Raw genomic sequence first — 72,089 nt, forward strand, 5'->3', positions numbered from 1 at the left:
AACTATGGGTGCAAATGGGTCGGGCCAGATGAGCTTGAGGTGGGCCTCACCCTATCCATTTGAGAATTTGGATTTTTGGACCTAGATCTGACCATTAAAGTCCGGGTTAAGCTTGGGTCACTTTTTAAGTAAAAAATAGCTAACCCAGTAATTTAATAGGTAAAGTTCTGATCAGCTATAGAAATTACACTTGAGTTTCAACATCAATACTGGTATACAGTGTCCAATTAGTGGCAGCCATCAATTTTAATGGCAAAAAATAAAGGAGCCAGTAGTCTAAATTCAACAAGCAAATCAATATTTTATGAACCAAATCAATTGGGTGAGGTCCACTTTCATGACTCAAATCAGACCTAATTAAAAACTAGGTCTAGACTCTTTTTTTTTTTTTTCTAACATATGCCCTCACGCCTCACATACACTCAATCAACTGACACCACATTAGGATTTCACCATGATGGATTCGGACTGGGCCAAGTTGATTTTGAGAGTACCTAGACCGGACCCAAGTAATTTTGCTTGAACTTTTGGACTCAGTCCTGCCCCATGTGTCCAAATTTTTAACCCATGCCTGGTGATTTAGGGAGGTCAGCGATTTGGGCCGTCTGGATTGCCATACAACTATGTGGACGGTTGAATAGCCACCGCCACTTTTATATGGTGCAAAAAGGTCAAGGAGTCTATCCCACACGGGTAAAACCAATACTCAATCCAAAACATCCACATCAGAGGTCCTATAAATATAAGTGGTGGGTAACCTTCGTTTTTAAGATTTGACATCTCAACCACCCTGCTGCGTACGTGGATTGACTACTGATAGAGTAGCTAGAGAGACTCGGGAAGCGGATTGGCTGATAAACCACACCACCGACCTAGCTGCTGGTTCAAGAGGTATGTGTCATATCACAACGGCCCTTCCACTTGAAAAGTTCGTTCTATGTCCGGATCCAAAAAAAAAAAAAAAAAAGGAGAGACACAAGGATCAGGTGGACCACACTGCAAAAAGTAGTGAAGGATCGAATGTCTATCATTGAAATCCTTTTGGGGTCACGGAAGTTTTGGATCCATATGATAGTTGTTTTTTTCTTCTCCATCTTATGGAAAATAAACGTTGTCGTAAGCCCCATGAATGATTTAATATTGAGAATTGTTATGGGTAAAAATATATTCATCATATGTATGAGATATATGAACTGAGTAGTCATATTTGATGATTATGGATTGCTTGGACCTTAGCCTCAGTTACCAACCCAGGAGGTCGACCTCGAATGCCGAAATCGACCTCGGGTACCAACTTTGGCCTCAGATACCGACATCGGCCTCGAATAAAAGCCTCGATCACGATTAACACTTCCTCGATCACAATCAACACTTTAACCCAGTCTGTACCATTTTTTACCACGGCTGATAGTTCGGTTCGGTCTATAAGTTTTCGACCTATCCGTCTTAGAGGTCAACCTCAACCCCAGACCTCCTCACATCCCGACTACTTGGAGATCTTATCTGAAGAAGATATCCGTCGTGGATCTCATGGAGATAACCACAATGCATTAGGAAGAAAATCCCTTCTGCAATACACATCCATCATAGGGAGGCATTGCTATATACGTCACCACCCCCAAAAGCCTATAAATACACCCGCTACCATGAGTAAAGGTACACACAACAAATATCTCGATTCTTCTACTCCTACGAAATTACCTGACTTAGGCATCGGAGGGTCCCCAACTTTAACCGGCACCCCCAGTGTCTTCTTTTGTTCTTTAGTAAATTGCAAATACTCCAGCTAGCAGGAGGTGACGTAGGATCGATCAGATTTCAGCATCAACAGTTGGTACCGTATGTGGGAATGACATTCAAGTCGTTCCTATCTCATCAAGGTTCTACAATGGCGAAAGGAAGAAAGAAAGCTCTGGCCGCCATTGCCGTAACTGCTCACGCGTCAACAGAACAGTCCACAAATCAAGGAAATCTACCTTCCCAACTCCAGGCTAACTCTGCCCCCACGGGCCTTCTGCAGAGGTCATGTAATAGGGGAGGTTGGCTCGTCTATCTGGAGCATCAAGTCGAAGCCTTGACCGGTAATATTAACCGGATAATGCTGATCTTGAAGAAACAAAACCCTCCTTCCTACTAAGGGATAGATGCACAGGCAGCCACCGAGGTCTTTGCACCACCTCAAGCACCGGTCGACTGGCAAAGAACCAAGCAACATCCTGAGCATCTGATCTATACGCCATCACACACCTTGGGAATTGTCACGCCAGTCGACTTTGATTTGTGTCACACGTTGGAGAAGAAGAGGTGTGGAAAGGCCCCTAAGGCGGTAGCCAAGAACGAGGGCCCTTGGAAGGCAAAACTCAAGGAACTGCGATGTCAGATTGACGATATCCGTTAAGCCTACTACGCCCAAATACTGACCTTCGTCGAGGCCATGTTGGAGGAGATAGAGTCGTCGTTACTGACAACATCATGGGATCTTAACTTCCGCCCGAGTTCCGAATGCCCCAAATCGCCTCCTACTCGGGGTCTAGTTATCACTCCCCAGACTCGGAAACCAGGCTCACAAAATTCTTGATCACTGAATCCGGTGCCGACAGCCTTCATAGTACCTCATTCTCAGTTCCTAGCGCCCATACGACAGATTCTGATCCTGGGATCCTATAAGGAGGATTTTTTAATGTACATTTATCTCGTAAGAAACATAACCACAAGTTTACCCAAATCATAAAGGCAACATCATCGTCACATATCCACTAATATAAATAGTTGATACAATGCTGAAAGGAAAATGCATATATCGAAAATCGAAGCTCTAGAAGATAGTTTCATGCTCCAAGCTCAACGTTTCTGCGACCTAATGCCACCTTCATGCATCTATCGTGCATAAGCTTATAGAAAGTTTAGAGGGTGGTGTAAGTGCATGTGCAAGATAAGTGCCAAGCAAGAAAATATCAGAGTAAGCAGAAACACTGGCAAATTCATAAGTCATACAATATCAGAGTATATAATGTAGATTGGTTATGCGAACGCGGAGTCATAGTGAACTAAATATTAGATGCTGAGGATGCAATGCAATATACAATTTCTGACAAACCACGATTACCATCAGCCTCATCTAGGCCATATAAATGCAAAAATATAACAACTTAAAAGCTATATGTCACAGATGCAATGCAACATTTAGTGCGAATGAAATGACCAAGTGGAAATGTGAAGTCAGGATGATAGTACGTAGTATCACAAGCTGTGGGGTTCATCACAAGGGACTTCTATCCAAACTACTCCCATACCTTAACTTGGATAGCCAGACTCAATGTGGTAAACTCCTGATCTCAAGTTGGTCACGCGCCCTGACCGAAATCCTGACCATTGCGAAGGTACACCTAACAATTAGTTGCGCACCACCTGCCCAAATGCATAGTGAATGAATGAATGAGTCAAATGCTGAGAACACAACTCCTGCTCAGTAAGTTCGCATATCAGTACCGTACATCTCTGGGATCATAATTGGAATCTAGTACACTCTTACGTCAGCTTGTCGCTCTATCCGAGCATACAACTGGGTAAGTGAAAGAGACCTCGCTATCTGCCTGCCAATATCGGGCCTGGCTCGTCGATATTAGACCCATTCCTTAAGCTGGTCAAACTTAACCTAGGTATTGCCCCCTCACTCAGGCGGGTAAGGTCTACCCCCTCCCAACCGACTATGACATAGTGGGAGCTGCAGCCTACTAGTATACGGCTCTCATATGCTCATAAATATCCACTCAGTCTAGGCGTTAGGGTGTTCCTTGGCCTCGAGGGTTTAGGAATTTTCACCTAGGGACATCTATCACGCTCGTATGCTAGAACCAAACATTTTTGGTGTCCCATCTGGTCATTCGCGACATACCTGTAGAGGTCATGGCCCTGATGTCGCTAGGGCGTACGGTGGTCATATCACAAAATGTGAAATGCATGAGTCATACAACCCAGTCATGCATCAAACCTGCAAGTACCGCACGCTTATGTGGGGCAACTCCGTCTCTCAGGGAGTCCCATAATAATCCGCCCAATGGCATGTGTTATGATCAATCACTCCTCATATCAAGCATATGTATGATGCGTATGGGCATGGATCGTGGAGCTATACTAAGCATGTTATATGATGATGATGTACTCTCCTCATGTCAAGGATGGGCCTAGACGGCCTACTTATATTAAGAATGGGCCTAACAAGGCCTAAGGAAAGGTCACAATGTGGACATTTAATCATCATTGCCCATTAATGTGCACATTCAACTAACATTGCTCCCAAGGATTGGCTCTCATAGGGCCAAACATATAGTGGGGCCCATGGCTTCACATAAGGGCCTCATATACAACATAATGGGCTTCATCACATGGGCCCCATATACATCAAGTGGGCCGCATACAATCACAACGGGCCTCGTTACATGCGCCGCATATACAACACAATGGGCCGCAAACACGGGTCGAATATACATCACGATGGGCCTCATATCTGGGCCGCATGTACACCACAATGGGCTGCAAATATGGGCCAAATATACATCACAATGGGCCTCATATCTGGGCCTCATATACACCACAATGGGCTGTAAACACAGGTTAAATATACATCACAATGGGCCTCATATCTGGGCCACATGTACACCACAATAGGCTGCAAACACGGGCTGAATATACATCACAATGGGCATAAAAATGGACAGTCTGAATATGATACACACCACGGTGGGTCCCAAAACTTCAACGAAGGACGGTGTGGATATGAAACACTTACATCATGGTGGATCCCACCGTCCAGGTGCTTAGACGGTGAGGATAAAGCCCATATATCATGGTGGGTCCCACCGTCGCAACTGGATGGTGTGAATACAACACTTACATCAAGTTGGGACCCACGACTGCTGGACAACATAGATAAAATACATAATGGTGGGTCATACTTGAAATTTAGATCTATCTCATTCTATGTGTAATGCCATAAAATGATCTCTACAAATGATTGGGCGGTATGGATACAACACATGCATCAGGATGGGGCCACGTCCTGAGATGGACGATGTGGATGGAATCATACATCAAGGTGGACCCCATGTCCTTGCTAAATGGTGTGGGTATACCACATATATCAAGGTGGATCCCACCTAATCTGGACGGCCAGGATAACCACTTCATCAAGACAGATGGGTTCCACCGTCCCTTCAGATGGACAGACGGTGAAGATCCATTCATCATGTGGAGCCACGTGGATGGGGTCCATGTCCCAGCAAGTGGACGGACGGTGAGGATAAAACCCATGCATCATGTGGGGCCCCTAGATGATAGGGATGAGACAGATACATCATGTGGGGTCCATGGTTGCACAGTGTGGATTAGACCCGTACATCACGGCTAGCCCCACAACACTTGCTGCACTCAATACAAATGGACGGTTAGACATCACAAACCTCAGGTCAGTTCCACAGGACTGCTGACGTCAACACAGCAGCTGAATAGCTGGGCTGTAGATGGATGGTTTAGATTAAAACACATATATCATGTGGTCCCACGCCCATCAGCTGGATGGACAACGTGGAAATAAAATGCATTCATCAGGTGGGTCCCACCGTCCTTTGTTGGACAGTGTGGACACCACATCATCAGACCCATAGAACATGTTGGTGAGGCCCACGCAGATGGACTGCGTGGATGGAACAGATGGACGGCATGGTATGCAATACATACATCATGCAGGACCCACAGAACTTGCAGACGTTAATACATTAGCTTCATCCCACCGTCCAAGGTCTAGACGGTGAGGATGATACACATACATCATTGTGGGGTCCACATCCCACGTCCAGGGACTGGACGTCCTGGATAAAACACTTACAACAGTGGGTCCCACATCCCACGTGTGGATAGCCCACAGAGCTTGCTGACATTGATTGCGGTAGTTATGTGCTGTTGGACTGCTACCCAGTAGCCCAACAGATGGACAGTGCAGATTAGGTGGGTCCACATGCATGGACACCACATGCCATCAAGGCAGGCTTCACAGCTGATGAACAGCATGGGTAAAACACATACATCACTTAGCCTCATGGCCTGGATGGTGTGGATTTCACATGTACAGCATGGTGGGTCCTACTCCACATAACATCATCATCATCAAAAGAAAAGTAGAGAGAGCAATGAGATGGAGGGACCCTGCCACTATGGGCCCCTCTTTGTTCATAACACATACATCAAAATGGGTCCCATCACAAGTGAGCCATCAATGAAAATCAACAGTGGATATCCTAAATTCACCCACCTATATCACTCCTTGGTCCCTTGTCCTCCTAGGCTCCTATGCTCAATCTTTAATGAAGGATGATGAGATTTGAAGGGTGGAGATGAGAGTTGAGGGGGTAGGAAATGGGCCACACCTAGCTTCTCGTCTTAGAAAGTGTGGATGTCCACCCTTGTTGCTTGGAAAGAATGGTGGAGAGAATGAGAGAGAGAGGAGATGTAAGGAGAGAGGGATGGGTGATGGATGGAGTAATGGGTGATGGGTGATGGGTGGTATAGGTTGTGTAAGAAAGTGACATGAGAGGCATGGGTTGTGTTGACTTTTGGGTGAGAGAGGGATGGCTGTTGTACTTGATTGATTGATGGGATTAATTTGATAGATTGTAGAGAATCTCTTCTCAGGATTGTAATGCGCGGCATTTTCTCGAAATAAACATGGGCCCACAACTCCTAACTTAGGTATCGCATCGGTGCGCAAGATGTAGCGTTGGAACTACGGCGACAGTGCGGTCGTAATGGTGCAAGTCTCGAGTCGATCCAACTCAGATTTACGTGATATGATTTAGAGTCGCGCACAAACGTCGATTACAAATCGCGGGTCACCGGAATTTGATGGGAAGGATCGCGAGAGTCTATGGAATGGTACGGAGTATGATACGAGCCTGACACCAGTGACCTGGGTGAGCACTTGGAATCCTTTAGGGCATGGATGGAGTTCCACAACACGTTGAGCTCTGTAATATTCTGAACATTCTTTTTAGATTTGTCGGGAACTGCACGAAAATGGTATAGGCAATTAAAGTCGAAGTCCATCAGGTCGTTCACTCAACTTAGCAATGTCTTCGTCACACAGTTTATCGGTGGGAAAGATTTGTAAAAAAAAAAAGTCATCAACTCATCTTCTCACAATCACTTAGAGGGAGGACGACCCACTGAAAGACTACGTCATCCGTTTCGACGTTGAAGTTGTCCGAGTCGACGATTATTTCGACTAGATAGCTTTGTCCACCATGGTAGCCGGCATTAAACGAGAAAATTTCATTTTCTCTATTGGTAAGAACCCCCCCCCGAATACTCTCGCCGACCTACTTAACTAAGCTCAAAAATATTTCAATGTCGATGAGTTCTTTAGTTCGTGAAGAGCTACTCGAAGAGAAAATAACTCGGATAAGGATAGGAAGAGAATGGAAGAACTATCGTTAATGCCAAAAGAAAGAAAGAGTTCGACTATGACTGAGACCATCGTACCAACCGACATCCAGAAAGTCACTTCCATCAGTATACTTCCTCAAATACCAAGCCGGAGTAGGTACTCAAGGAAGCTGGATTGAACAAGGAAACCTAACAATCGAGCTGAACTAATTAATCGATCTTGGTAAAAAGACTCGTTAGCCAAACCCGACCTACTCAACTAAGAACGGCCTCCCTTTTTAAAAGGGAAAAAGGTGCTTATAATTCTATTATTGTGTCTTTTATTGCTTTATGGATTATACAATAAAAGAACTTCCCCAGGTCAGGAGAAAGAGATTTTCTTTTAAATGATTTCTCGACTATCTGAATTATACGACTGACTACGAGGGCTTTCCTTAGTGTAAGGGAAGAAAGTCCTCCACTATGAATTCTACTATGAAAGAACCTCCCTAGGTCAGGGAGAGAATTTCTTTCAATTCCTAATTATCCGAGCTTACAATCGACTATGAGGACTTCCCTTAGTAAAGGGAAGAAACTCATTATATCGAGTGCTCGGCCTACTACTATATGAACAACTGGGACTTCCCTTAGTTGAAGGAAAGAAAAGTCTCTCCTATTAATTCTACTATGTGCGATCTACTAATGAACAATTCACTTATCGATCCTACGAGCCCACTCACTCTACTTCGTTCGACCTCTCAGCCTCCCAACCTCTTTCACACGAGGCATCACAGTGTTAGTCTACACTAACTTACTTTCCAAGCTCCTAAAGAACGCTTGGAAGTATGGGGTAACTGTTATGGGTAAAAATGAACAGTATGAGACAGATGAGCCAAGCAGCCAAATTCGATGACTATGGATTGCTTCAACCTCGACTTTAGTTACCAACCTTGGAGGTCGACCTTGGATGCCGACCTTGGCTTTGGATACTAACCTCGGACTCGAAGAAGGTCCTCGATCATGAGCAACACTTCAGCCCGGTCTATACCATTCTCGACCACAGTTGACAGTTCAGTTCGGTCTGTAAGATCTCGACCCAGCCATCCTGAATCCTAACTACTTGGAGATCTTATATGAAGAAGATCTTCTCAAGATCTTCGTCATGGATCTCGGGGAGATAACCATAATGCATTTGAAAGAAGATTCATTCTACAATACGCATGCATCATAAGGAGGCATTGCCATATATGCCACCACCCAAAAAAGTCTATAAATAGAGGTGTACACGAACCGAACTAGCTCGATTAACTCGCTCGACTAGACTCGAAAAAGCTCGATTCGACTCAGTTTGAAGCTGAGTTCGAGCCGAGTTGAGCTGATTTTTTAAGCTCAAAAATGAGTTCGAGCTGGCCCTAGCTCGACTCGACTCGGATCAAACCTAGCTTGAATCGAACTCGAATCGAACTCGGATCGAACCAGTTCGGTGACTCGGTTACTTTGATATTGATGTTGCTCACCAAGTGTTTGATGAAATGTCTCAACAAAGTGTGGCCGGTGGCAAGGAAGGTATGTATATGAAACCAATACCCTTTTTTTCTTGATTTTTATGTTACTTAAAAGATGTTTGATAAAATACCTGGAAAACCATTATTGCTATCTCAAATATAGTGAGATTTTGAAGGTGCAATCCAGGTGTTTGTGAAAATGCTACACAGGAGAACTAGCCTCGATCTTGGGTCGAACTCAGCTTGAACTGGCCCGAGCTGCTAACCGAACCGAGCTGAGCTGGCCAGTCAGGCTCGAGGACCCAGTCGAACTGAGAGCTAGTGGCCGAGCCGAGTTGAGCTGAGGCCAGCTCGACTCGGTTTGACTCGATGTACACCCCTTCCTATAAATAACCCCGCTACCATGAGTAAAGGTATACATAACAAATATCCCGATTCTTTTACTCCTCCTGCAAAACTATCTGACTTAGGCATTAGAGGGTCTTCAGCCTTAACCGATGCCCCCAATGTCTTCTTTTATTCTTCGGTAAATTGTAGATAATTCGGCTAGCAGGAGGTGAGGCAGGATTGATCAGAGTTTAGCATCAACAAGAATCATTATCCAAATGCTATTTGTGGTATGGTTCACTTAAGCATAGGATATAAATCATTTTTTTGGTTTCATTCTCTAAAATGATATCGCAAAATGGATGAACGGTGTGGATATCATTTCGAGGCCATGTAACTTTAACCTCCTTTTAAACGTTTGTACAACTCCAAGCGGCGGCAGCGCTCGTCTTCGCACCACACGTTCCCACACCAGCCAAATAGGTGATGTGTGGTACACCAGCCAATCCACTTCCCCAGACTTGCTACCGTAGTGACATCACTAATTTATCTGGCCCCACCATGATGTATGTTTTGTATCCACATTGTACATCCATTTGGAGAGATCATTATGGCATGAGCTAAAGATTGAGTTATATCCAAAGCTGGAGTGGACCCACCACAGAACAAAGTAGGGAGAGTGACGCTAACCGTTAAAAACTTATAAGGGCTACAAAAGTTTTGGATCAAGCTTATATTTGCGTTTTCCCTTCTATCATGTCCATGTTAACTTATGCACGGGTTGGATCTCAAATAAACGTCACGGTGGATCTTTGGAAGATTTCAACGGTGGGTCTCACTCTCCCCACTGTTTTCCGTGGTGGGGTCCACTCCAGATTTGGATCTGCCTCATTCTTTAGCTCATGCTCTAAAATGATCCCTCCAAAATCCAAATGGACGGACGGTGTAGGTACAATACATGCATGATGGGGCTCCCAGAACCTGGTGACGTCAGTCTCGCTGGTCGCTACTCAACCTATCGGCAGCTAATCCGCGTCCCCCTGCTGCACCGAAGAAAGTGGGCCCCGCTAGCTGGGAGATCATAAACAGTCATCTCACCCGTTGAATTTGGACACGTTTACAATTAGACTCCCAGCCGTTGATTTGACACCCACCACTTGGATGGTTAAAATCATCTGACTACCGTGATTTTAGGCCACGCTCTATCCACACCGGGCCGTTGCTGTTTCGATGGTCCGATCTTTTGTAAATGTATGACACGTGTGTCATCAACAATTTCAAAACTACTGGGGTAAGTAAACTCTGGGGGGCCCACTTTGATGTAGTCTTATCCACGTCGTGGATCCGTTTCTCCATCCTTACTCTCGGGCTCATTTTGAGGCATGAACCCAAAATTAAAGCTTATCAAAAGGTCAAGTGAACACACCGCAGGAAATGAATTTAACTCTACCGATGAAAACTTACGGAAGTTTTGGATTAAGTTGATACTTGTGTTTTACATGTCTCTTGCGGCATTACAAATGACAGAAAGAAAAATAAAAAAAATAAAAAATAAATAAAAAGTAAAAACCATAACTGTGGGTGCGAAGAAGGTTTCATGTAGTGTTGACACTGGCAAGTGTGACTATTCCAAATCTTCCGAACTTGCCTGGACTCTTCACGAAGATGCCTCGAATCAATCCACGAGGAAAAACATGGAAATAGAATAATTCTAAAAAATTTATAAATTGATTAATCATCCCAATAAATGAGTTTGCAATCCTTTAAACAGAGATACTAAGCTTTGGAAGAAGTTTTGGAATCATACTATATATAAAACTCCTAAAAATCACAACTTACTATAAATAGTAAACTTATTATTTAGAGACTTTCATGATTCCTACTAGTGCATATGGCTTTCGGCCAAAAATAGTGTCCTATTTAGCCGAACCATGTTCCCCTAATTTTTCTAAGCACTTTTCGTGTTGGATGCAACTCCTAAAGCCCAACTTACGTAGAGTTACAATCAAACTAAAACTTATTAAAAATAGTAAAGATAAAAATAAATAGGGATTTCGACCATTGATCTAATGGAATCTCGCAAATTCGGCATAGACAACCCGACATAGTGGGTTGGGTGGCTAACGTAGCTCGTCCTACCCCAAAATCATAAAAGTGTCTGTGACCCGATCGATAACTCATTCTGATTTGCGAGATACGCCCATTTTAAGTTTTGACGGTCCAGATCATCTCCGTCTCTGATCAGGCCTTTTCTAGTCCATCTTGGCCATGAAATTATCCACAACCCGCTCCACATCAGTCCCCTCCACTTCAAAAGAACTCATCCTGCTTCGGTTCATGATACTTGGTCCGGTCCGCGACATTGAAAGTACGCAAGACTTGTATATCATCTGGAAGATCAACAATGTACGCATTGTCATTGATCGTTTGGAGGCTCGGTACTTGTAACACCTCCGAACTTTTCAATACTCGAGTATCAAAAGTTCTCGAGTGTTACCGTGAAAGTTAACTTAACATGTACATGTGTACGATACCAATCCAACTATCCTAACCTTACTTCTATTCCCTGATGCAAATCTAACCGATGGGAATGATCTCCATTCAATAGACCAAGTGATGCAGGGGTGAACGTAATGAGGTCAATCACCATCTTCCTCAAGGATAACTACTTTGAATCCACGAAGCTTCTCTGGACTCCTCACAGAGACTTCTCGAATCCACGAGGAAAAAGCAATAAAAATATAAATAAAATTCTAAAGAAATTCATAATTTCATTGATTCATTCAAATAAATGAGTTCACAACCCTTTAAACAGGGATATCAAGCAATAGAAGAGAAATCAGAAACAAACTATAACTAAAACTCCCTAAAATTCGTAACTTACTATAAATAGTAAATTTACTTTTACAGTAACTGTCCTATGTGGCTTAACCACGTTATTCTCCTAATTATTCTAAGCACATTTCATGTTGGACAGAACTCATAAAGCCTAACCGATGAAGAGTTATAATCAAACTAAAACTTACTATTTATAGTAAAAAATAGAACTAAACATGGAATTCGGTCGTCGATATGATAGAATCTCGCAAATTCGGTGTGGGCAACCGACTATGCTGGGTTGGTTAGATAAAGTAGCTCGTCCTACACCAAAATTATATATGGTAAGTCGAGTAACTCATTCTGGTTTGCAAGATATGCCTATTTTAAGGTTCTGATGGTCTTGATGACTTCTGCCTCTGATCGGGCCTTCTCTGATCCATCTTAGACATGAAAGTGTCTGCGACCCGCTCTACATCAGTCCCCTCCACTTCAAAAGAACTTGTCCTCGAGTTCTCGTGCTGCTTCAGTTCATGATACTCGGTCTAATGTGCCGTAAAGATACCCAGATTAAAAGTTATGATCAATTTATGGTCCACCTTCTTTTGGTCCAACCATGTTAGGAATGTATCTATGACATGTTCTACATCAAGCCCCTCCGCTTGGAAAAAACTCATCCTCTAGTTACTTAAAGGACTTGCTTCATGATTCTGAGATAGCTTTTGATTCCGATGTTTATTAGTCCTTTTCTTGTACTTGGCATTAGGGTCTTGATTTGACACATTATAGGTACTCATGCTCTCCGTGACTTGGCTGGTATGGATCAGTTCCTTCACTTTTGCCTTCAAGATCTCACATTTCTTTTGATAGTGTGGGAAATTAGGCAGACTGATCACTCTGACAAGATCAATGTGGTTTTGTATATCTCATATGGGAGGCAATTTATCAGGGAGTTCATCGAACACAATCGCCTTAAACTCCTGCAACACTGGTTTTAAATTCCCTGAGATGTTCATAGGCTCCATATATTCTTTCTTTTTAATTAATGCATATATATCTCTTGTTTTCTCAGATTGTTTAACAAAAGCTTATTCAGTTGTGAGAGACTGTTCCTCAACTTTAGAACTCTTGGGTTGGTTCTCCATTCTCATAGAGAGGAGGTCAATCTTTCTAACATCTTTAGTAATTTTAAATATGTTATGCTGACCTCTATGCGTAACAATAGCATCATGGTCGACCAAGTGACATATAACGAACTTCCATATCGACAACATCACAAAATACTTGATCCTTATAATTTTTAATAATTGAAAATGAGATAGAGCATTGTTCGATTATCTCTGTTTTGTTGACCTCCTTGATCCATCCAATCGTGTATGGAGATGGATGTTTTTCTGTTTTTAGTTGCAGCTTTTCCACCATTATTTTCGACACGAGATTCTCACTGCCACTAACATTGATGATCACATTACAGACTTTTTGGCTTACAATGCACCTCATTCGAAAGATGTTGTCTCGCCATAATTCTATTTCTACCTTTGGCATATATAACGAGTTCCTCACGATCAAAGTAGCGGCCAACGACTTACCATCATCTGATGGTGCTCTACAGAAATCGAGGTTATGCCGTACAGGGATAAGGCTGGTTGAGCATTGCTTTGGGCTTGGGGTGGAATTAGTACATCTGCAATACGATTGAGGGTTGCCTGCAGCCCTTGCATGGTCAACTGACTCTTCCAGTGGAAAGCTTCCATTCTTTTCGAAAGATAACGAATCCCTGAATCACCGTCCACAGGATTTTTGTTCATACCTTCGTTATTTGCCATCGGCTCGAGGGGAATCCTCGATCTGATACCAATTGATGCAGGGGTAAACATGATGAGGTCCATCACTGTCTTCCTCAAGGATAACTACTTTGAATCCACAAAGCTTCTCTGGACTCCTCACAGAGACTTCTCGAATCCATGAGAAAAAAGCAATAAAAATATAAAGAAATTCTAAAGAAATTCATAATTTGATTGATTCATTCAAATAAACAAGTTCACAACCCTTTAAATAGGGATATCAAGTAATATGAGAGAAATCAGAAACAAGCTATAACTAAAACTCCTTAAAATTCATAACTTAATATAAATAGTAAATTTACTTTTGTAGTAAGTGTCTTATGTGGCTTAACCATGTTATTCTCCTAATTATTCTAAGCACTTTTCATGTTGGACACAACTCCTGAAGCCCAACCGATGAAGAGTTATAATCAAACTAAAATTTACTATCTATAGTAAAAATGGAATTAAACATGGAATTCGGCCATCAATATGATGGAATCTCGCAAATTCGTCTTGGATAACCTAGCATAGCTGGGTTGGTTGGATAAAATAGCTTGTCCTACCCCAAAATCATATATGGTATGTCGAGTAACTCATTCCAGTTTGCGAGATATGCCTATTTTAAGGTTCTGACAGTCTTGATGACTTCTGCCTTTGATCGGGCCTTCTCTGATCCATCTTGGACATGGAAGTGTCTGTGACCTGCTCTACATCACCAAGCCATCTGACTATTATTTTAAGACAAGACCATCCATCACGTGATTTGACATCGATACCTTTCCTTGAGTGAATTGGCGAATAGCCCCCTATTCGTAATGATTTAGATATAAGTTCTTTTATAAGAAATACTTAGAAACGTGCCTATAACTATATAGAACCATTAGATTTCACAAAATTTTAGATTAAAAATAATTATGAAAATGTCATTAACCTAGACCTCGAATTCTAGATCATTAGGTTCTCATGATCTACTCAATGAGAAACCTTACACCATGCCAATATATTATAAGCTAACCGTACATGCCAAAGTTCAACCCTTAGATCAGTAAGATCCATAGTTAAAACCGGTATTCACTCGGGTATGGCCCACTTAAGCTTTGAATCTACGCCATCCTTGGCCAGGTGTCCTAATAGGACCCACAGAACATGATGAATGGGGTAGATCTATCAAAATCATCATGGTGGACGCCACCCTAAAGAGTACGTGTGCATAATACGTATAAGGCAGCGGAGCACCGAGCTAAACCCACATCAAACCGGGTTTAACTCGATGAAATTCAAATGAAGGAGGATTCCTCCTTTTCTGCCGCTACATGCTTGAATAGACAACGTCCGTTTGGGAGCTATTATGCCCACCATCACAATAATGATGAGCAATTCAAACCGTCCATCATGCACAACTCCCATTTTCGACCAAGACCAAATCCCTTTTGCGCTAAACCTAACCGAACCACGAGATAGATTTTGTCCATAAACCTTCCGTGAAGAACGCTGAAGAAACTGATTCGGTTCCAAATTCCCTACGTAAGAAAACCAAAGGGGGCCCACCTTGACTGATTAGAACCATCCAAAATGTAGGATAAACACCTCCAACCTCACTCTAGCTGATCGAAAGAAGAAAGGAAATAGGGAGACGTTTCCTTTTCCGCCGCTAACCGCGTTCAAAGAACTCACGTTCACAAGCACTCCGCACGTTCTATTCACAACATGATTAGACCATCAATTTCGGTGGGCTAGGAATGATCAAATGATGCCCCAGACCATTTAAAGGGACATATGTTATTCAAGAAGGGCTGGGAACCAACCTATTGTTGAAACAGAGGATCAGCTGGAGAAAGAGAAACCACAGCCCTATTTCTCGAACACACAAACAGTGTTGCGTAAGGAAATCCTCCGGTTTCCTTGCCGCATAAATAGGTTTATGCAAGGGGCCTTCAGGATCGGACCAACTATAAAGAACCCTGCCATCCTACAAGAAAGAAAACAAGAGAAAAAGAAAGAAAGAAAGAAAGAAAGAGAGGAAGAAAAGAAAAGAAAAGAAAAGAAAAGAAAGAAGAGAGAGACCAGCAACGCTGGATGCCCTACGGATTTGCAACCTACTAATTCACCGAGTCTAGCTAAACGCAAGGTAGGCCCCACAACCAATCCTTCTCCTCCTTCTAGACTCCTTCCTTTCCCTCCATTCCAAACAATCCGATCTAAGATTAACCCAACCAGAAAACCTAGTTGTGGAACGTAACGTGAACCCAACAAATCCTAGCCTGAATCATGACTCAAGAAAGATCTTAATCATGTTAACCTAGTAATACAGTGGCTTAACTTAATGCATTGTATTAAATATGCTAGAATTGAAACGTGACGGCACAAAACTAACAATGTTAAGAAGAGATAATGATTGAAATGTGAGGGTTTTTCCTTTAAGTTTACCTTAATTTAAGTTGGTATGATTTAATTGTCTTTATACATGTTTTTATGTTATTATGATTCTTTCTCTGATATCATATAATTTTACCACCATCAATTGTCTATCCTTTGAAAATTATGGTATGGCTTTAATTACATGTATCTTTATGAATTTATGTGAGGTGATGGATAAAAGTCTTTCCTTTGCCTTATTAATTTTGTGAGGTAGCCCTTGCTACTCTTCTCTTTCAAGTTAGCCCTTGCACTCTCCTTATTATTGAGTTGGCCTTTGCCACACTCTCTCTTTTCCCAAGCTAGCCATTGTTACTCTCCTCTATAATTTGTTAACTTTATATTATTTACCTTTAAGGCTTGGACATGTGTTTTGATATTTCAGAACTCCCATAATTCAATGGATTCCTCTCTTGGTGCAAGTACTATGTTAGGAATCCCTCTTTTAACAATTAAATAAATATCGTGGACGTGATGCGTTTTCGATAATAGCCCTTGAGCCAACACATAATTCCATGTTTCATGGGTAGTAGTGCACAAATTGATGTAAGTAATTCGTAATGCGTGTTACATCACTTTCGAAATTGGATGTCTTAAATAGCCGCTTCATGAACAAATCGTGGTACGTAATTCATCCAGTCACGTGGGACACAACGGCAAATCTCCGTAGAATGAGATGCAGGGTGAGCCGGATAACTCTAAATCAATTTTCACATTATGTGATCGCTAAGTGTGATGAACCGCATATACTTTACTAGGCATGCATCTCATGTAGGTTGCTTGTGCATATTGATACCTCCCGTAGTTGTGGAGTGCGGAATGTATCAAAACCCTTACATTACTTTTATGAATCTCTTGAATTGTTGTTAATCTTAAAGGATAACCAACACTATGAGTAGGGCGTTGACCCTCTCCAACCGTACAGATGATGCAGGTGATGTACAGATTGAAGACTCAGAGAACTATCTCTCTATGGATGATTATACTAAATGAATAAGAAGATACTTTTATGATTTAGTTTTATTTATGTTTCTGCTACAAACTCGATAAATGTAATAAGCTCCTATTGAGAGAGGCATTTGATTATTTACTAATTATTTTCTCTGATGAAATAATCAATACAGTCGATTTTATTCTCGTGAATGTTACCATCATGAATGTATCTGGATGTAATCTAAATGAAAATAATAATAATAATGTGTGATTTTTAAAGCATCCAATTTATACATTATTAACACCCGGCATGAAAATTCAGGATGTTACAGTATCGACCCAATTTTCTTGTTCTTCAATTTTTTATACGTCTCATTCGAAAATATTTCCTTGCGTAAATGGACTATAACTTGGTCGCCCACTTCAAATACCTTTTATCGTCGATGCTTCTTGGCTTGCTCTTTGTATTTGTCGCTTAAAGCATATAACTTTTCTTGCACCTCCACACGAATGCCCATGATCCTGTCAGCCATATGTTGTGCTGCAATGCTCATGCATAGAAGCTTGAGCAAAGGGACCAAGTCAAGTGTGTGTTGAGGCACTCGATTGTAAATAATCTGAAACGGGGATTTTCTGTCGAGCGGTTCAACATGTTGTTGAATGCAAACTCCACTTGATACAAGGGAAAATCCTGCTGCTTTGGTTTTTCTCTTTAAATATATCGAAGCAGGTTCCCCAACATGCGATTCACAACTTCAGTTTGCCCATCAATCTGTGGGTGGTAGGCACTGCTGAACTAAAGTCGTGTACCAAACTGATTCCACAAAGTCTACCAAATGTGGCTATTAGACTTCGTATTGCGGTCACAAGTAATAGTCTTGGGAATCCCATGTAGCCGCATGACTTCTCTGAAGGATAAATTCTCCACGTATGTCACATCAAGGGTCTTCTTACATGGGATGAATTTTGTCATCTTTGAAAAATGATCTACTACCACAAACATTGAATACATGCCACATTATTTTCATGGGAGACCTAGCACGAAGACCATAAAAAGGTCCTCCCAAGGGTCATTAGATACAGGTAACGGGGTATAGAGACTCATATTCTAAGACCGCCCCTTGGAGACCTGACAAACATGACAGTGCTGCATCGCTCTACCCACATCACGTACTAACTGAGGCCAGTGTTGCCATTCTTCAACAAGAGCTCGTGCCTTGTCCTATCCAAAGTGCCCAGTAAGGTCACCTCTATGTAGCTCTTAAATGATCTTCTTCCTTAATGAATTTTTGGGAATGCATAGTTGATTCCCTTTGAAAAGGAACTCATCTTGCATATGTAGGTCATTAGGGTAACATTCTTGGCATCTAACCCATGCATCATTGAAATCATTTTCATTGGCATATATCTTTGAGGCGCTCAAGCTCGATAACCTCATTACTCATCGTGACTAACAAAGTTACACGGCGGCTTAAAGCATCAACCACTTTATTCTACTACCCAGCCTTATGTTTCAATACAAATGTGAATTTCTGTAAAAATAAAAATAAAATCCACCTAGCATGCACATGATTCACATTACCTTGGCCATTAATGAATTTGAGATCTTGATGGTCAGTGTAAAGAATGAACTCCCTTTGAATTAAGTAATGTCGTCAATGTCACAATTCCTAGAGCACTGTATATAATTCAAGCTCATATGTTGACCACTTTTTTTATACGTCACTAAGCTTTTCACTGTACAAGGCTATTGGCCGACTTTCTTGAGACAAGAGTCACCCAATCCCGACATATGAAGCATCATATTCAACTTCAAATAGTTTGTCAAAGTTGGGTAGTACAAGAACCGGGGTTGTGGACAACCTGTGTTTAATTTCAATAAAGCTCCTGTCAGCTTTGTCAATCCACTAAAATTGTTTATTCTTCACGTAGTTTGTAATTGGAGATACAATGGTGACAAAATTCTTCATGAACCGACGATAAAATGTGGTCCATTCGTGAAAACTTTGTACCTTATAGATGTTTGTTAAGACCGGTCATTTCCTGATGATTTTCACATTTTCCTCAACCACTTGAATGCCCATAAATGTCACGATAAAGCCCAAGAACAACATGCTATCGGTCAAGATGTTGCACTTTTTAAAATCGAGATACGGTTTATTTTCAGTGAGCACTTGAAGGACCTTCTTAAGGTGTTCCATATGGCTTGCTTCATTCTGACTTTATATCAAAATAGCATCGAAATAAACCACAACGAGCCGACCAATGAATGTTTGGTTCATCAACCTCATGAATGTACTAGGCGTGTTCAAAAGACCGAAGGGCATGACCATCAATTTATACAACCCTTCCTTAGTCTTAAAGGTCATCTTTCACTCATCACCCGACTGTATTCAAATTTGATCGTATCCACTCCTTAAATCCAATTTAGAGAATAATTGTGCGCCATCAAGCATGTCCAACATATCATCCAGCCGTGGTATGGGAAACTTGTATTTTATGGTGATTTTATTGATGGCCCTGCTGTCTACACACATGCGCTAATTCCCATCTATTTTAGTAGTTAATAGAGCCAGTACGACGCATGAGCTCATGTTTTCTCAAATAAGACCCTTATATATTAGTTCCTCCACTTGCCATTGCAAAATATCATACTTCTTCGGACTCATCTGATAGTGAAGACAATTGGGTAAGCTGGACCTAGGGACAAGGTCGATATGGTGTTGAATATCCCGCATGGGAGGCAATCTATTGGGAAGTTCATCGGGACAAATTTCTTTGAACTTAAGCAGTAAAGGTTTTAGTTTCTCAAAGATGTCAGTAGGCTCGAGTTCCTCTTCCTTTACAATTGATGAATAGGCTTGTCATGTTTCTTTATATTCTTTCACAAAGTCTCATATGGTTAAAAGAAAACGACCACCACTTTAGAAATTTCAGGTGGCTCCATAGGGGCTAATATAGTTTTATGACTGTCCTTTACGAAAATATACACATTATCTCGCCCTTTATGAGTGACGTCACTATCAGATTGCCAAGGTCGACAAGTAGCATGTGACAGGCTTTTATGTCAACTACATTACATATTACTTTTTCCTTATAATGCTTACCAATTGAAAACGATATAATGTATTGTTCGATTACCTTTGTATTGGTGACCTTCTTAATCCAAACAATCATATATAAGGAGGGATGTCGCTCTGTTTTTAATTACAATTTTTTCATCATGACCTTAGAGACAATATTCTCGCTACTCCCACTGTCGATGATCATTTTATAAACTATTCGATTCATCATACACCTAATTTGAAAGATGTTATGTCGTTATGGGTGTACTTCTTTTCTTAGTGCATATAATAGTCATCTTATGACGAGCAACTCACCATAATCCTGCTAAACCCAACCTGTCTTATCCGCCTCGTTTTTGTGGCGTGCTCCAGTTTCTCAACATCTGAGTCTTCATTGACGTTTTTAGCACAACCATCATTGATGGCGAGGTTTGCCACTTATCACTGGGGATAAGTATCAGATAGGTGACCTGGTTGATTACAATAATAACAATTGTCAGGTCTTGACCGAGCATAGGGGTTCGGGATCCTGCTTGGACTAACAGCAGTTAATACGCCCCTTTGAGTCCTAGCTTGCACACTTCCTTGATCTCGGTTCATTGGTGTAGGAGGTTGAGTCCGCACACTTACAGGTTCTTTTCCTCTGGGCTATGGAGCTTCCTGGGATAGACCTGTTGCGGTGACCCTGGCGATAGGATAGGTCTGTGTGTTAGGGTGTTCAAGTTGTGCATTCGCTCGAGTAACCATCTTGATTGCATAATTCATCATCCAAACGTGCTGCATCTAAACCCGATCCTGGATTACCATACGTAATCCACCATTAAATCGGGCAACTTGTTCGATTTAGTCTCGACCAAATTGTGACGCACCAGCAAGCAGTAGGATTCTCTATGTAATCTCTCACTGACTAACTACCCTATTGACAATTTTTGTATTGTTGGAATAGTACCTGATCATAGTCACTAAGGAGGAATCATGTGTGTAGCATCTGATTCATCCGCTACCATGTGCAGATTGATGCTTTCGTCTATCTTGTCCATGCAAGTTCCCACACCAAGCTAAAGCTTCGTCTTTCAACTAGTAGGCCACAAGTTTGACCTTCTTTGTTTCAGAGATTTTCATATAGTCAAAGAATCGCTCAACTTCGGAAAGTCAATCGAGGAAATCCTTAATGTGAAGTTGGTTATTGAGGTTAAGGATATCGACCTTCATCTTGAACTCTTGATCTGACCGATTTGCTTGATCACTGTCTTATCTGGGATATTGGAAGATCATGTCGTCGACCTTCTCGTCATTAGATCCCTCTTTCTTAGGAATGATCATTTGGTTCACCGCCGACACCATCCTACGATTAAGGTTTTTACGATTTTCGGTGCCTACTAGGGGCAGATCACCGCCATGAACACGAAGCTGCCCTAGGGCCTCCGTCATGCAATCAATCATGCAATCGATGGCAGCCTGCAGCCCTTGCATGACTTCTCTCATTGCGCTTCTTTGAAAGTTACTGCAGTTAAAAGATGATTTCATGGAGTACCGTTTATGGGATTGTTGCCCAACCCATCGTTAGAAGCCATAGATCTGAGGAGAAAGCCTCGCTCTGATACCAAATTGACTTAGGGAAGGATGTGTTGAGGTCGAGCACCGTCTTCCTTAGGGGGATAACTATTTCGAATCTATGGAACTTCTTTAGACTCTTCATAGAGATGCCTCGAATCCACGAGGAAAAATAAGAAAATAGAATAATTGTAGAAAATTCATAAATTGATTGATGATCCCAATAAACAAGTTTACAACCCTTTAAATAGGGATACTAAACTTTGGAAGAAGCTTCAGAATCATACTATAACTAAAACTCCTAGAAATCGCGACTTACTATAAATAGTAAACTTGCTATTTATAGATGGTTGTGATCCCTACTAGTGTGCATGGTTTTCGGTCAAAAATAATAAATGTCCTATTTGGCCGAACCATTATGTTCCCGTAATTTTTCTAAGAACTTTTCGTGTTAGACACAACTCATAAAGCCCAAAGAGTTACAATCAAACTAAAACTTATTAAAAATAGTAAAAAAAAATGAGTTACAATCAAGCTAAAACTTATTAAAAATAGTAAAAATGAAAATAAACAGGGATTTCGACTGTCGATGTGATGAAATCTTGCAAACTCGGCATGCGCAACCTTGCATAGCAAGTTGGGTGGCTAAAGTAGCTCGTCCTATCCCAAAATCATATATGGTATGTCTGATAACTCATTCCGATTTACGAGATACATCTGTTTTAAGTTCTAACGGTGCGGATCATCTCTGATCGGGCCTTTTCTTGTTTATCTTAGCTATGAAATTATCTGTGACCCACTCTACATCAGGTGTGGTTCACTTGAGCTTTGGATATCCTTTAATTTTTGGGTCATGCCATGAAATGATCTGAAAAAATGGATGGACAGTGTAGATAAGATAGATACATCATGGTGGGCCCCACGGAGTTTACTCGATACGCTGTAGTGTACTAAGTTACACAATCGGCTTCATGGGGTTTAGGCAGTGATCAGTGAGCGTCATTAAGGCATAACGTGCAAAAAAAATGACAGTGCCCTCTATTCTCCACCTTTTACTTTTTCTTCTTATTTATTTATTTATTTTTTGCATTTTTTAAAAAACTATAAGCCATTTTCTTTATAATGACGATGAGATGTCTCTTCTCGACCATCCAAAAGATTTAAAACAATTTTAACCATCCAATTGTGAGATGTGAGATGGATGGTTGAAAAGGCCGTACAGTGAGTGGTCTGAATTGGAATGGAAAAGTCAGATGGTTGTTGTCATCTTCTTAACGTAATTTTTGAATCGTGCTCCATCAACAACTAGGCCTGCAACTTGGTCAGTCTGGATTGCCATACAACATTGCCATTTGTTTAGTTGAACATGGCCACCATTTTTTAAAAGGTTTTCAGAATGCAAATGAAAAGCTCATCAGGACTACCTTTGGTCGTGACGATCGTGGGAAGAAATTGATCGGTGGCTCGGATGGGCACTATTGGAGTGATAAAATCTCTTGATATACATTGATACACCACACTCTGATAGCTTAAACTTTTACAGTAAATGGTTGTTTGACATGCTCAATATATTATCCTCTAAATGTTTGAGCTTTTAGAGTAACTAGTTGTTTGACATGGTATCAGAGCGGAAGGTCTTATATTCAAATCCTGGGAGCAACAGATATGCCTCCCTAATATATTCTCCCATGAGGAACCATTTATGATACGAGTTGTGAGTGTCCCTCCGCCTTCCCAGTATATTCCCATGTGGAGTTCCACCCCACACGTGTGGGGGAGAGTCAGGTAGGTCACCCCATGTTAAGCCAATGGTCCAAAATTAGCTCCATCTATAAGCCACATGATTAGAAAAAGTGCACAAGAAAATGATCACTCTCCAAACTACTTCAAATGGTGTGACTAGAGCTGGGCATCGAGTCGAGTCGGACCGAGTTAGGGATGACCCGACTCGATCCAGTTTTGAAATAGGCCTGACCCAAATTCAACTTGACTCGATACCAAGTCCAATATGCTTGAACCGATTCAAATCCAGGTATGGCCTGGATTAATCCGGACTGAGTCCGACCCAGTAAAAAGTATCGAGTTGGTTTGAATTGGCACCGATTCGGGAGGGAGTGGAGAGGAGAGAGAGGGGGGAGGAGGAGGGTGGTGATGGTGGTGGGTGGCTGCCGGGCTTGGAAGAGGAGGGTGGGAGGGAGTAGAGAGGAGAGAGAGATGAGGAAGAGGGTGGTGATGGTGGTGGGTGGTTGTCAGGCTTGGAAGAGTAGGAGTATGAGTGAGGAAGAGAGTTTAGGATCAGGTGCGGGGTCTAGGGTTAGCGATACTTAAAAATTAGAGTTGTTGTTGTTATTATTATTATTATTATTATTACTATTATTATTATATATACTCGAATCTGAGTTGAGTCGGTTTCGGATCGAGTCGGGTTGAATTGCTGGGTAACTCGAACTAGACTCGGTTTAAATTCGGATCGGGCAAAGCCTACTCGGTTCAGACCGACTCACCCATTCGGTTCGGATTGAGTAGGGTCCGTACGAGTGGGATGAGTCGAGTTAGTCGTGTCAAGTTGTCTCGTGCCCAGTTGTAAGTGTGACTTAGGTGAATCATGGATGGATAAGATCTTTAGGCCATCTACCTAAAATTTTGTGTGAAACTCTAATGGTTGGAGTGCACTTCCATGGTAGCCATTATAAAAGCATGGGTGGATGTCTAACTCCCAAATATTTAATTTGATGTGGCCTACGTGAATCACAAATCACAGGTAACCTTGATTTTTTGTCTCTGGCTTAATATTAAACTACATATTTAATGGTTGGAGTATATCCTATGTAAACATCATGGTGGACCCATAAAAATAAAGACTGACATCTCATAAATTTTTTTTCTTAAATAATATTTTCTGTGGTTGAAAATCCTTTATTCCATTGTGTTTCTAAAATCAGTCATTAGAATGATATCAGAGTGGTCCTATTCTCAAATCTAAGTTTGTTTTTATATTCTGATTCTGTCGATGGGTGGGCTCGTTTGTAATACTGACCGACCAAGTTGTTTTACCTATGATGAGAAATAATTGTTTAAAATTTCGCTATGATCGGCTGAAATCGGTCTAGGTAGGGCTCTGTGGGACCCATCGGGATGTATTTATTTTATCCACTTTCGTTCATCCATTTTAACATATCAATTTAAGAAATTCACCAAAACTATAGGTAGATCCAAGGCTCAAGCGGACCAGGTAGTGGTGATTGCTGTTGAAAACTTGTTAGGGGCCAGAAAATGTTAGATCAAGCTGAAATTTGTGTTCTCCCTTCATCGAGGTTGGTGTGACCTTATGAATGAATTGGACACCGTGGGTCCTAATAAGGTTTCAACCCGGGTGTCATTATCACCATAGCTTTTTGTGGTGTCGTTAACTTGGGTCCGTCTCTATTTAATTTTTGGGATTCTATCCTAAAATGGTCTAGAAAAATAGATGAAAGGGTGGACAAAATCCATACATCATGGTGGGCTCTGCAAAGCCCTTTCTTGGACCGATTTTCATCCACACGGGGCACAATGCAATCTGTTTTCCTCATTATTTGGCCCATCCATCACGTGTTGAAAAAGTCAACGAAAATCTCTGTTTTTTTTCAATTGGTTAATGAACGTTTTTCAATTACATGTGAATTAAGTGCCAAAGAAAATAAACCAACCACCAAAAAAATTGGGGACTTGATTTTAGCGGGGTCTACCTTGAGGTATATGAAAAATCTACTCCATCCAGAAGATCCATGGCTCCATTTTACGAACAGAACCAAAAACTCAAGCTGACTCGTGATTCAGGTAGGCCACACTAAATAAAACAGTTGGAGAGAGACATTAACCTTTGATTTGTACAAGGCTCACCATAAATTATATGAAATTCACTGCAATATTAAGTGCCATGGCAAAATTTAGGTTTGGGGCGCAAAAATCAGGCCTATCAGTAATTCAACTCTGTGGCATCAAAAGAAATATTCTTTAGAGGGGTTGTTGCTATATGTACATTGTTTTCAATCATGTAGTCCACTTGAATTATGGATAAATATATCTTTGGGCCCTTGACTAAAATGAGATAATGCACTTGATGGTTAGGATGAATTTTACCAAAATATAATGGTAAGTAGAGCTTGGGATTCGTTTGCTCACATGCTTACCTGGCCCGCTATTAAAACTTCTGTCGTGTATCGGTGGGTTATCTAAACCCTCCTGAAGAAGGGATCAGACTATAAATTCCATTATTTTTTTTATTTTTATTTATTATTTTTTATTATTATTACTTTTTTTGTAAAATGCCCTTTCTCATATAATCCTAAATTGAGACAGGTCTCATCCAGAGTACCTTGTTTTAGTGATGTATTTGTTTTTATTCCACTTTTTTTAATGTTTAAATTGGAAGGTCAGGTCACTTGTCCAATCTTCTGCTGTAGTACATTTATTCTATTTCCTACCTACTGATATTACGTATGATCACATCATTAATTCATTTGGCCAGAACATTTTACCGAGTCCAAAACAGGGGCACATCCAAAGCACGCGTAGGGTGACGTGGTCCATTCATTTTACTATTTGGCCTATTAAATGGGGCCGGGATTGGGTGCTACGTACCAGGACCTACCTAGAGGGACCCGGATTGCGTCCTATCCCGCCTGTCTCTAGCCCTTGAGGAGCAGATCTATGGGCGGGCCCACCATGATGTATCGGTACATCCAAGCCGTCCATCCCTTTTCTTAGATCATTTTAAAGCATGCAAACAAAAATGGGGCTGATTCAACACTTAAATAGACCACACCACATATGACTCTTACATTTAATGCAACTGTCATTTAATGTTTCATGCATTTAATGCAACCAGTGTTGGATCTACCTCATTTTCGTGCCATGTATCACTCTTGTCGGGGGAATTGTGGGGCTCAGCGCGGTGTATGTGTGTTATTTGTTCATTTATTTTGAAAATTTACTTTAGGAGGTGAGCCTAAAAATGAAGTGAATGCTTACCACACCACGGGAAACACCGAGGATTGAATGGCTAGTGCTGGAAACCAAATGAAGACATAGAAGTTTTGGATCAAGCTGATGTTTATATGTTTCCTTCCTCCCTGTTCACTTGACATTATTAATAGGGTGGATGGCAAAGAAACATCATGGTGGGCCTTAGCAAGATTTTGGCCGTGGGTGTCATTATCCCCACTGTTTCCTATAGTGTGGTCCACTTGAGATTCAGATCTACTTTGATTTTGGGCTCATGCCCTAAAATGATATGGCAACATATGGATGTCATGGATATAAAACACATACGTCATGGTGGGCCCCACAGCACCCAACACCACCTAGGTAGTGTTATTGGGGTCACCACCCAATCTGCTTCCCATTGCTGTTAGGGCCCAATAAATTGATGGACCTGATTGGTACATAGACGTGCCACTGCCACTTACAAAAGAATGGTTCTTTGATATGCTGCTTGGAGGCTGTCTACAGGCCAAGCTGGCCGATCAGGTTTCCAAGCCTGGCCCTCTCTGGACTGGTCTTGAGCTGGAATACTAGGCACTAGGCCTGAGGCTAAAATTTAGACCCATTTAATAAATGAACCGGGTTCGGGCTTTCATTTAGAGCCAACCCGACTTAGCCTGTTTGTGATTCCGAGGGCCAGCAGGCTCATCTGTTTATTGTGGCCCGTCACAAGATCAAGCTGGACTTAGGTCTAAGTTTTACTTTATGGTCGGGCTTGGTTCGAACTTGTAGAGGCATATGATATTTTTGAATTTTAGCCTTTAGATATGATATTATATTTCAATGGCCCAGACAATTTATATAAGTGCCACAATTTGAACCGCGATAAGTACAAAAAGTGAAATGTTGATCATGTTATCTTTTTTTCTCTGAATATACGCACACTTAAATCTCGTAAAGATGGCTTTGCTAAGCACACATGCATGTACAAGCTCTGCCCACCACATATGCTACTGTAGCAGATAGGTGCAATATCCACGCCGCATATCAGGTGGACCTCACCATGTGAATATTACTGCCTAAAGATATAGGTGGTCCACTCCGATATTATAAATTATTCCATAGATTAGAAAATTTTGATTGGTTTTTTCACAATTACACATGTTCAGTTCATTCTAGCCTGCCTGACTAAGTGAATTGACCTGATTCTTGTGACGGGGAATTTGGATAGCTATACACTTCTGATGGATGGCTCAGATGCTAAACCCATCCACCATCTCCCACATTAGGTGGCATGTGTATTGGCTGACTTGCACAAACATCTTGCCTAGCAAAGCTCTCATGTAGAAATTATAGTGATGACGTCCAACTTTCGTAGTGAGTGACCTTTTTTAAATAGGTGTGATATCACTTGTCCAGAACAAGGAGCCTTCTAGAATAAACTTATACTAAGGTAAGAAATGAGCTGGTAAAAAATTTTTTTTTTTTTTTTTTTGAAATATCATATAATCTTTTTCTTTGAATATAAATAGTTTCCTTAATCTTATAAAAATTAAAGAGCTGAATTATTTCACTATCAAAGTACGGTTTGGGTCATTATAAAGGAATCCCATTACTGGTGTACCATGTAACCTGTGGTCTGATTTAGGAACTTGAGGAACACAGACAAAGAAAGAGATGGGTGATGAAGAAGCAAAAGCTGAGCTTGAGATCTGGAGGTATGTTTTTGGGTTCTCCGACCTTGCCGTCGTGAAGTGTGCGATAGAGCTAGGCATAGCTGATGCAATTGACGCCAATGGGCATCCGATGACGCTTGCAGAGCTATCGGCTACGCTCGGTTGCCAACCGTCCCCCCTCCACCGTATAATGCGGTTCTTGGTACAACGCCGTGTGTTTGGAGAGAAGCAGGATGAGACGGGCCATGCTGGCTATGTCCTCACGCCAATCTCACGCCGACTATTGAAGCATGGAGACCAAAGCAAGGCAGCTTTTGTGCTCTTTGAAAATGATGCAGCCATGCTCCAGCCATGGCACGCGTTCAGTGCCCGTGCTCGAGGCGATCAGCGGCTGGCTTTCGAGGTGGCTCATGGGGAGGAGGTGTGGTCCTACATGGATGGACATTCCCGTCAAAGGGAACTCATTGACAATGCAATGGCTTGTGATGCACGGGCGGTGGTGCCCACCATCGTGGACAGTTGGCCGGGGATTTTCCAAGGGGTGGAGACGGTGGTGGATGTGGGAGGAGGTAATGGGACCGCAATGCGTACGTTAGTGGAGGTATGTCCTTGGATAAAGGCCACCAATTTCGACCTTCCACAGGTTGTAGGGGGTGCACCCGAGTGCAATGGTGTTGTGCACGTTGGAGGTGATATGTTCGTTGCTATACCTAAAGCAGATGTTGTCTTTCTCAAGGTATTTTACATACTTTCTCTTCTGGGGGTGGGCCACGCTACGGTGGACCACCAGCTGTTTGTCATGTGTTAGGTAGTGTAGGGCCATATTGATGTATGTGTTTTATATTTATACGGACCATACGTTTTGCCTGTTCATTTTAACACATGAACAGAAATAAAGTATATACTACCACACCACAGGAAACAGTGATGATTGAATGCTTACCATTAAAAACTTCTGAGGGCACAAAAGTTTTGGATAAGGATGATATTTGTATTATCCCCTCGTCCAGGATTGTGTGACCTTGTTAACAGGTTGGATGAAAAATAAATATTATAGTGGGCCTTGTTAACAGGTTTCAACTGTTGGTGTCATTGCCTCCACTATACTGCTTACTATTGTGTGGTCCACTTGAGCTTTGGATCTACTTTATAGTTGGATTCATGTCCTAAAATGAGCTATCAAAACGGATGGACTATGATTGATATGGAACACACATTACTTTAGGACCCACCGCGCCCAACCCATCACAACACCACCAAATCGGCGCCCCGGTGAATTGGGTGGTAAGGTGGTATTGCCGACACCATCCTCAGCGGCAGCATGGTTATGTGTTGGGTGCTGTAGGGCCCACTTTGATGCATGTGTTTTAAATCCCCACAATCTATCTATTTTGGGAGCTCATTTTAAGGGATGAATTCAAAAATAAAATAGATTTAAATCTTAACTAGACCACATCAAATGAAAAAGTGGAGTTAATGACACCCTTCACACCTATCGTTGAAACCTAAATTTGTGCCCCAATTTTTAAATTATTTCTTTTAATGGTAGGCATTCAATTACCATTATTTCCTATGATGTGGTCCACTTTAGTTTTATTATTTTTGGGTTCATGTCCTCAATTGATCTCACAAAATGGATACAGCATGGATATAAAACATATCCATTACGGTGGGCCGTACAGTGCTCAACACTTTACCATACCACCACGGAGTGTTGGCTGGCACGCTCCCAAATGGAGCTAGGCGGGGTCAAGGGGAAACGGATTGGCTACTCCCCCTGCCACCAGCACCATGGCTGATGGTAGGTGCTATGTGGGCCCACCATGATGTATGTATTTCATCCTTTTTTACTTATCATTTTAGGGCTTGATCCAAAAATGAGAGGGATATAAATCTCAGGTGGACCACACCATAGGAAAACAATAGTGATCGGATAACCACCATTAAAATCCTCTTAAGGCCCACTGTACTGTTTATTTGACATACAGTCTGTTGATTAGGTCATACAGACCCAGATGAAGGTAAAAAACAAATATCAGCTTGTTCCAAAACTTTTATGCCCCCCAAAAAGTTTTTAATGGGCGACTTTCATTCAACACTATTTCCTGTAATGTGGTTCACTTGAGATTGGAAAAAAACCTCATTTTTAGTCTCATATCATAAAATGATCTACAAAAATAGATGGACGGCATGGATGAAATACATACATCATGGTGGGACCCACAGATCACCAACCACTAGTCATCGCCGGTGGCAGGGGGAGTGGCCAATCCGTTTCCGGGTCAAGGCCGTTGCTTTAAAAAAGGAATTATAATAATAAATTTTTAATCGAAGATAATAAATTTTTTTATATGCACCTGTGTACACACGTGTGTGCATGAAACATCTGCACCATAGAATATAGAATGTGTAGTTGATAATAAATAACAAAATGAATCCAACTTGCTTGCCAAAAAAATAAAAAATAACTTTTATTTGTTGCAATTTGATTGGGTCATATCATCATATAGTGCATTTTATGTAGCAGTGTTGACAACGTCAGTGATAGTGTGGATCCTGATTCTAACAAAATACAAGTATGATCAGCTTGATAAGTGGATGGGGCTAATTTTTTACATAGGATGATCTCTAATGGTGGACCTAACCTATCGGATGGGTCGGATGTCATGTGCATGTGATGGGTTGGAAGTTACCCGTTGGATGGGTAAGTTCGTGATAAGATTAGCGTGCGTGATATTACAGTGATATTCCAAAATCTCGTTGATAAATGTCGCACGGAGTCTAACCGGTGGGCATGACTTGGCTGTGATCCAGAGCTGGCGAGTGGGTGGCACCCTGACCGTAGGGCCCATCTGACCATGCATTGACCATTAGTAGCCTTTTGTACCACAAAAGTTTTCGCCCTATATACTTTTAATTTGGTTCGGTCATGTGTGACCTATGTAGGCATGTCAAAACTGATTATGCGACTTGATTTAAATCAAACAACTTGACCCTAAGTACTAAGATAGAAATGTCAAACGTACATTAGTATATATGACCGAAAACTGAGAAGATCGATTACCTATTCAGCTAATCACAATATGGTTGTAAAATTATCAAGTGATTGTCCGAGAGTAGGGTTTTTTCTCCGAAGATTGGTGCCATTCATATGAAAATAAACCAAAACAGTTAAACAAAAATGAAATAATTACCGTCAATCGTAGGGAACAATATTAAAATGCATTTTTGAAAGATGAAATAATTGTATTGCTACAGTGAATAATCCAACACAAAAGTATAGACTTATATTATATCTAAAGATTTTCGCTACTGGATTATGACTAAGGATTACCACTAATCTTAGGATAGAGCTAAGATATGATAAGGAAAGATAATTTAATTTGGTATGTGACAATTTGTTGTACAGAACTTCTTGCTATTTATAGATCCTTATTGCAGCTTCCTTTCATACGTCTCTTATTTATTTCAACAGTTATGTTAGCTAAATCGTTGCCACATCGATCTTCATATCCTTTTATGTATTCGTGTTACTCTAAACATTATTTTTTGCCTGACTGTTTTCTGCCTCTTGGACTTCTCGGTAATGCCTTGTGATTAGATGACTGTATTATATATCTAACTTATCATTAGTTGTACTCTCATGAAAGGCACTCCAAAAAGTGGCATACCTGAAAGTTTGTAATGATGGCTTTTTGACGACCTGTGTTTCCTATAATGTGGTCCACCTAAAATTTATATTTCTTCATTTTTGGTACCATGTCCTAAAATAAAATAAACTGTAAAACAGATAAATAGCACGAATATACATTGCATGCAAGGTGGGCCCTATGGTCAGAGTCCCACCCACATCCCCGGCTCTGGGGTCGCAACAAAGTCACTCTCCTAGCCGGTAGAATGTCAACACACCTCTAAAAAACACACACCATGTCCTCGTACAAGAACTGTTAAGGGCACTTGCTCACTCACCTCACACGTGGAAGCCATGCAGACCTGTGAGATAATCTAAGCCTTCCGTTAGAAAATCTAAACAGTGAAGATTGTTATGATTTGTATTGTGGAATCACATAGATCTAGATCTAGGATAGTAATCTAAGAGCACCAAGTAATCACAAGAGAACACATTGATTTAACGTGGAAAACCTTTGTAGGAAAAAAATCACGGCACAAAGCAACAGAATTCCACTATGAAAATAAAAATTACAAAGAGAAAGGACTTAACTGATTCAAACAACCTCAAATCATACCCTTACTACACCATTTAGAAACCCTAAAACCCTTTTAAGAATACTTGGAACCCCTTTAGAAAGCCTTAGCATTCCTTAGAAAGGCCCTAGGGACCCCTATTTATAGTTTAGGAAACTCCACTTACGCACCTCTCTAAAACCGTTTTAAATTTAGGTAGTCCATGCAAAATCCGCGCAACATCTGCGTAACCTTCGACTGGTTGAGCCTAGGCTTTGACTGGTTGAAGGGTACCTTCGACTGGTTGAAGGGCACCTTCGACTAGTCGAGCCTGTCTCTCGACTGGTCGAAGACATCAGGATTTTCAAAAACCTTATCGCTGGACTTCGAGTCGAGCGGGCTTCGACTAGTCGAAGGGATCCTCAACTAGTCAAGCCAGCTCCTCAAATGGTCGAGCAGTGCGGTAAACAAGATTTAAAACATCTGTTTTACAACAATCTCCACCATGTCTTCAATCTTTAATCGTGTAGCTTCTTAACCTTTTCTCTTTTCTCTGCATCATATCATAGCTTCTCGTGCACACTCCGTCTTCCTTTTACATTATGGCCAAGCCTAGAGAAGTTACATAGAACTTGAACTTCCCTGTAGGAACGACCTTGATGATCATGTCTTTCGGATTCACGCTGGTGTGAATCTTCTCCAGTGTTACGCCTCCTTCTTTAAGTACCTGTCGGATAACATAGACATCCAATTAATTGCTCTACCCGCTAGTACAAACAAGTAATTTGAAGTCAACTTTCTAGAATCCACACTACCTGCGTAATCTGAATTCACATACCATACCAACTTTGTCCCTGTCTTCCCAAAAGTAAAGACGTAGTCTTCTTACCATCTCACCGCCATCCAATGTTACTTTCTGGGGTATTTACCTACAACACCGATAGCCTATGAAATAACTGGTCTATTACAGACCATGGCATGCATTGCTAACCGCATTCGAATAAGGCTCATGAGACATATCCTGCTTTTCCTCATCTGTTTTAGGACATGTCCTGAGGAAAACTTGAGGAGAGACATATAGGGAACGCTCGATGGCTTTGCCTAGTCCATCACATACCTACTCAAGGTATTCTGCCTATGATTACTAAAACCTACTCCTCTTCAAGTCTCAATGCCGAGAACTATCTTTATAGCTTCCAATCCTTTATCCTGAATGTCCCACTTAACCGATTCTTCAGTACATTAGTTTCAGACATGTCATAATTGGCGATCTACATGTCATTAGCATACAATTCCTGACTCACCATGAAGGAATCAAACCATTGCCTAGGCAACAGGTCGTATCACGACCTCCTGCAAATTTTTTCTCAGCCCCTTTAACTTCGAACCACTCTAGTTGTTTTATGTAAATCTGCTCTTCCAATGTCCCTTACAGAAGTTCAAAATCCACATCCATCCTTTCTAGCTCAAGATCGCATTGGCCAACCAGCACCAATCACGAATCTAACAGACATATTGCTATACTGTCAGCACAAATATCTCTGAGAAGTTGATCTATTCTCTCTGAGCATAACCCTTCGTTACCAACCTCGCTCTGTATCTATATTGTATCCTCTTGAAGATCCATCTGCATCCAATCATTTTACGGCCCACTAAAAGCTCCACCAGCTCCCGGGAGACAATCTGGTACAACGAGTTCATCACATCATCTATAATCACCTTCCGCTTCTCAGCACTAGGCTCACCTAGAGTCATCTGAATAGAAGACGGATCCCCCTCGCATGTAACGAGAGCATATGTGATATTGCAATCGTCCATGTACCTCGCTGATATCCTATGATTATGTTGTGTGATTCTTCTCATAGGTGGTTGCTCCACATGCTCTGTATCCCTGTCCGGGCGTCTCAGCCTTCATGCCCTGCATGCTCATGTGACTATACCCAGCATGCCACACACGTGCAAAGGTGGAATTCGTTACAGCCACTACAACTCTACCTTTTGAAGTGCTCCCGATCAATCTGTAAACATTATTGAATCGTTGCGCTTTCATGATTACCCGTGTCCCCTTAGATACTTTAAGGATACCATCAATACTTGTGAACTTGCAACCTATAGCCTCAAGTTTACTAAGAGAAATCAAGTTATTCTTCATATCAACAACATGCCTCACCCCAGTCAAGGTACGCTCTATCCCATCAAACATCTTGATACGTACCGTACTAACAACCACGACATTACAGGCACTATCATTACCCATAAACACCTGTCCACCATCGCACTCTCTGTAACTGGTGAACCAACTCCGATGAGGAGTCATGTGAAAATATGCCCATGTGTCTATAATTTACTCATCCTTATGATCATCGTAAAAGTGTATAATCGTAGACACAGACAAAACATCACCATCACATCCACTTGATCCATCTGACATGGCAGCATTGGCCTCCCTGTACGAAGCCTCAGATTCTTCTCTCTTACATTTAGGACTACTACAATCCTTCTTCAGATGTCCTTTCATCCCACAGTTCCAGCACTTTAACTTCCCTTTACCCTTTCCTTGAATTTGGATCCAGAACTTGAAGATTGTGTACCTTGTTCAGAATTTCTGCCCCTTGTAAACAGTGCATTAGAAGATGTCTCCACATCGCTGTTAAGCTTTCTCATTGCCTTCCCTTGAAGAGCTGAGATAACGGTATCGACACTCAGGGTTTTATTCGTGGTGCACATTGTGTCATTAAATAACTCATACAATGCTGGAAGAGAATTCAACAACATACATGCTTGTTCTTCATCTTTCATCACTTCATCCATATCTAACAATTTGCAAACTAATTTATTAAAGTTGCTGATGTGAGCCTCCAAATCTCCACTCTCTGCCATCTTGAAGTTATACCACTACTGCTTCAAGTGTAGGCGATTTTCAGAGAATTTTTTCACATAGACATCCTCTAACTTCGCCCACAACTTAGCCGTAATTTTCTCCCTCATGACATTGTAGAAAACCTCATTCGTGAGGCATAAACAGATCAATGATAAGGCCTTCTTATCAAGAGTATTCTAATCATCATCAGTCATAGTAGACTTTCGCTCCTCAAGAGCACCATATTCACCTTGCTTGATTAAAGAACAGATTATCTTGATCTTCTATAACTCAAATTATTTTTTCCTAAGTACTTCTCAATCTTATACCTAGTACTTCTCATTATTACTAATCCTGCAGATTCAGATCTGTATCCCAACGATTGCTTTAATACCACTTGTTGCGATTTGTAATGTAGAATCACACAAACCTAGATCTACGATAGTAATCCAAGAGCACCAAGCAATCACAAGAGAACATAGTGATTTAACGTAGAAAACCCTTAAGGGAAAAAATCACGGCACAAAGCAACAGAATTCCACCATAAAAATAGAAATTACAAAGAGAAGGGACTTATCCGATTCGAACAACTTTGAATCTCACCCTTGTTATACCCTTTAGAAACCCTAAAACTCTTTTAGGAACCCTTGGAACCCCTTTAGAAAGCCTTAACATTCCTTAGAAAGGCCCTAGGGATCCCTATTTATAGTTTAAGAAACTCCACTTATGCACTTCTCTGAAACCGTCTCAAATTTACGTAATCCGCACAACATCTGCGTTTCCTTCGACTGGTCGAGCCTGGGCTTCGACTAGTCGAAGGGCACATTCGACTAGTCGAGCCTGTCCCTTGACTGGTCGAAGACATTGGGAGTTTCAGAAACCTTGTGGTTAGATTTTGAGTCGAGCGGGTTTCGATTGGTCAAAGGGATCCTCGATTAGTCGAGCTAGCCCTTCGACTGGTCGAGCAACGCGGTAAACAAGATTTAAGACATCTGTTTTACAACAAAGATACCTAGACAGATATTATCATCGGGTGGGCCACAAGAGTAGAGAAAAATTAAAATTTCACCATGGTTAATTTATCTTAGAAGTTTATGTCTGAATTCTCGGCACGATTGGAACCAGTGTGGGAGATTCGGGTCCCATTCTCACACAGAGAAGAAAATGGGGCTCTTAAAAAAACGCTATGAACATGTGTGTATAATATATAGGGAGAAATGCCATGTGAATCCAACTCTCACCACACATGACAACGTGGCACGTGTGTGAACTCCTCCGTGCATGTAACAAGCCCCAAAGATGATGCTGGTCCAGCATCAGGTGGGGCCATACGTGCATAAAACCTTGCCGCAATAAATATTTGGCCAATGCCTAGGGAAACAAAGGGTGAGCTTTGAGCCAAGTTGGGGTTAAGGTTGTTAACTGAATGGATCAAGAATTCTGACCACAACCCGGCCCAGCTAGTGGCCCACACCATGTGGTCCGACATGAGAAACTTAAAATTCATCAAGCCCGATCTGACTCTAACCCGAACCAGCCCATTCAATTATACCGAGCCATGCTTAACCAAACTGACCTTGACACAACCCAACTCAGGTTTTAAAATGGAATATTGCCATCACAGGCTACGGCTGCAAGGGCTTAGGTGAACCTGAACTAGACTGTTGGAATGGGATATGGTGGGAAAACTTCAATCAAATTTGAAATTGAACTGGGCATGAGTTAGGTTGGGCTGGGAATAATGACATTTATTTGGGTTGAGTTCAGTGAGTTTAGGATTAGGTACAAAGAAATTAGGGTTAGCTAATTAGGTTTGGGTTGGGCATCTTGAGTTGGAATTCAGGTCCAATCGGGTTTAGGGTTGGGTCCTTTTGAGATTGGTTTGGGCTCGAGTCACCCAAGTTGCAACCCTATTGCATGCATACCTAGCTTGACCCAATTTGCATACATGCACACACATACATGCATATATCACTGTTGTGTGTAATGCCTTGGAGTATGCTAAAGGGCTCTATTGGTCCAACCAACAGATTGTTAGTCGTGAGAGTTTTTTCAGGAATATGTTCTGTCAGTCCCGATCAATTTGACCGATAGCGTGTTGTCGGTCCGACCAACAATTCACTGGTTCTACCGACAGCCTTACACGATTTTGTAGAAATCAGTGTATTTAAGCTTAATTACTATTAGGACTTGGTAAGCCAGTGTTTTTTCTTTTCAAGGGAAAGGGTTTCACGAAATGAGTGGTTTTTCTACACTTAAAAGGCTTTGAAAAGAATTTTCTTAAGGAGCTAAGGTTTTCTTAAGTGCACAGATCGGGTTATTTTTGTAATCGAAAAAGATGAGTAGTGTAAACTCTAAAAAAATTTGTTATATTAGAGATCTTTGTCGCTTTATGTCATGATTTTTTTTTTGCAAGAATTTTATTCTGATCCACAGCAATCACATACATATATCTATCTGAGTCTATTGTGACTTGTCCCAGCCAACCAAGACTTGGGTCTATCGCAACCAACCAAGAGTCACCCAGACACAGCCTAGTCAGGCTGATTCAGCCCTGACTTGGGTGAACCACGAGTCGACTCAGCTATGAACGAGTTCTTTTTTCCAATAGTATTTATACTTCTACATTTCATTTTATTTTTTGATGAGGTGGTGAGAGTTGGATCAGGTAATATTGGGATCGGGTAAGGTTCAACCGAAGCCCAACTCATTTACTTAAACTGACCACATTTTATAGGCTAAACGAACCTGCCTCAGAAGCAGGGTTAGCCCAGTTGACATGTTGGCCGACTGGACTTATCACTACCAACTGTCCGCAATCAACACACCATGGCCCGCCTAATGAGCTGACCATCCTGAATTTTAGGCCACGTAATGTCCCAAGCAGACATTGGTGCATCTTGAGAAGCTTTAGCTACCTATTACTTATGTTTGGCACTTGTGGCACACTGAATACACAATCATAAATCATGACGGTCCACTAATTTCTTTCACGTCGGCATCGCAGTGGGTCCTACACGACTGGGGTGATGAGGAATGCATCGAGATCTTGAAGAAATGCAAAGAGGCCATTCCTGAGGACAAAGGCAAGGTGATCATAGTAGAGGCTGTGATCACAGAAGATGTCGAAGAGGTGGGCCTGAGGGACATAAGATTAATGCTGGACATGGTGATGATGGCCCACACTAAGGGTAAGGAGAGGACTGAAGCTGAATGGAAGAACATTGTCATCAGTGCCGGATTCAATCAATACACTATAAAGCCCATTCCTGCATTACAATCTGTAATCGAAGCTATTCCTTAATCACGTTGTTGACGATGGCCCACGAACTCTGCTTTTGATTTGTGTGGTTCCTAATAAACAATAATCTCGTTTTATGTGTATTGATCACCTACAGGTGATGGCCTCTTGTCGTGTAGGCACGTGTTTCACCTCAATATGCTGCTTGTGTTGAATATCTGTACCATGCAAAGTGTAGGCCCAGCTCTGTTGATCAATTATCTTGAAAATCAAGGTGATATTTGTAATAGGGCCTCACCTTGACTAGATGTTGGGTGAAAACGGAGGAGAGTAACTCTTCAGACAATTAGCCCAATATCATTTTGGATTTAATTGATGGACCTCATTTGTACATAAACATGCCATGTGTACAAACAAGGGTTCTATAAAATTCTGCTTTAAGGCTGGCCGTTCAGGCTTCCAGTACTGGGCTTTAGCTGCAAAATTAGGCACCAGACAGGAACTGACGTAATATTTAAGCCTATTTAATGATTGAGCCAGGCGCAAGCTTTTATTTAGAGCCAGTCAACCGGGGGCTGGCCCGTTTATGATTCCAACGAACAGGCGCAATAATGGTTATGTAAATAATGCAGTTGGATCATCTTCCGGGTGTGTGTCTATATATATATATATATATATATATATATATATATAGACATTTTCATCTGAGAATATATGGACATTTTCATCTGAGAAAAAACAAAAAAAACATTTTCATCTGAAAAAAAAAAAAAACAATCAATACCTGCAAATGTAGAAAAATAATGCTTTAAAAAGCAATGTTTAATTGGGATAAAGATCCTATCTTTCAACAGTATTGTTGACTAGGGAGTGGATAAGGTAAGTCTTACCATGAGGCCCACCTTGACGTGGGTTCTATATCCATACCATTCATCCATTTTTCCATATCAATTTAGGGCATGAGCCAAAAACCGAAGAAATAAAAATCTTATCATTTCAAGGCGTGAGCCCAAAAGTGAAGAAATAAAAATCTCATCATTTTAGGACATGAGCCCAAAAGTGAAGAAATAAAAATCTTAGGTGGACCGTAGGAAATAGTTGGGATTAAAAAGCCTACCATTAAAAAACCTTTATAGGCCCACTGTAATGGTTTTGTAATGTACCATCCAACCAATTGATAAGGTCACATAAATTAAGGGTGTTATGAGAAAATTAGACCGACCTATAAAAGCACGTCAAGTTGAGACCTAGCACGTCCCAATGGTCGGCACCAGCAAGGTCGCCCCAAAGGTTGGCACGACCCATAATGGATTCTCCCTGGAAGACAATGAAGAAGTTAAAGATTACAGATGAAATTGTGGTATAGACCGCTATAATAGAAGTATGGAATAAGTCAAGGTGTACTAGAGGGGGGTAAATAGGACTTTATAAATTTTATGCTAATTTAGAATCATACTTTCCTAATTTTGATGTATCATGCAATTAATCAATATGCAATCATCTTAACTCTAAAGGCTTCTAAGCCAAGTAGAGGATCCAAATAATAGACTATTCAAGATTGAACAAGTTAAACAACTAGTCTAAGACGAATCGTGTATATAAGTGTGTGTGGGATGTGATTCATATTAGTTCTAATTATTCAAATAATCATGCATCATTGTAAGCATTCAAGATAAACATAATTAAAAGAATGTGCAATTAGCAATCCCAAATACAATCATATATAGTGGTTCAGCTATGTGCCTACTCCACTCCCGTCGGACACACTTAACTCTTGAGTGTACCGGATTTCATTAACGGAGGTTTCAAATCAGGTTCACCTCAAACCTTTACAACTACACAAGGTTGACACTAGGACCTACACAAGGTTCTTAAGATGCTTACACAAGGTAAATCATCCTACATAAGGACTCAACAATTTATGCCCTACACAAGAGGAAAGGTCCTACACAAAGCACCTAGGTTTAGGCCACATAGGCCAGGGTCCTACACAAAGAACGTAGGTTAGGCCACACAAGACAAGGTCCTACACAAGGGCCTAGGTTTAGGCCACAAAAGCCAAAGTTCTACACAAAGAACCCAGACGTACTCTCCCGTTGGAAACCTTCACTGAGGGCTTGGTAAGTTTGAGATACAACCTATGACCCAATCCTACATAAGGAATGATCAATAGAATCTCTGGACTCTAATGACTTACTTGTAAGTAGATGAGCCCCATTCTGCACTTGATGAAGATGATCTCACTTGATGGCGGAGATTCTTCAGCTTCCTTAAACTGCAACACTTGATGATGCTCCAATGTAAGTCGCCGGGGTTAGGTTAAGGTTTATGTTGGAATCTACTCTAATGAATGTTAATCATTTAAGAGACGGAGAGATTCCAGGGTTTATGTATTTAAGGGATTCTAACTTTATGATATGTCATTAAGAAGGTAGCTAGAGGATCCTTGAATGGGGAAGTTCATTCACCAATCCACTCTATTGAATATTAATGATTAAGAGAGGATTGAAAGATGAACTCCCATGAAAAAAAGGTAAAGGATGTTAGATAAGCAACAACTCTCTTAGAGCTCACTCTTTTTATCAATACAACAACTAGAACCAAGCTCTTCATTATAAAGGCAAAAAGTCCAATGGTAACATAATAGTCAGAATCTGACTGCGTTCGATGTCATCGAGTGTAGACTTCAATGACATCGAGTGTTAGTTCGATGACACGGACTTTACTGATAAAGTTTGTTAGACACTTTTTGACTTATGATAGATGACATCGAACTTGATTCTATGTCATCGAAATTTGAATTACGATGTCATCGAATTTAGTTCAATCCCTTGAATTTAAGCGTGATTTTTCACCGGAGCTTGCTGGATGATTTTGTGTCCTTCTTCGATGACATTGAACCTGATTTGATGTCATCAAGGTTTGAATCTTGATATCATCGAATCTAGTTCGATTCCTTGAACTTTTTAGAAGAATTTCCTTGAAAGCTTGCTGGACATATTCTTGTCATTTTTTGATGTCATCGAAAATGGTTTGATGTCATTGAAGTTTGAATTCCGATGACATCGAATCTAGTTCGATTCCTCGAGCATTTTCAGAATATTTTCCAAGAAGCTTGCTCAATAAAACTCTAAGTTCTTCGATGTCGTCAAATCACCATCGATGTTATCGAATACACATGTTCAATGTCATCGAAGTTATGTTCGATGAGTCAAAGTTTTTGTCCAAATATATATGTGGTTGTTGAACATATGAGAATCACTTTTCGATGTCATCGAACTATGTTTGATGTCATTGAATAGGAGTGTTTGACGTCATCAACCCAAGCTCGATGACTCGAAGTGACATGCGGAAAACTTAGAAAATTTACTTATTTATACCAAGTTTTCAAGCATTGAATTCCTTGTTGTTCTTAAGACTTTTAGAGGGAATTATATACCTGGGGTGTTTTGGTCATGGGATGTGAGGCTTAATTTACCATTGATGTTCCTGAATCACCCATTCGGTTGAAGTAGCATCTTGTATTTTCTTCACATGGGGCTCACTTGACTTACTGACTCAAACGTCACGCTAATTGACAAACAAGGCACTTTCAATCTCCCCCATTGTCAATTACATGACAAAACACCTAGAACAACAACCTAAATTGTGTGTACATCAACTTTACACAATTTTACCAAGTTTTTATCTAACACACACACACAATAACAAAATGTCTTTCGTGCAGCTGCTCCCCCTTTCATCCTGCAGCTGCTCCCCCTATCAACCTGCATCACCATGCTCTTAAAACATACAACCATAGGGTTTACATGGTGGGATTGTTCTCCCCCTTTTTGCCAGCTATTGGCAAAGGGTTAGTGTATACCAATATTCTATAGTATGACTGAAGTTATACTTGAAAAGGACAGAGAAGAACCAACAAATAGGAGGAATAGGTATGCATTTAACCATCATTTCACAGTGTATGAGATAGATATGCATTGATCATTTAACATCAAACCCAAATAAGATAGATATGCATGGATGCAAACATATAAGCAAGATAAAAACTATTGCCCAAGCTTGGCAGTCATTCACCATTTAATTATCAAAAGAAAATATCCAGGCCATCCAAGGGCATAACCAACCAAAAAGAAATATTCTAAAACATTTAGCCCCTCCATGGGCAAGACCAAAAAGAGGTTAGCCTATCCAAGTTAGTAAATTATCACATACACACACATAAACTTAGGGCACCCAAAAAGATATCCATGCCCTAAGCATCAATAGTCAATTAAGTGTATGTGATGAGGCAAAAGGGGTACTATGGCGCTGGAGCCGTATCCGACGAAATGGTGTTGGCACACCAGCAAGTTAGCAGATCCACAATGTGTTGGGCAATGCACTGTACTGCTGCGACCATCTACTCTAGTTCGAAGAGCCGCTCCTCCGTATGCCCCATGTGTTCCTCCTCTTTCAAAACGGTCCACTAGCCGCACCTATCCAGGTAGTGTCACCCCAACATTATCCTGATGCCACTTGTGGCGCTGTGCATGTATAAGACCCATATCCTAGACTGTACTGTTCCTTAGAATCATACGGTTCTCCTGTTCGAATTCTGGCAACCCGCGACCTGTAATCAGCATTTACAAGTGACCCTAAGTTGAGTCCCATATATCAGAGTCGGCTCGACTCGAAACTTGTACCCTAACAACCGCGCCATCGCCACAGTTCCAACGCCATGACTCGTGCATCGATGAGATACCCAGGTCAAGAGATGTGGGCCTTCATTTATTTATAAAAAATGTCGCGTGTTGCGAAACCCAAGAGAATCTCTACTAAACATCACATCAATCAATCAATCAATTAAGTCAAGTACCAACACTCATCTCTTTATCATCCAAAGTCAACTCTCAAGTCAAGTACACACCCATCCCTTCCTTACACCCATCACCATCCCTCTCTCCCATCCACCACTCCTCTCTCTCTCATTTTTTCACTTCATTCCAAGCTTCCCAAGAGAACAACTGTCCAAGCTAAGGAGAGAAAAGAGAGGAGCCTAGTGTGGCCCACTTCCTGCCCCAAGATCCTCACCTTCCAACCCTTCAACTCTCATCATCTTCCATCAAAGACGAAGCTTAGGAGCTCGGGAGATCATGAAGCCAAGAAGGAGTGAAATCGGTGGGTGTTCGTAGCTCTAGATAGTGATTTTGATTTATGACCTACTTAAAATGGGACCCACCTTAATGTATGTGTTGTGATCTAAGAGGGGCCCATAGTGGCGGGGTCCCTCAACTACACCGTCTCTCTCTCTCTCTCTCTCTCTCTCTCTCTCTCTCCCTCTCTCTCTCTATTTTCCTTTGTATGGTGATGATGATGAAGAAGTGTGTGTGGCCCACCTGGTATATGTGTGTGGCTCACCAGTATTATATCCATGCCATCCATATGTTGGGCCCACTTTGCTAGACTATCCAGCGGTAGGCCCGTTGGCCTATCCATCTAGACAGGCCCAGATGAAGAGAAAATACAAATATCAGCTCTATCTTGAGCTGGTGGGTCCAACACGTGGCACCCACTTGCCTAGAAGCAGATTGGCTAGTATACCTCAACTAGCTATATAGCTGCTATATTGGGTCAGCATGCCCTGTGGGTTGCTGTGATGTATGTGTTTTATACACACCATCCGTGGGACCCACTAGATGTGGAGTACATCCACACCGTCCATCCACTTGGGCAAGGGCCCACATGGCACATGTGTTTTATCAACGCCGCCATATATGTGGACCCCACCAGCGAGTGCTGTGGGAGCACACCATGATGGATGTGTTGAATCCTCACCGTCCATCCAGATTAGGAAGGCCATAGGCCTGAAAGCTATTTTTTAAAATTATATATATATATATATATATTAATATAATAGATATTATATATATATGGTGGGCCACACATGTGGACCCACCTTGCATGTGCAGGATCCACACCGTCTAATGTCTGGATGGTGGGACCTAAGTGATGTATGTGCCTTATAACCTGGTCGTCCGTCCAGGGCTGGCGTGAGGACAGCCACGTGTGTCACGCCCCAAACTCGGAAACCGGGTTCACAAAATTCTCGATCGCCGAATCCAGTGCCGACAGCCTCCGTAGTACCCCATTCTCGGCTCCCAGTGCGCATACGCCAGATTCTGATCCTTAGATCTTACAATGAGGATTTTTCAACGTACATTTATCTCGTAAGAAGCATAACCATAAGTTTACCTAAATCACAAAGGCAACATCATCATCACATATCCACTAATATAAACTTTGAATACAATACTGAAAGAGAGATACATAAGTTAAAATTAAAGTTTCAGAAGATGACTACATGCTCCATGCTCGACGTTGCTGTAGCCTAACGCCACTTGCACACATCTATCGTGCATAAGCTTATAGAAAGCTTACAGGATGGTGTAAGTGTGTGAGAAGTATATGCGTGCTCAGAATGTATTATCAGAGTAAACGGAAATAGTAGTAAGTCCACAAACCATACGATCTCAAAGTAAGCAAAAATACTGACAAGTCCATAAAAATATCATCAACCTCATCTAGGAATGCGATGAAAAGACATAGCAAGCCAATGTCATATACTGAGAAAGTAATGTAAATCGGCTATGTAATGCAGAAACATAATGATCCAGATATCAGATATCGAAGATGTAATACAATATGCAATTCGGAAGAGCTATGAATACCATCAGCCTCATCTAGGTCATGTAAATGCAGAAACATAGCAACCCAAAATGCTATATGCTGAGGATGTAATGCAATATGCAATATGTGGTGCGAATGAAATGACTAAGCTGCAGTGTGAAGTCGGGATGATAGTACGAAGTATCACAAGCTATGGGGCATATCACAAAAGACTTCTATCCAAACTAGTCCTATACCTAAATTTGGATAGATAGAATTAATGTGGTAAGCTCCTAATCTTAAGTTAGTCGCGCGTCCCAACTGAAATCCTAGCCATTACAAAAGTATACATAACAATTAGTTGTGCACCACCAGCTCGAGTGGATGGTGAATGAATGAATGAATATAATGCTGAGTATGTAACTCCTGCTCCACAAATCAGTACTGTACATCTCTGGGATCATCACCGGGGTCTAGTACACTTTATGCCACCTGCCACCCCATCAAGCACACAACTGGGCAAGTGGAAGAGACCTCACTATTCGCCTGCCAATATCGGGCCCGGCTCGTCGATAGCAGACTCATTTCTCAAGCTGCCTCAGGCAGATAAGGCCATACCCTCTCCCAACTGGCCATGACACAGTGGGAGATTCGGCCTACTGGTATATGGTCCTCATGCGCTCATATATATTCACTTGGTCTAGACGTTGGGGTGTCCTCTGGTACTAAAAGGGTTTAAGGATTTTCACCCAGGGCCATTTATGGCGGCCCGATGCTAGTAATAGATTTTCAGTATCCCATCTGGCCATCCACGATATGCCTATGGAGGCTACGACCTTGATGTCACTAGGACGTACAGTAATCACAACACACAATGCAAGATGCATGAGTCATATCATTCAGTCATGCATCAAACTTACGCGTACCTCGCGCTCATGTGGACAACTCCTCCTATCATGGAGTCCCATAATAATCTACCCAATGGCATTTGCTATGATCAATCACTTCTCATATCAAGCATACATATGATGGGCATGGCCATGGATCGTGAAGTTATACTAAGCATGTTATAAGATGATGGTATACTCCCCTCATATCAAGGATGGGCCTAGACAGCCTACTTATAACAAGAATAGGCCTCACAATGGGCCGAAGGGAAGGTTACAATGTGGACATCTAACCATCATTGCCCATCAATGTGGATATTTAACCAACATCGCTCCCAAGCAGTGGCCCACATAGAGCCAAACATAAAGTGGGCCCATGGCCTCACACAAAGGCCTAATATACATTGCAATGGGCCTCATATAAGCGCTACATACACATCACTATGGGCCGCATCACATGGGCCTAATATGTATTATGATGGGCCGCATCACATGGACCTCGAATACATCACAATGGGCCTCACTTGTGGGCCTTATATACACAACAAGTGGGCCCTGCACATGGGATTCAGATACATTGCATGGGCCACAACCCATGGACCTAATGCACATCATAATGGGCCTCATGAAATGGGCTACAAAAACATCACAATGGCCACACTATATGGGCCGGAAATACATCTCATTGGGTCACAACTCATGGGCCTCAGTACATCATAATAGGTCGTAACCCATGGGCCTTAAACACATAACATGTGGGCCCTACACATGGGTCTCATATGCATCGACTAGGCTACGTATATGGGCCTCAAATACATCAAAAGGGCCACACGTCATGGGCCTAATACATATCACAATGGGCCTTGCCCATAGGCCACAAATACATCACAATGGGCCTTGTCCGTGAGCCACGAATACATCACAATGGGCCTTGCCCATGGGCCTCAGATTCAAGCAGGTGGGCCCCATCATATGGGCCTTAAATACAAGGTAGGTGGGCCCTATCACATGGGCCTTAAATATACATCGTGATGGGCCTTATGGATGGGCCGCACCAATGGGCCTCAAGTGGGCTTGGACCACACCAAAAATCATTTCAATAGTTGTAGAAGTAACATGTGTATCACTATACACTGTCATTTCATGGGGCACATGGCCCACTAATGATGATCAACACTGTCCAAACATTGTCCAGGTAAATCAGCACCATCCAAACACTTCCTATGTAAATCAGCACCATCCAAACATTGTCTATGTAAATTTGTACCATCCAAACATGTCCAGCATTATCTGGATGGTGTGGATTGAAACAAATATATCATGGTGTGGTCCACCATCCAAATCTACTGGACGGTGTGCATACACCACATACATCAAGGTGTGGCCCGCAAAACCGCTGATGTGCAGGGCAGCAGCAACTGCATGCTGCACGGGACCCCGTAGGTGGACGGCTTGCAAATACAATACATCATGGAGGGGCCCACATGAGTGTACAGTGTGGATTGAAACCCATACATCACAGCTGGGGTCCACACGTCCAAAATGGACGGACAGCATGGATGATACACATATCATTGTGGTCCCACGATTTCGACAGTGTGGATCAAAACCACACATCACTTGAGGGTGGGCCAGGTGGATGGGATCCACGAACGGCGGGTGTTAAACACATACATGAAAGGTGGGTCCCACGAACTGCTGACATGTAGCAAAATGAATGCATGTCGTGGATGAAATCCACATCACAATGGGCTTCACCGTGGATGGACGGTGTGGATGATACACATACGCCGTGGTGGGTCTCACTGTCTAAGTTGCTGGACAGTGTGGACACACCACACACATCAAAGTGGGCCCAACGTGATGGATGGCATGGATATATCACACGCATTAAGTGAGACACAAAGCATTAAAGGGAGAGAGAGAGAGAGAGAGAGAGAGAGAGAGACGGTGAGGAGGTGAAGGACCCTGCCACTATGGGCCCTCCCTATATAATGCATACATCAAGATGGGTCCCACATATGTGGGCCCTCAAATCACAAAATCAAATACTAAGATCACCCACCGATCATCTTCTTGGACTTCTTCTCCCATTGATGCATCCTAGAGCTCCATGGAATGCATTTCAATGGTCGAGATGAAGCTTAGATGTTGGAGATGGGAGGTAGGAAGGTGGGCCACACCAAGCTCTCTCATGGAGGTTGGGACGTGGGTTGCTTGGAGAATGAGAGAGAGAGGTTGTAAGAGAGAGAGAGAGAGGGATGGGGTGTGATGGGTGAGTGAAGGGTGTACTTTGTTGTAAGAGAAAGTTGACTCTGGGGAGGGTGGTTGTACTTGGGGATGGGTGTGAGTGATGGGAGTGATGTGTACTTGATTGATGTGATTGATGGGAATGATGTGATGTTCTCAAGGGTTTTGCAACGTGCAGTGTTTTCCTCGAACTGAACATGAGCCCACATCACATGGCCCAGGTATCGCCTCAGCGTGCAAGATGCGGCGTCGGAACTGCGGCGACGGCGCAGTCGTAAGGATACAAGTCTCGGGTCAAGTCGACTCTGATATACGGGACTCAAAATCACCATCAATGTTATTGAATACACATGTTCAATGTCATCGAAGTTATGTTCGATGAATCAAAGTTTCTATCCAAATATATATGTGGTTTTTGGACATATGAGGATCACTTTTCGATGTCATCGAACCATGTTCGATGTCATTGAATAGGAGTGTTCGACGTCATCGACCCAAGCTCGATGACTCGAAGTGACATGTGGAAAACTTAGAAAATTTACCTATTTGTACCAAGTTTTCAAGCATTGAATTCCTTGTTGTTCTTAAGATTTTTAGAGGGAAGTATATACCTGGGGTGTTTTGGTCATGGGATGTGAGGCTTAATTTACCTTTGACGTTCCTGAATCACCCATTCGGTTGAGGCAGCATCTTGTATTTTCTTCACATGGGGCTCACTTGACTTACTGACTCAACCGTCACGCTAATTGACAAACAAAGGCACTTTCAATCTCCCCATTTGTCAATTACATGACAAAACACCTATAACAATAACCTAAATTGTGTGTACATCAACTTTACACAATTTTACAAAGATTCTATCTAACACACACACACACATAACAGAATGTCTTTCGTGTAGCTGCTCCCCCTTTCATCCTGTAGCTGCTCCCCCTATCAACCTGCATCACCATGCTCTTAAAACATACAACCATAGGGTTTACATGGTGGGATTGTTCTCCCCCTTTTTGCCAGTTATTGGCAAAGGGTTAGTGTATACCAATATTCTATAGTATGACTGAAGTTGTACTTGAAAAGGACAGAGAAGAACCAATAAATAGGAGGAATAGGTATGCATTTAACCATCATTTCATAGTGTAAGAGATAGATATGCATTAATCATTTAACATCAAACCTAGATAAGATAGATATGCATGGATGCAGACATATAAGCAAGATAAAAATTACTGCCCAAGCTTGGCAGTCATTCACCATTTAATTATCAAAAGAAAATATCCAGGCCATCCAGGGGCATAACCAACCAAAAAGAAATATTCTAAAACATTTAGCCCCTTCATGGGCAAGACCAAAAAGAGGTTAGCCTTTCCAAGTTAGTGAATCATCACATTCACACACATATACTTAGGGCACCCAAAAAGATACCCATGCCCTAAGCATCAATAGTCAATCAAGTGTATGTGCTGAGGCAAAAGGGGTGCTATGGTGCCGGAGCTGTATCCGACGGAACGGTGTCATCACGCCAGTAAGTCAGCAGATCCACAATGTGTTGGGCATTGCGACGTAGTGCTACGACTATCTACTCTAGTCCGGAGAGCTGCTCCTCCGTATGCCCCATGCGTTCCTCCTGTCTTTCAAACCGGTCCTCTAGCCGCGCCTGTCCATGTAGTGTCACCCCCACAAGATCCTGATGCCGCTTGTGGTGCTGTACATGCATGAAATCATGAGTGGTTGGGATAACCGACAGTAGTCGTGCCTCGTCCTCTATCGATGCAACTGTCTCTCCCATCTCTGTCTCGGCTTGCGTTTCTTCTTCATCTGGTTCTCCCAAAAGCGGATGAAATTTGAGATCCATTGTTCTGATGTTTAGTTTGGTGAAGCATTGCAAAGGATGCTCAGGATCATCTGTCATAGGCAGGCCCAACCCATTGCTCAAAACATTAATAAGGTGTGGAAACAGGAGATGAGTGGGTTTAGAAGTGTGAACAACGACAGCAAGTTGGTGGACAATCAAGGAAGAAAGGCACAATTGTACACCGGATGTAACACTATAGAGGACTAAAAGTATGAACGGGGTTTGGTCGACTCGATTTGTCCCTCATGGATATACATTTATAGAGAAGACGCCATGAAGAACTCGATATTTTGGTAGCATGTATTTGGTCTTGAGAGCATTCCCTTGGTGCCAAGGGACGTCTCTACCATAACACATGAACTTCATCATTAAGGAACAGATCGTAGGATCATTGATATCAAGTTCAGACAAAAAAATCGGGGATAGAGTGAGACCGAACTGACTAGCAATAGTGTCACGCCCCAAACCTGAAAATCGAATTCACAGGAATCCCGATCACTGAATCCGGTGCCAATAGCCTCCGTAGTACCACATTATCGGCTCCCAGCATTCATACGTCAGATTTCTGATCCTGGGATCCTACAAGGAGGATTTTTAACATGAATTTGTCTCATAAGAAGCATAACCACAAGTATACCCAAATCATAAGAACAACATCATCACCGCATCCACTAATATAATCATTTGAGTACAATACTAAAAAGGAAATACATGTGTCAAAATCAAAGCTCCAGAAATCATATACATGCTCCAAGCTCCACGCTGCTGCAACCTAACATTACCTGCACGCATCTATCGTGCATAAGCTTATAGAAAGCTTAGAGGGCGGTGTAAGTGTGTGCACAAGGTAAGTGCCAAGTATTCAATATAATGCCATAGTCCTACAATATCAGAATACTGGTAAGATCATGAATCATACAATATCAAAGTAAGCAGAGATACTGACAAGTCCATGAGTTAAATAATATCAAAGTACGCAATACAGATCAGCTATGCAAATGGGGAGTCATAAAGAGCCAAATATCAGATGCCAAGGATGCAATGCAATATACAATTCCTGATGAGTTCACGAATACTGTCAGCCATATCTAGATCATATAAATGAAAAAACATGGTAACCCAAAATGTCATATGCTGCAGATGTAATGCAATATGCAGTGCAAATGGAATGACCATGTTGGAGTGTGAAGTCGGGATGATAGTATATAGTATTGCAAGCTACGGGGTCTACCACAAGGACTTCTATCCAAACCAGTCCCATACTTAAATTTAGATAGTCAGACTCAATGTGGTAAACTCCTGATCTCATGTTAGTCGCGTGCCCCAACCGAAATCCTGGCCATCGCGAAGGTACACGTAACAAATAGTTGCGCACCACCAGCCCGATTGGATAGTGAATGAGTGAATGAGTATGCAACTCTTGCTCCACAAATCAGTACTGTACAACTCCGGGATCATCACCGGGGTCTAGTACACTCTACATGTGAATTGCCGCCCACTGACGCGTGACCATGCAAGTGGAAGAGACTTCACTATCTGCCTGACCAGTAGTCAGCCAATATCTACCCGGCACGTCAATAGTGGACCCATTCACGAGTTGGTCAAACTTAGCCTAGTTATGCCTCCTACGCTCGGGCGAGTAAGGCCACACTCCCTCCTAACCGACCACGACACATTAGGAGATGTGGCCTCCTGGTATCGACACTCGGGCGCTCATGTATCCACTTGGTTTCGACGTTGGGGAGTCTCTTGGCCTCGGAGGTTTAAGGACTTTCACCCACGGACATTCAAAGTGCCCAGATGCTCGAACCAAACATTTTCGGTGTCCCATCTAGCTATTCACGACATCCCTGCGGAGGCTACGACCCTGATATCGTTAGGGCATATAGTAATCACAACACATAATGCCAGATGCATGAGTCATACAATCCAGTCATGCATCAATCCTGTGCATACAGTGCGCTCATGTGAGACAATCTCCGCCTATCAGGGAGTCTCATAAACCATCTGTACTATGGCATATGCAATGGTCAATTATATCTCATAACAAACATGCAGATGATGCGTATGGGCATATATCATGATGCTATGCTGTCACATACTCATAATCGGTATCAATAACCGTCATCGATAATCGACCTCGACAATGTGGACATTTAACCAACATTGTCCCCAAGGAATGGCCCATATAGAGCCTAACATATAGTGGACCCATGGCCTCACACAAGGGCTAAATACACAACACCATGGGCCTCACTCAAGAGCTTAATATACATCACGATGGGCCTTTCACATGGGCCTAACATACATCACAATGGGCTCCATCTCCTGGCCCTCAAATGCACCACAATGGGCCTCATTACATAGGTCTCACATACATTACATAGGCCTTAAATGTATTAAGGCGATGCCGAATGCTCATCAGAACGACCTCAAAAACAAGCCGAATATACATCACAATGGGCCTCGGCAATCGGCCTCGATATCTGGCCTCGACAATCAGCCTCGACAATCGAAGTCGCCCTCGATAATTAGAATCGACTTCAATAATCAGAATCGGTAATCAACAATCGGAATCGACCTCGACCCCGATAATCGAAATCAGTAATCAGCAATTAGAATCAGCCTCGACCCCAATAATCGAAATTGGTAATCGGTAATCAGAATCGGCCTCGACCCCGATAATCGAAATCGGTAATCGACATTCAGAATCGGCTTCGACCCCAATAATCGAAATCGGTAATTGGCAATCAGAATTGTCCTTGACCCTCAATAATCGAAATCGGTAATCGGTAATCAGAATTAACCTCGACCTCAATAATCGGAATCGATAATCGATAATCAGAATCAGCCTCGACCCCGATAATCAAAATCGGTAATCGACAATCGGAATCGGCCTCGACCCCGATAATTGAAATCGGTAATCGGCAATTAAAATAGGCCTCGACCCTCGATAATCGAAATCAGTAATCAGTAATCGATGAGAATGGGTCTAACAAGGCCTAAGGGAGGGTCACAATGTGGACATCCAACCATCATTGCCCATTAATGTGGACATTCAACTAACATCGCTCCCAAGGAGTGACCCTTATAAAGACAAACATAAAGTGAGCCCATGGCCCCATACCGAGGCCTAATATACATCACAATGGGCCTCATAGAAGGGCTACATACACATCACTATGGGCTGCATCACATGGACCTCGAATACATCACAATGGGCCTCACTCATGGGTCTCATATACACAATAGGTGGGCCCTGTACATGGGCCTCAGATACATCACACAGGCCACAACCCATGGGCCTAATGCACATCATAATGGGCCTCATTAAATGGGCTACAAAAACATCATAATGGCCACGCCATATGGGCTGAAAATACATCTCAAAGGGGCCACGATTACAACAAGTGGGCCGCATTAATGGGCCGCACCAATGGGCCTCATATATATCAAGTGGACCACATCAATGAGCCTCGTACACATCACAATGGGCCCCATATCTGGGCCTCAAATATATCATAATGGGCCACATTACATGGGCTTCAAATACACCACAATGGGCCGCACATATAGGCCACACAAACTTTATATCAAGCCTCACTAATGGGCCATATATATCACAATGGGCCTCATATCTGGCCCCAAGTGCATGGAAGATGGGTTCCATCGAGGTAGTCTCACGTCCATGTGGCTAGACGACATGGAATTACAAAATATACATCATTGTGGGTTGCACGTCCAATGAACCGGACGGCATGGCTAAAACACATACATCAAGTTGTGCCTAAACAGTTTAGACGGGCCCAGCTAATACAACAACTATATAAATGAAGTGAGGTACACCAACCGATCCTCTTTCGATCGTCCAGAGATTAGACGGTGAGGATATACAATACATCATTTTAGGTGGGCTGCATAGATAGACGGTGTGGATCAAACCCACATGCTGCACGCATCACCTATATAGCTGGTGTGCGGTAGACCAGCCAGTCCGTTTTTACATCAGGTGGGTCCCACGTGGGGCCCACCATAATATAACATTATAATATATATTATATTATATTATAATATTATATAAATATAACATGAAATGTATTCAGCGTCCAACCGTCCAGAGATGGACGGACGGCCTGGTTAAAATGCATATATGCAAGGTGGGTTCTCACGTGGGGCCCACCTACCATATATGTATTATGTATATATATATATATATACATATAATATGCATATTATATTATTATATATTATATTATATTCTCTTTTTTTTGTTAAACATCCAGCTTCCAGGGCCTTCCCAATTTGGACAGACGGTTAGGATTTAGGACATACATCAAGGTGGATCCCATCCCACATGTGCCACATGTGTGGGTAGGCCACGTTCAATGTAAATGAACGGCTGAAGGAAACACATTCATCATGGTGCGACCCACCAACCGCCCGTCCATATGGACGGTGTAGATAAAATACATACCTGATCAGATTCACAGACCCCTGCTGACATTAGTATAGCAGCTAAAATAGCTGTTGTACACCAATCTGTCCCCGTATAGATAACAAAAGGTGGGTCCTACGTGGTGTGGCCCACCCACTTCATACACACGTGCATATTATATATATATATATATATACACACACACACACACACATCATGTCCTGCTCCAGCATCTAGGTTGTAAGACCCATATCCTAGACCGTACTATTCTATCGAATCCCGCGATCCTTCCCATCGAATTTCGGTAACCTGCGACCGATAATCGATGTTTGTGCATGACCCTAAGTCGTATTCTGTACAATTGAGTCAACTTAATCTAAGATTTATACCATTGCGACCGCACCATCACCGTGGTTCTTATGCCTCGTCTTACGCACCGATCCAATACCCTGGTCGAGAGATGTGGGCCGTCATTAATTGTGAAAAAAACACCGCGCGTTTGCAATCCCAAGAAAATCCTACAACATGTCATCATCAATCAGTCACTCAAATCAATCAATCAATCACCTCATGTCAAGTACAAGAGCAACTCATGCTTTCTTTCTCCGCAAGTCAAGCAAACCCCAAAGTCAACCAATCTCTTACCTCACCCATCACTCACCTCACATCCATCACTTCATCACTCATCACTCTCTCTCCTTACATCCCATTCTCTCTCTTTCTCTACACCATTTTTCAAGCAACAAATGAGAGAGAGTGTGGACGTCCATGATTTTTCAAGTGAGAGAAAAGTGTGATGTATGTGGCCCACTCCCTATTCCAAAAATCTCCCATCCTAGCCATTTAAACCTCATCATCTTCCATCAAAGTGAGGCACAAGGAGATCGGCATTCCAACGGACCAAGAAGATCGACCGGTGGGTGCTCTATTAGGCCTAGATTTCCTTTTTTGATGAAGGGCCAAGTGAGGCCTACCGATTGATGGTATGGATCTCACTTTGGACCCTAGGTGTGGCAGATGGCCCACCTTGATCCTCATGATCATTCCATGATGGGGCCATTCTCCATGACCCCCCATTATGATGTTTACTTTCTTTGCATGGATAGAGGTCATCTAGACCCTCCATTTTAGTGGAGAAGGAATCTCCACCGTTGAATTTTGATTTAATGGGCCCACATGTATTGGGACCCACTTGATGTATGATCGAACGCAAGGGAAGGCCCATAGTGTCGGGGTCCCTCCATCATCACATGTCCCTCTCTCTCTCTCTCTCTCTCTCTCTCTCTCTCTTCCTTTTTTTGTGACGATATGGCTATGTGGCCCACCTAGATGGACCCCACTATGAAGCATGTATTTGATCAAACCATTTGTAGGTGGGGCCCACTTTATGTATATATATGTATGTCCCACACCACCTAGCCATGTGGTGGCCCGCCTAAGCAGGGCCCACCTTAAACGTATTTGTTATGCCATAAAAAAAATAGTCCAGCGTCTGGACATGATATGGAGAAATAAATAAATAAATATTAAGCTTGGTTCAACAAGCTTTGGGGAGGGCCACTTGTGTAGGCCCCACCTTGACATATGGATCCCATCCATGCCGTCCATTCCATTCTCCAAGTCTTTTAAGGCGTTGAGACGAAAAATGAAGCTGATTTGAATTTCTGGTGGGCCATAGCATGGCAAACGATGTTTTATACCATTGAAATCCACCTGTCGTTTCCACACATCAAAACACATTGAATATTGGACTCATTGGGTTGGTCGCAAGCTGTAAAATCTAATGGCCAAGGTGGATTCCACTGATGCGGGCCCCACATACCAAAAACCTTGAAAATACATGTTTCTTTAAAAAAAAATAATTCAGCAACAGCAGCCGACGCTGCTGTTATTGACAAGAAAGGACGCCCAGCAGCGTCCTAGGCGCTGGAAACAGGGGTCCCATGCGTGGGCCCCACTGTGATGTGCATTGAATGTCCATACCATCCATGTGGATGGTGGAACCCACCAAGCATGTGTTTTATAAATGCCGTCCAGGCACTTGTTGGACGGCCAGTAGGCCCCACCATGTGGGTTACATCCACACCATCCATCCATCCGTAATGACCCCACCATGATGCAACATCCAGGTCGTCCAAGGCCTGGACGTTGCTATCCTCTTAAAAAGGGGATACGTATCATTATTATAATGATATAACATATGTTATATACGTGGTGGCTCGTTAATGTATATATACATATCCATGTATTTATATATAGTGTACATTGTGGTGGGCCCACGTTGATGTATTTTATCTACACTGTCCCTCTGGACGATGCTTATGTGAAACCTAACATGATGTACATGTTTTCAGCCACACTGTTCATCTGATTTCTGGACGGATGGGGGCCCACCTAGATGTATATATTTTGTATTCACACTCTCCATTCACGTGGCCCCCATGTGATGTACATATTTTATCCAAGTTGTTTATAGATGAGCCCATTTAGAATGAGCAGGGCCCATGAGTTGAGGCCCATTGTGATGTATTTGGAGCCCATGGGTTGAGGCCCATTGTGATGTATTAGGGCCCATGGGTTAAGGCCCACTGTGATATATTCTCAGCCCATGTGATGAGGCCCATCTTGATGTATTTGTGGCCCACATGGTTAGGCCCGATGTGGTGTATATGTGGCTCAATGCGAGGAATGTGCACCCGATGTAATGTGTGATTTCACTATAATGCAGGTAATGATGTTATGGCGGGCCATGCCTTGGGAACAATGTTGGTTTGACGTTCACATTGTAAGAATAATGTTGGTTAAATGTCCGCATTATACTCTCCCTAGGGCCCATTGATAGGCCCATACTTGTTGTGTGTAGGCCATCAAGGCCCATCTTCGTTGTGAGGATAGTTCATCACCATATAACATGCTTAATATAATTCCATGATTCATGCCCATATGCATCATATGTATGCCTGATATGAGGAATGTTTGATCATAGCATACGCCATTGGGCAGATCATTTACAGGACTCCTTATGAGATAGAGCGCCCCACATTATCACGCAGTACGTGAAGGGTTGCTGCATGACTGGATAGTGTGACTCATGCATCTCGCATATGTGTGACTTGATCATTATACGCCTTAGCGACATCAAGGCCGTGGCCTCCACAGGCACATCGTGGATGGCTAAATGGGACACCGAAAATATTTGGTTCTAGCACTGTGGGCACTTAGGATGTCCTTGGGTGAAAATCTCAGAACCTCCTTGGTACCAGGAGATACTCCAATGTCTAGACCGAGTGGAACATGAGCGTCGGTGCCTATACCATGAGATCGTGTCTCCCACTGTGTCGTGGTCAGTTGGAAGGGGGTGTGGCCATATCCGCTCGAGTGAGGGGGCTATAAGCTAGGCTGAGTATGATTAGCTTATAAATGGGTCCGCTATCGACGAACCAGGCCCAACATTGGCAGACGGATAATGAAGTCTCTTTCACTTGCTTAGCTGTGTAGCTAGGGAGGAGGCAGTCAGTGTGGAGTGTAATAGACCCCAGTGATTTTCCTAGAGAGCAACCGTACTAATATGTGGACTTATTTAGCAGGAATTACATATCCATTCATTCATTTATTCACTATCCACTCGGGCTGGTGGTGTGTAACTATTTGTTACGTGTACCTTTGCATGGCTAGGATTTCGGTTGGGCGCTCGACTAACCTGAGATCAGGAGTTTACCACATTGAGTCAAACTATCCAAATTTAGGTATGGGACTGGTTTGGATAGAATTCCCTTGTGGTGGACCCCGTAGCCTGCGATATTATGTATTATCATCCCAACTTCACGTTCCTGCATGGTCATTTCATTCGCACTGCAAATTACATTGCATCCGCAGTACTTAACATTTTGGGTTATTATGTTTTTGCACTTATATGGCCTAGATGAGGTTGATGGTATTCGTGGCTCGTCAGGATTTGCATATTGCATTGCATCCTCAGCATCTATTATTGTCTTATTATGTTTTGCATCGCATAGCCTTGGTACGGCTGATAGCACTCATGGACTTACCAGTATATTTTTGCTTACTCTGATATCGTATGATTCATGATCTTGTCAGTATTTTTGCTTATTCCGATGATGTATGATTTATGGGCTTTATGGTATACTTGGCACTTATCTTGTGCACATACTTTCACCACCTTCTAAGCTTTTATAAGCTTATGCACGATAGATGCGTGCAGGTGGCGTTAGGTTGCAGCAACGCTGAGCTTGGAGCGTGCAGTTGTCCTCTGGACCTTTGATTTTGACATATGTATTTCCTTTTTAACATTGTATTCAAATGATTATATTAATGGATATGTGGTGATGATGTTGCCTTTATGATTTGGGTATACTTGTGGTTATGCTTCTTATGAGACAAATGTACGTTGGAAAAACCTCCTTGTAGGATCCCAGGATCAGAATCTGGCATATGAGTGCCAGAATCTGAGAATGGGGTACTACGAAGGCTGTCGGCACCGGATTCAGCGATCGGGAATTTTATGAGCCCGGTTTCCGAGTTTGGGGCATGACACAAGTGCACCAGGTACACTTGACAGACGGTTTGGATACTGGATTCATACATACATCATGTGGGCCCCTGGATGCACGGTGTGCATTTAATACAATCACTGGTGGGTTCCCATGGACGGTGTGAACCCCACACACATATCAAGGTGGCCCCACTCCAAGTAATGAATGGGGGAGATGGAGCATATACATCACGGTGGGGTCCATATGTCCTAAAAATGGACTGTATGGATATAATACATAAGTCATAGGTGGGCCACTCATCATCATCACCAAGGAAAAATGAAAGAGAGGGAGAGAAAGAGAGAGAGAGAGAGATCGGAGTAGCGGAGGGACCCCGCCATTATGGGTTCTTCTCTTATACAATGCATACATCCAGTGGGTCCCATAACATGTGGGCCCTCTAATCATCAAAATCATATAAAATTTACCCACCTCAAGATCTCTTCTTCCTTCTTCCACCAATGCGATCTAGAGCTCCAAGGAAACGATTCCAACGGTTTAGATGGACTTTGGATGGTGGAGATGGGAGGTAGGAAGGTGGGCCACACTAGCTCTCTCATGGGAAGCTCTTACGGACATTGGGTTGCTTGCTTGTAAAATGGAGAAAAATGAGAGAGAGAGAGAGAGGAGAGAAAGGATGGGATGGATTGATAAGGTGTGGTTGTTGTGAGAGATGGGAAAGGGGAGGTATGTGTTAGTTTGAAAATGGTGTAAAAAGGTATGGGTGGGGAGAGAGAGAGTTGACTTGTGAGGGGTGAGGTGGCATAGAGCATGGGTGGTGTACTTAACTTGTGAAATGATGAATTGATGTGATGTGCCGTAATGATTCCCTCGGTATTTGCAATGCGCGACGTTTTCTTCGAACTGAACGCAAGCCCACATCTCTTGGCCCGAGTATCGCCTCAGCACGTAATACGCAGCATCAGAACCGCGGCGACAATGCGGTCCTAAAGGTACAAGTCTCGGGTCGAGCCGACTCTGGAATACAGGACATGATTCAAGATCGCACGTAAATGTTGATAACAGATCGCGGGTCACCGGAATTCGATCGAGAGGACTGCGAAGCCTACGGAACAGTATAGGCTAAGATACGGGTATTACAAATAGTTTTGGCAGTGATTTCTACACTAGTCTCCCCAAATGTGACCGTTACATATGGTGGGTCAAAACTGGAGAATGACAGTAGGCAAGAAAATGATAGACTCTTTCATCACGACATGGCCCACTAAAATCCAATAGTGGGGTCCAGTCCACGACCTACAGAAGGGGTTCAATTTCATACACCTGAATGCACTCCCGATCAATCTATTGCTCGTGCACTAGTTGCCTCCCAGTGTATTTCTCTAATAGGTTGGCATTGGCACTACAAGAAAAACCACTTTTTCTGATGAAAATTTTCGTCGCTAAAAGCAAAATTTTCGTAGGCAAAAGGTTTTACCGACGAAAATTTTCATTAGTAAAAGACTGATGGAAAAGGCTTTTACCGATGAAAATTTGAATCGTCCGCAATGGCAAGATTTTTACCAACAAATTTTTTCTTTGGTAAAAAAAAAAGTAAAAAACTTTTAGCGACAATTTTTTTCGTAGGTAAAGATATTTACAAAACTTTTACCGATGAATTTTTTCGTTAGTAAAAAAAAAGTAAAAAACTTTTACTGACGATTTTTTTCGTAGGTAAAGATATTTACAAAACTTTTACCGACGTATTTTTTCGTCTGTAAAAAAAAGTAAAACACTTTTACCGATGATTTTTTTCGTAGATAAAGATATTTACAAAACTTTTACCAACGAAATTTTTCGTCGGTAAAAAACGTAAAAAACTTTTACCGACGAGTTTTTTCGTAGGTAAAGATATTTACAAAACTTTTACCGACAAATTTTTTCGTCGGTAAAAAAAGTAAAACACTTTTACCGATGATTTTTTTCGTAGGTAAAGATATTTACAAAATAAGTGAAAAAACTTATACCGACGATTTGTTTCGTAGGTAAAAATATTTACAAAAGTTTTACATACGAAAATTTTCGTAAGTAAAAGGTGGATGAGACTTTTACCTACGAAACTTTTCGTAGGTAAAAAATGTGGATGAAACTTTTACCTACAAAAGTTTTCGTAGGTAAAAGTCTTTTTTTTAAAAATATTCCAGCACAAAATTCCTGATATACACCTGTTATACAATATATTTCATCATATTCATATTCACATCCATCTAAACCCAAACTACGTTTAAGCATGCAAACGTAAACTACATTCATCCAAACACAAACATTCTTATCCACATCACATTCATTCACGCATAAATATATATAAGTTTAAAATCATATATAAAATATAAAAAATCATAAAGATGAAGGCGGAGGTGGTGGGGCATCGGTGGCTAAGCGTGTAGTGAGAGCCTAAAACATCTCCGTCATCTGTCGCTTATGCGCCACCCGCATCTCCTCCATCCTCCTCTCCTGCTCCTCCTTTTACCTCGCCTGCTCCTCCATCCTCCTCCTCTCCTACTCCTCCCTTTGCCTCGCCAACTCCTCCATCCTCCTCTCCTGCTCCTCCCTTTGCCTCGCCAGCTCCTCCATCCACCTCTCTTGCTCCTCCCTCTGCCTCGCCTGCTCCTCCCTTTGCCTCTCCAGTTTCTTCTCCCTCTGCCTCTCCAGCTACTCTCTGATGTCATGGACGATGACTCGTAGCTACTGAACCTCTCTCTCTCTGTGATATCACCTCGGCATATGGCACTCTCGCCAACGACGATGGATCGGCTGGAGGCAGCTCTAGTAGGTGTTATGAGCTTGGCACCATAGCTAAGCCCACGCACATATCCAGAACGGGTGCCAAGCACCTCACTCAGGATCTCTGGCTCACTCCACTGAGTACCATCGGGAGTGGGCTGACTGCGTAAGGTGTCCATCGCTGCCTGTAATGAAAACATATGAATTTTCATAACAAATGATATTATTATAATTCAATGCAATTAAACTTTATAGTGTAAGGATTTTTATCTAATTCTCGCTAGCTGTAGGATGTACCCAAGATCCCGTCGCCTGCCGACAGTGAGTCCCTCTGTAGAGGTCTACTGGTCCGGGCTCCTGGCCAGTGAAGGAATCTCGCTGCGTAATCGAAAGGAAAATAGAGTTAATATAAATGCACGGAAAGAATATATCAACTTAATAATTACCTGTAATTTCTTACCATGTCATGACGAAGTTGTACAAATGACTTTGAACCAGTTATGTGGTTCACTTTTAACTTTCCCCTGTTGTTAGAATTTATTTTGCTCCTCTTTTAAACACATTATTCATAATACATTGTTATTAATTACGAATTTTATTATTATCTTAAGATATCGTAAATATGAAAATATTACCGGAAAAGACTCAGACGAAAATCTCTCGCAGAGTATCCCCGCCAGTCATCATGGGTTAGGTGTGGCGGTGCGGACTGTACGCCCTCCTTGTGGCTCATGCACTGATTGTACCGTTTGTGTAAGTCACCGCGGTACTCCTTAAACCGCTCCTTGACCATGTCGTCGACAGCATGAAAAATGTGTTGAACACTCAAATCCAAGTCAAATTTATCATGTAGTTTCGTAAATAATAGATTAAGGCAATAAACTTATTAAGAAAATAACTTAACTGTAAATGAAATTTTATAAAATAAATTTTAATTTACTAAAATTTACCTAAAGGCAGTGACGGATGAGCTGCCACACATTATCTGTCATGTTCGCCCAACGGGGGGTGGTGAGGGGATCAGAGATCGGTATAAGACACCAACCTTCAACGTAAACAACCTGACATTGTTCCCAATAGGTCTAATGCAGTCCTATGGGAACTCTACCGTCACCCTACCCACATGCGTAAATCGCTCTAAAAGCAACCCACACGTGGGTCGTCGTCGTCGTCGGCTGGTCGACGATGCTATTGCAAAAGAATTATGTAAGTCTAAACATAAACAGAAGTCATTAAAAGAAATATATGTCTAGACTTACATACAGTACTTGATGATTGTGTGACTGAGGGATCAGATGCCTCGATGCAACATGTGACAGCGATGCTGTCTCTTTCGCATCACGGGTAGAAGGGGTAGATCTAGTGCGCAAACGATGTGGTCTCCCACCTGGTGTCATCACTGAATATGTGCGAGCTACGAACTTATAAATTTAAACAATGTCAATACAAGTGGAATATACTAAAATATTATACAAGTAGTGTTGATGGTACAATGCATTTGTGCTTATGCTTAGAGAAATGATTAAAATATGATCAGACCATTACACTATAATGCAAGCAGAATATAATAAAACTATAAACTTTAGTTTATAACCCTTGAAAATTCCATTACACATTGTCATTCTATATTAAATACACATATTTCGTTGTAATATGAAACAACTTTAAGGAAAACTATCTGAAGTACTCGTTGCATAAGTTATCGTACGCTTCAGAAGCATATGTCATGTTGTGTGAACCACTTGACATTGTTACAACCAATATGTCAGTCACAATAGGAGAAATCTGGTCTCTCAGGACTCCATTCAGATGTGCAAGTGACAAAGCCGCATCTTCCATAGCAAGTTTCCTATGGTTATATACCTCCATCAGCTGCGGAATTTTTTTTGAGATGGTATAATCTTTCATCTGAGTCATCATTAATATATTCCTCCTTACACTCATCAACCAAACTGGGTATCTTTTTAGCCCTATCAGAAGAAGATAAGACCGAAAAGTCCATCTGCAACAGCTGATGAAGTATGCTGCGTGCTTCTGCTACGCTCCGGTTTGAGGAGGACATGATCAGAAATTGACTCAACTGCAAATGTGGACTATAAACAAGTCAATTAAAGGAATAAATCATGACTTGTAATTTTCACATATACATGGAATACATAAATTATTCGAATTGAAAGATGACATGTAAATCATGTGTACATTTAATAATCGTCATCTGTATCACTACCGCTTAGGACTATTTCTTCTTCACCATCACTATCGTTGATCAGTATTTCCTCTTCATCGTCTGCAACATTGTCATCAATGAAACCGCTATCATCTCTAACAATGTCATGTATTATTGAGGCATTAACATAATTAGGTGGCACATCATCTCTGTCCAATTGCACAACATCAATATCAACACTTGAATCAGTCCCTGTATCCCCAGATGGTATGTCTTCTTGATATGCTTGTTCAACCCTAGTCGTTTCATTTCCCCCGTCCTCGCTATCTTCAACTTCTGGTACAGGAACGTCAAATAAGTTCCTGGGCTTTATTTTCTGCACCACGTGCCAAGATCCGCCTAACTTGGTGTTAGCAAGGTAAAATACTTGTTCGGCTTAGCTAGCGAGGATAAATGGGTCTTCCTTAAACCACTTCCAAGATAAATTTACGCTCGTAAAGTAGTTGTCAGTCTGTATTCCCAATTTCTTATTTTCAATGTCCAACCAATCACATTTAAATAAGTACACTTTCTCATACAATAACTCAGCTTAATAATATCCATCAAAATGCTATAAAAGTCATTTTCTACTTCCTCACGCGTTCCTTTCAAACCACCCCGCTATTTTGTGTGGTCCTATACTTCTCACGTTCTTTAGTGTGGAACCGAATCCCGTTTACAATACAACCTGTATATCTAGATACACATCTATCAGGGCTACACACTAATGATTAGAGTGCATCAGACGCATCTACAAAGTTGCCAGTGCACAACGTCTTCATCTATTATCATGTACAGAATGTAATTGTTTAGGGATTTTCTTAGGTTCAAATAATATACAATATAATGAAAATTCTAAGTGTGGTGAGATACAATGTGAAATCTTACACATTTTACGAACCATTCTATAAACTGATCCTGATGCATTCGATCATAATTTGTCGGGAATTGGGACTTCATCTGGTCAATGTGTTCACTACACATAAATGGCATGTCATCAGCAAGAAACATTAAGATCATCATATGTAGAGAAAATAATAATCAAGGGAAGACTTACTCTAAGTACAACTCTATTTTTTCACAATTATGTAACACATACCATCGCGCCTTTGTTAGATCCCCAAGGTCCATATCCTGAAACGTCGAGGATCCTAAAGGATGAAAGTTTTATGCGAATACAGATACTGTAACACCTGGTCCATTCGGTACTATTTTCCATGCTTATGATGATTGAAGCCCTTAGCTAGACATGGATTGATCATTCATAAGTACACACCTAACTGACCAGAACCCCAAGACCTTGAAACCTATCTCATATCGACCGCTCCATCGCCGCGATCGTGGAGGTACCACCCGTGCGTCGGTATGATACTCCGTTAGTGAGATACGCCGTGAAGAATAATAACTGTATCATGTGCGCATGGCACCATGCATTTTATTCCACACATGTGCACAACACATGTCATGCACACATGTACATGCCACACATGGGTGAGAGAATCTCTACCCATGTGTGTGATGTCACATACCCATACCTCCCATCTCTCATGTGCTCTACAAAGTCAACATCTCTCCATGCCACACCTCATGTATGACATCATCAAACTATGTCATCCCATGCTTCTTTAATCCACCATTAATTACAAATCATGAGTTAATTATCAAAATTATAGCCTAAGCTAATATTAATCACATTAGCCTAACTTAACCAAAAGTTTATCCATTTTTCTATAAATACACCTCCACCCCTTAGCCTTTCACCATTTTTCTACAATTAGAGAGAGAGAGAGAGAGAGAGAGAGAGAGAGAGAGAGGATTGATCTTGGTGGGCCATCAATCACATCCCTTCCATCCATCTCAACCATTAATTTCATCTCAACCATCCATCTAATTCATCAAGGTGAGTACACCCACCCTACTCATTCTTATTTTATTTTTATTGTGTTTATGTATGGTAGAGATGATGTTGATGATGATGTGATTAATGGTGTGGATGATGAAGATAGTATGATTGATGGTGAAGATAATTGCAATAATGATGATGATGCTATTAATGGTGGGGATGCATAGGAGAAAACATATAAAATTAATTTATTATAGAGTTCATGTGGGACCCATTGATAGTGGGCCCCACCAAAATGTTTATATGGCATCCAAATCATCCATCCATTGGCCCGGCTGACCAAACTCACACACACCTACACGTATAAAAAAAAAAGAAGAAGAGAGAGACGCTGCCAGCAATTTGATTTAAAGGGGCAGGGGTTGTGGGTCCCCAACGGGCCCCACACGTGATGTATGTATTTAATCCACGTTGTCCATTTAATTTCTCAGCTCATTTTAGCCATGGAGCTGAAAAATGAAGACAATGCAAATCTTAGGTGGCCCACACCATCTAAACTAATGTGCAGACATGACTAAAGCATATAAAAGCACTTGCTAGGCCCCACCTGAAATTTGGATGCATCTGAAACTTAGATTGAACGCTCCACCACGTGGGACACACACAACATATGGACTGGATCATCCTGTTGTGGGCCCCATATATGAGAAACCAAAAAAAAACAAAACAAAAAAAAAAACACTCTGACGCTGCTGCTGCAGCGTCTATGTTTAAGCTGGAAGAAAATGGGCCCCACCACAGGCCCTACCTTGATGTATGTTGAACATCAGTACCGTGCATTTGATGGGTCCCCTCTTAAAAATGGGTCACGTTAAAAATCAACCATACAAAGAACTCAAGTGGCCCACACCATCTAAAATAATGTGCAATCATGGCTAAAACATATAAAAGCACTTGCTGGGCCCCACCTGAAATTTTGATGTATTCGAAACTTGGAATGACCCCTTAACTTAGTGGGACACACGTAATAGACGGACTAGATCGTCTTGTTATGGGCCCTAAATATGAAAATCAAAAAAAAAAAAAAAAAAGTTGCAACAGCAATGACGCTGTTGCTGCCAGCGTTGCTGCAGCAAGCAGCGTCTCAGTTGACGCTGGAAAGAAGTGAGCCCCACCATAGGCCTGTATTTCGAACATCAGCACCCTGCATTTGATGGGTCCCATTTAAAAATGGGTCACCCCCAAATTTCAGCCGTACACAGAACTCAGGCGGCCCACACCATAAATATATATATATATATATATATATATATATATATATATATATATATAATAAATAATAATTACAAAAAAAAAAAGAGAGATTTGGATCAATCTGATCATGAGGTATGTGTTATATCCAAACCGTCCATCCATTTGGCAAGTTTGTCTTAAGGCTTGAGAAAAAAAAAAATTAAGATAGATCTAACTATCAAGTGGGCCACACTACAAAAGTGGTAGGGATTGAACGTAAACCATTGGAACCCTTTTTGGGTCAGAAATTTTGGAGCAGTATGAAATTTGTTTTTCCCCTTAATTCAGGTCTTTGTAACCTTATGAACAGATTGGATGGAAAATAAACGGTATGGTGGGCCCTGTAAATTGTTTAATGGTGAAATCATTATCTCCACTACTGTTTGTGGTGAGGTCCAGATAATCTTCGGATATGATTCATTTTTGGATGGTGCTATAAAATGATCTAAAAAAAAAAAGAAATAAAAATAATAAAAATAAAAATAAAAATAGATGAACTGTGTATATGTAATAAATACCTCCCTGTAGCACACATGTAACTTTGATCTACTTGAACCATTCGTACAACTCGAAGCTCGAGCATGTAAAATCATGTGTTAGGTCCACCTGAAATTTGGATGTATCTGAAACTTGGTCTGACCACTCAACCAAGTGGGACACACATAAGGGATAGGCTGGATTTATGAACCACATCTCTGTGGGCCCAACAAATAATTATGAATATTTAATGGAGGGTAACCCTCTCAACTTGTGTGTGGTATGACCCACTTTGATGTAGGTGTTATGCCACTTAATCCACCATGGTTATGACATGATTTATATTTAAGATCCTCATCGTTTATCTATTTTATCAACTCTTTTGACGATATGTTACCAAGACTTAGGCCCATCCAATGATTAGATAGTCGTACGTTCTGAAATAATGCAAATTAAACTCTCATCATTGAAAACTCATTATGGGCCATCCTGACGATGTATTAGATATCGACCCATATACTGGGTTTCCTTTAGGCCATTATCCCACAGAACAGTCAATCCAACCTAAATTGGACCATACAATACAAGGCTGTGAGAATAAGTACTTAACTATTGAATCCAACCTAAGGCCATCATGGTGTATCTATTTAATCCATGCAAACCATTCACTTCCTCATATCATTTTAGGACTTGGACTAAAATCAAAGCAGACCTAAGTCGTAGGTGGGTCACACACAACTCAACCTCATGGGAAATCCCCATGGACTCTACTGCATAGGACCCATTATGAATTCCATTGATATGTGAGCCCAAGAATGTTAAGGCCCATTTTGAGTGAACGCCATGTGGGCCCATCAGTGATAGCCTTGTTTGGGCTAACCATTGGGCCTCTTCGATAAGAGTTTGTAATTTCTATGTGTGGAATGTATGACGAACTGGTATTATAATTTTCAAAGTAATGATGATTAATCCTTTAAATGGGCTGATTGTGGACATCATTTGATCACTTGACACTTTGGTTAGAGTGCGGCCCTGAGTAATAGGATCATGATACTTGTGTTTAAACCCTTAAAAACATGTTTAATTATAACAAATATATAAACTCTAGTGGTGTGAGGGTGTGATATTACCTGTTTGGCCCATTGATCATGTGGGTATTTGATGTGTGTATAGCCACCTAATCATAGGCAATGGTGGAGAACATGTAGTATATGTAGTCATCTAACTGTGTGAATATGAAGTACGTACAAGGCCACCTAACCTTATGAAATCAAGTGGCATTGATGACTATTCAACAACGTAGGTTTGTACTTATCGACATAGATACCACCACTTGAATCACACATGACCAAGTTGTACACTAAACCGAATATGATTTAGGGTTATATTACCCAAGCTAATGCTATCAAGATCCTGGATTTTTATACAATGTGATCTTTAAACTATAATTGGTATGATGAAATGTAGCTCTCGGCCCTTAACCAGGTGACACCGAATATGAGTCATTATCTATGTGACGTGTGAAGTGGTTGTAGTATAAGACTTATCATAATTGGTGTAGCCATGTATTCGTAGCCTATGGGCAAGGCCCATTGAGATATATTTCCGGTCCATATGATGAAGCTCATTGTGATGTATTTTCGACCCATGTGATGCGGCCCATAGTGATGTGTATTAGGCCTAGGTATGTGGTCTACCTGTGAAATAGATTTGAGGCCACTTGCAATGTATTCGAGGCCCATGGGCGAAGCCCAATGTGATGTATTTGAGACTCATGGGCGTAGCTCATTGAGATAAATTTTAGGCCCATGGGTTGTGGCTCATTGTGATGTATTTGAGGCCCATGTGTAGGCTCACCTCTTGAGTATTTGAAGCCCATGGGTCATGCAGCCTGATGTGGTGTATTCATGGCCCATGATCCAAGGCCCATTGCGATGTGTAGTGCACATATGATACGGCCCAATGTAATGTATATGCGGCCCATGAGTGAGGCCCAATGCGATGAATGTGCGGCCCTTGTGTGAGACCCGAAGCGATGTATCTGAGGACCGATGTGGTGTGATTTCACCATGATGTATGTATTGATATTTATGTGGGTCATTCCTTGGGGACAATGTTGGTTAAATGTCCACATTGTCGAAGCCAATTATTGATGCCGGTTATCGATACCGATTATGAGTATGTGACAGCATAATATTATGATACATGTCCATATGCATTATTTGCATGTTTGTTATGAGATGTGGTTGACCATTGCATATGCCATAGGGTAGGTTGTTTATGAGACTCCCTGATAGGCGGAGTCATCCCTCATGAGCGCATGGTATGTGTAGGATTGATGCATGATTGGACTGTGTAACTCATGCATCCTGCATTGTGTGCCCTAGCGACATCAGGGTCGTAGCCTCCACAGGCATATCGTGGATGGCCAGATGGGACACCGGAAATATTTGGTTCTAGCATACGGGCGCCATAGATGTCCCTGGGTGAAAATTCCTAAACCTCCGAGGCCAGGAGACGCCCCAACGTCGAGACCGAGTGGATACATGAGCGCCTGAGTGCCGAATACCAGGAGGCCGCGTCTCCCACTGTGTCGTGGTCGGTTGGGAGGGGGTGTGGCCTTACCATCCCGAGGGTAGGGGGCATTACTAGGCTGAGTTTGACCAGCTCGTGAATGGGTCCGCTATCGACGTGCCGGATAGGTATTGGCAGACTATTGGCAAGGCGGGTAGTGAGGTTTCTTACGCTCACTTGGACTGTGCTGCTAGGAGAGAGACAGTGTCATTTGGAGTGTACTAAACCCCGGTGATGATCCCAGAGATGAACTGTACTGATATGTGGACTTATTGAGCAGGAGTTGCATACTCATTCATTCATTCATTCACTATTCACTCGGGCTGGTGGTGCGCAACTATTTGTTGTGTGTACCTTCGCAATGGCCAGGATTTCGGTTGGGGTGCGCGACTAACCTGAGATCAGGAGTTTACCACATTGAGTCTGACTATCCAAATTAGGTATGAGACTATTTTGGATAGAAGTCCCTTGTGATAGACCCCATAGTCTGCGATACTACGTACTACCATCCCGACTTCACTCCAGCACAGTCATTTCATTCGTACCACATATTGCATTGCATCCTCGACATCTGATATTTGGCTCTTTATAATTCTTCATTTACATACTGATTTATATTGCGTACTCTGATATTGTATGACTCATGGACTTCTCAGTATTTCCGATATTGTATAATTATGGCATGACAATATGATGATGATGACGTGATTACGGATGCATGTAATATGGTTATGGCTGTGGTATGATTTCCTTGTAGTATATTTATCTTGCCTGCTTGTAGGACACACTGCACACACGTGTGTACTCACTAGGCTTTTTGCCTAAGCCTCCTATTTCTCATTTTTTTTCAGGGTTGGAGTAGCTTGGAAGACTTAGCTTTCTTGATGCATTGCATCTATTCTTCGATTTGACAATGTTGACGTTACGTATCTTTTGTAAAGCATTATACTTATAACCATCGGGACTTATGATGGAGAGTATTGCTTGGTAGTTTGATCATGGGTCTTCATGCTCAGGTATTACTATGTATATATATATATAAAAAATCAGTCAAAAATCTTCCTTGTGGCGCGCCGAACTCGGGACTTGGTTTATGAAAGTCGAGTGCCGAATTCGGGGCATCACGGAAGCTGTCCGTCCCCGTGTGTGGGGCGTGACAGATACGAGTCCTTATTCATGCTCCTGCACTTCATCGGCATTCCGATCTTCTCGGTTCAATCTACTCTCTATGCCACGAAGATACATGGAGCAAAATGTCAGGCACTCATTATTAATGTACGCTTCAGCAATGGATCCCTCTGGTCGTGCCTTATTCTTCAAAAATTGTTTTAGTGTGTGAAGGTATCTGTACACAAAACTACTATGTTATATGTCACGCCCCAAACTCAGAAACCGGACTCACCGGAATCCTGATCACCGAATCCAGTGCTGACAGCCTCCGTAGTACCCCATTCTCGATTCCTAGCGTCCATACGCCAGGTTCCGATCCTGGGACCCTACAAGGAGGATTTTTCAATGTACATTTGTCTCATATGAAGCATAACCACAAGTATACCCAAATC

General features: G+C 41.9%; 1 protein-coding gene across 1 annotated transcript; it reads left to right on the forward strand.

The window, feature by feature from the left end:
• The first annotated feature begins 28,453 nt into the window (after positions 1–28,453).
• On the forward strand, positions 28,454–38,928 carry LOC131237114 (acetylserotonin O-methyltransferase-like). Its single transcript, XM_058234770.1, has 2 exons — positions 28,454–29,235; positions 38,552–38,928. Exons 1-2 carry the CDS (start codon positions 28,501–28,503, stop codon positions 38,846–38,848), a joined length of 1,032 nt encoding a protein of 343 aa, XP_058090753.1. The 5' UTR covers positions 28,454–28,500; the 3' UTR covers positions 38,849–38,928.
• The last annotated feature ends 33,161 nt before the right edge of the window (positions 38,929–72,089 follow it).

This window comes from Magnolia sinica, chromosome 2, assembly GCF_029962835.1.
Source record: "Magnolia sinica isolate HGM2019 chromosome 2, MsV1, whole genome shotgun sequence".
In the NCBI taxonomy this organism is placed as follows: domain Eukaryota; kingdom Viridiplantae; phylum Streptophyta; class Magnoliopsida; order Magnoliales; family Magnoliaceae; genus Magnolia; species Magnolia sinica.

Bases quoted from the DNA above. Each gene is read 5' to 3' on its own strand.
- LOC131237114 (XM_058234770.1), top strand. From the start codon at position 28,501: ATGGGTGATGAAGAAGCAAAAGCTGAGCTTGAGATCTGGAGGTATGTT. The intron at 29,236-38,551 runs GTATTTTACATA...TCGGCATCGCAG, and splicing joins CAGATGTTGTCTTTCTCAAG to TGGGTCCTACACGACTGGGG.